The sequence below is a fragment of the Thalia democratica genome, chromosome 2 (assembly GCF_965202585.1).
Source record: "Thalia democratica chromosome 2, ktThaDemo2.hap1.1, whole genome shotgun sequence".
NCBI lineage: Eukaryota > Metazoa > Chordata > Thaliacea > Salpida > Salpidae > Thalia > Thalia democratica.
Genome location: NC_139166.1, coordinates 105441428 through 105513516, shown reverse-complemented (window position 1 = coordinate 105513516; position 72089 = coordinate 105441428). Strand labels below are relative to the sequence as shown.

The window sequence follows — 72089 nt, the reverse complement described above, 5'->3', positions numbered from 1 at the left end:
TATGTAAACTAAAATTAGTTTCATATGTTAGAAAAATTGAAAACACATTGTATACTTTACGATCGATACGTTTCTAACTTAAAAAAAATTATACGTTTATAGCCTACATTTAATTTTTTTTATTTTTTCAAAACAATGAACTTAAAAATAATGATAGTAATTTAACACAACAGAATATAGTTTGACTTTTTCGACAAAAAATAACTTTGTGTACAGAAGTTTCTAAATTATATTTTTATTTTTTAGCATAATTTTCTCATCATAAGTTGTTTAAATATAATACTCTGAGGAAAATGTTTCGTTTATGATAAATGACGTCACTAAGATAAAACAAAAAAAATTTAACATTTAAAAAACTTTATTCAAAAAAAGTTTAAATGATGAAAACTAATATAAGAATATAGTATAAATAATTTACTATAACATATATTTATAAACAGTATTTACTTTTAATGGCTAAAATAGTTAAAGTTTTAATAAGATTAGTGCATTTAATTTTATTAATTTTAAACTGTTTTTAACTGTTAGAAATAAACAAGTATGTCTATTGGATATATTTTAGCTTGCACACAATACTGTAGCAAACAGCTAAAAAAAATATGTTTTTACATTTTCTAGTTTAATAAGATATTAAAATAATTTCTAAATATATATCCTAGCAGGAATAATACTCATTTGCTTCTAAATTTTACAGTATATTTTAAATTAACTCATGTAAAAAAATTAAACAAAGTTACAAAAAAAACTTTCTAATTTAGGGTTGTTTTTGTACTTTCCACAACTTTAAAGTTTTTACAAGGAACTGTTTTATACTTTCTGTTCAAAGTACACACGTTTAAATTATTAAACATTACATATTTAACTTAATAAACGCAGCTTAAAATAATTAATACATCTTAACTACCTGCTAATTAATTGTTTTTATACAAATTAAACATTACAAATAAGTAACAAAAAATAATTCAAATTTAAAAAGTATAATAATTTTTAGCTTAAAGTTTTGTTAGATTTAAATTTAACTTAAAGAAAATCAAAAGATAAAATTTAAGTAGAAAATGTAAACTTTATACAATTTGAGTTCAGTTGTTCTAGTATTCATCATTAATGTTAATACAAAAAGATTTAATTAAAAACAAAGTTCTAAAAAAAGGTGTTTTAATTTTAATACAAGTCAACAACTAGTAAAAAATCACTATTTTATCTATTTAAGTAAATTATGTATAACCTTTCACATAAAATGTACAGTTTGAAAATTATAGCTTTTTGCTCAAAATAAAACCTTTAAAGTCAAAGAAATCTAAAATAACCTTAGCTTAAGATTGACATCTAAACATTTCTTTCAATTTAACTACACTTTTATAGCTTAGTGAACGAAAGTTATAAAACTTTCTTATTACATTCCGCTAACAATCATTGCCATGCTTTTGTTTATTAAATGAAAATTGAACCTAAAACTTGCGGCTATCTTATTTATACATCGGTTTTAAAACTTTATGAAAAAAAATTGTTATAGTTATTTAAACTCTGTTCGCCTATTAAACACTTTGAAAGAGAGTTTTAAGTATTCTATAATATAAAACAACAATGATAAATAAGATAAATTTTTATTAGTAGTTTAAATTCAATATAAATTGTAAAAACAACTTATCAGGTTGTAAATAACTAACAAAAAAGTAAATACAACGTGTGTTTGTAAGGAAATAAAACTAATCAACACAAAGTTTGAAAACAAATACAAATTTTGATTCTTTTGTAACATTTTTATCTATTATTTGCATTAAATTTGTATAAAATAATTTGATACAAATATTTATTTTATAACACATGACGTACTTCATAAATAAAATAATTTAAAAATTTAAAAACAAGTTAGAAAAATTCATAAGTTTGTTTTGTTGCTGTCATGCTAACTGTAAATAAACCATGTAACTTAACTAAAATTAAAAAAACAAAAAAAAATTAAAATCATAAAATAATCATAATAATTAGCTTTTTCAATTATATATAGAAGCTATTATTTTCGTATCTGCTATTGGTTATTAGAATCAAAGTTGTTCTACAGTTATAAATTACAACTAAAGTTTTTTACAACAAGAACTATAAATACAACAAAGTTAATATTATTTAACTAAGTTTTTACAATTTTACTTTATTTGTAGTTTATTATATTAAAACACTACATAAACTCTACACTACATTATTTCATATAAATAATTATACTCAATTAACATAAAAATAAAATATTTAAAAACAAAACAACATAATGTTTTTAAAGCTGTTCTAAGGATTTCATTAAACAAAAACTATTAGGTGTAAAGTTTTGAATAACAGGGTAAAAAATTAAGCTTAGCCAAGTAAATTTAGAGTTTTTAAGATTTATTAATATAAATTTTATAATGTTTTTTATTTTTGTTTATATATCAATTTATATATAAACTTTGGTAAAATTTCAAGTTTTCAGCCAAATTTAAAAAAAATTATAAATATTTTTTAAATTTAATGTGTACATTTTTAAGTTTATACATAAAAAGATTTTTGTTTCAGTCTTTTTACAAAGACTTTCAAAATTTAATGAACTGAGGAAAACTAACAAGTAAATTAAATTACTAAATGTAATTATGTTAATCTGCGAGTAGTAAATTTGATTGTTCGTGGTTATAAACAAATGACGTCATTAAATGATCAGTTTCAATTATAAATTTTTGTCGCATTTTTTTTTGTTTAGGTTCAGTTTTAGTTTAAAATTTGTAACCTTTATTTAATAACTAAAAATTTAGTCAAGTAATTAAGCTAATTCTTATATCACATTAATTAAGTTTTTTATTTTAAATATTTTAATATCAAAAAAGTTTTAAAACAGTTACAATTCTAAAAAATATGTTTATTTAAATCAATTTTGCAACAACAATAAAATATTAATCTTATAATATCAGATGTAACATTTTACTTAAAACAATATATTTTATAGTTCAATTTTAAACAATTAGATATAATTCTTTAAATTTTTTTAACTGTTAATTTTTTTTAATTAATGTAATTTTCTCTTTAAAAAATGGGCAAGCTTTAAGTTTTATTTTATGTTTCTATTTTACATAAAAAAATAAATCTTAGGTAAATAACAATTACATTTTTTACGAGGTTTTGATACAAATAAATATTAAATTAACAGTATATTGAAAAACTACATAAACTATATATTACTTTATTTCATATAAATAATTTTACTTAGCATATAACTTTTTAGTACTACATATCTTGTACAGAAATCTAAGACAAAATTCATTCAAAAACATCTTTATTAAAGCAACAAACAAGTAAAATCGATTTCGGCTAACGCTTTTCAATTACTTTAGTTAGCAACTAATTTTAAGATTAAATTTTGAGTATATAAGTAGTTAGAGGTTACATCAGAAAAATCAATTAACACTAATTAGCATAATTGAGCAAAATTAATTAGACATTCACTATTCATAAATGCATATATAAAAACAGTTTATCAGTAATTTAACTAAGATAAACAACATTAAAAATAAAAATAAAATAAAAATAAGCGGCAAAATTCAAACAAAATCTATAACAACTTATAAAGATTAGATTTATAAACGTATTGTTGCTTAAACAATTTAGGTTTACATGTTTTTATAAATAAAGATTCTAAAACACTAAGGTGATAATCGTTACGAGCTTTACTTAAAATTGAAAAGTTACTGTCACTATAGTTCTTTGCGCAATCTGAATTGTTTAATAAGTGTTCAGCTATCGCTGATGATCTATTAGATGGTTTTTTTTAAACCAGTGTCCATCCATCTTCTGAGGGAATTAAAAATGTGTTGGTCCCTTCTAATATGGAATCTTTGAGACGTTCTGCCAATGTACTCACTGTCACAGTGGCACTTGTACATATAAATAATTTTGCTTTTTTCCTGATCTGCCGATAAATAATATTATTTAAATTTAAAACTTTTATGTATTGTTTTATAAAGTTTTGTTATTAATCTAACTGAGATAAAACTTTATACCTTTTTATAAGGACTTTTTTTTTAACCGGAATTTATTTTTTATAAAACTATTTTATGAAAAAAAAAATTATGCAAAAGTTTCATCATGCAAATCTGACCAGCTAACTTAAATAAGCAGAAACTAAGTTTAAGCTCGTACAAAAGTGTCATTCAGTGCAAAATAGAACCTTCGTGCAAAAGCGTCTTTGTGCACATTTGACCCTTCGTGCAAAAACTTCTTCACTCACATTTAACTCTACGGGCAAAAGTGACCCTTTGTGCAACCGTATTTTCGTGAAAATTTGACCCTTCGTTAAAAACGTATTCACTCACATTTGACTCTTCGTACAAAAGTGACCCTTTGTGCGAGAGTATCTTCGTGCAGATTTGACCCTTCGTGCAAAAGTGTCGTCGTACACATTTGACCGCATTTTTGATCGTGCAAAAGCGTCTTCGCTCAAATTTGACCCTTCGTGCAAAAGCGTCTTCGCTCACATTTGACTCTTGTGCAAAAGCGTCTTCACTCATATGTGACTCTTCGTACAAAAGTGACCCTTTGTGCGAGAGTATCTTCGTGCAGATTTGACCCTTCGTGCAAAAGTGTCGTCGTACACATTTGACCGCATAATTGATCGTGCAAAAGCGTCTTCGTGTACATTTGACCATTTGTGCAAAAGCGTCTTCGCTCACATTTGACCCTTGTGCAAAAGTGTCTTCGCTCACATTTGACCATTCGTGCAAAAGCGTCTTCGCTGACATTTGACATTTTCGTTAAAGAGTCTCCGTTCACATTTGACCCTTCTTGATAAAGCGTCTTTGCTCACATTTGACATTTTCGTTAAAGAGTGTCTTCGCTCACATTTGACCCTTCGTGAAAGAGTCATCGAGTTTATCTTGGACTCATTCCCAAATGCAACAGGATAAAAAGTTTTGAAAGTTGTACCTGTTTTAAACTTTTTCATATAATAATATTAAAAAAAAACATTTAATATATTGTATTTAAAAATGTAATTTGATTTAAGTAAGTATCTAAGTTTTTGTTAACTTGATAACCAAACAAAGTTATGCAACAACTGTTCATATTTTATAATTTCGAGTAAATGTTTTAAAAGTTGCTTATTAAATGATAAAAGTATGTATAGAACTAGTAAATACATGTTTTACATTCGAAATGAATTCATTTTAAGAAACTTAAACAATTTGTAACTTATGGATGTAGGTACTTTTAAATAATAAACTTAACTTATTTTAAATGGTCATATTTAATATTACTTAGGTCTACTCTATATAATACTAGGCATGAACATAAATGAACATGTTTTATTAAACATCATATAACAAACACTCACAAATATATAAAGAACATCAATTTTAGGAAGCAATTTGAATGTGGTCAAAACCTTTACACAAGATTTCATCTAGCAAAAATACACTTTAAGAATGTATAAAATAAAATAAGATTTAATTACTTAGAGTGTAAATAAGATATACTTATAAAATTAACACTAATATAAAAACACTTTATAAAACACAAGAACACAATATAAATGTATATTCTTGATTATCAGTTTACTGCAGCAGGTTGTGGCTAGTATCTCCCTGCCTGTCTGTTGCATCAGTTTATATAAAACATTATATATCTCAATGTTGCATCAGGGTTTCTTGTCTGCACTTTATTTTCTTCTTATGTCAACTGTATTAAACTTGCAACAGTATGAACCTTGACCTCGCGAGCTTGCTCTTAACGCTTGAATGAACTTTAAGCTCCAAACTCCAACCAAATCTAAACAGTAAACAAGTGCAACTTGATAACCTGTTACAGATTTAACAAAGTTTAATTAAAAAAAACACAGTTTTTATTTATACTTTAGATTAAACAAATACATTTATAAAAAGAAATTAAAAACAATGATGTTTGACTTTTCAGTTGTAATTTTTACTAAATATTCTTTTCATATTAAAATATTTTAACGAAATTTTTATTAATGAATGTTATACGGTTGAGCATTTCTAAACAAACGCTCAGTGTATATTTAGAAAAAAAACGAAATAGTACGACTAGTTAGGTGAGTGTGTTTACACATTGTGTTACTCAAATAGTATCGTTTAGAAGTTAAAAAGCGTTTTGAAGAATTACCATCATTATTGAACAAAAAAATATTTTAGTTTTTCTGTTAAAATAGGTCAAAATGTTTTACTAAAGTATAGTTTTTATTCATTAAAATAAAATACAACAGATCGCATAATTGCTAAGTAAAATAAACTTTTTTTGTAAATTTTGAATGAAAAGGTATCTATAATTTTCTTTTTTTTTTCAATTTAATATAAACCTAGGCAGTATAACTTATAAGTTGTAAGTGTTTAGATATAATTAGATTATGAAATTGAATTATTTGGAAAAAATATCATTTTATAAAAGGTTTTTTTATTAGTTTTGTTTTTATAAGTATGTCTTATTTACATTCTCGTAAATGAAATCTTGTGTAAAGGTTTTGAACACATTTGAAGTGCTTTCTAAATTTGATGTTCTTTATATATTTGTTAGTGTTTGCAATTGTTCTTTAATAAAACGTATTCATTTATTGTCATGCCTAGTATTATATAGAGTAGCCCTAAGTAGTATTGAATATAACCATTTAGTATAAGTTTTTTATTTAAAAGTACCTACATCCGTAGATAACAAATCGTTTTAGTTTCTTAAAACGAATTCATTTTGAATGTAAAACATGTACTAAATACTTTTTTAAATACTTTTATCATTTAATAATATTTGTCAACCTATAGGTATTATCAATAATCATATTTTATTTGTTTTACATTACAATTTACGATACAATGCATAATATAAAATTAAACTTAATTGTATCTTATAAACCATTAAACAGCTTACAATTTTGTTTAAACTTATAATCAAGGTAAAGTAGTTATGTTTATTGTTAAAAAAAATTGAAAAATTATTAAGTCGAAACCTGTAAAACAGTTTATTAAAAAACAACTTAGTAATTAATTTTATAAAACTTATAATTTAAAAACTTTTCCTTTGTAAAAAGTACTACTTATTTAAGCAACATACATATATTTTTTAATTTAAATAGGAAAAAAATATTAAACACTTAAGTTTTTCTTTAATTAAAACATTATGAATTAATAACTGAAGCTTGCAAATACAAATTTTCTCTGAACTTGTTTTAAAATTGTGATCGAATATTCAAGTTGTAAGTGACGTCAGAAATGTTTGATCGCAAAAACTTTTATTTGAAAGCAAAATAAAAACAAATTGCATTTTTAAATATAATAACAAAAAATTAGATAACATTAGTTGTAAAACTTTAAAGACCTAAATAATTGAAATAGATAGGCAAATAAAATACTTTATATCGAAATTACAGCTTTATAAAAAAACTATAGATAAAGTTAATGTACTAAAGATATTAACATAACTAAAAATAACTTTAAACTGGTGATAAAACAGAACACTTTTTTAGTCACAGTAAAAATTAGTATGTAACAATAAATTTGAAAAATATTTACTTGATTTACATAATAAACTATTGATAAATTTATTAAATACTCATACGTTTAAAATACGTTTCCTATGTCGCATTAATACTTCAGTTGCAATTAAAACAATTTATTATAAAGTATTTTTCTCGTAGTATTTTATTAACGTCATAAATTTAAAATCACCGATTCTTTAAATTAAAATAAATTTATTTATAAACCATAATAGTCAGTGATGTTTTTAAAACAAAATATCAGTATAATCTTTTTTTTTTTTTTTCTAAATTCTTTCGTAAAAACGCTAAACAAATTAATTAGTTTAAAGGAAAAGTTAAAATCCAATTTTACAAGAAATTTATTATTATGTTTTTAACAAGAATCGTTTTTAATAGAAAAATTTTTTTTCTAAACACTTTAAATTTAATGATGTTTACAGCAGACTGATGTAAATATAATGAATAATAAAAGAACGTTTGTAGAAATTATTATAAGAGTAGTTTCAAACTTTTTTAACACTTAGTTACTAGATTACAAATTAAAATTTTATCATTGTTGTTTAAATCAAATACAGAGTCATTTAATAACTATATAACTAAACATGGTTGTTATTTTGCAGCATAAAATTATTAATACTTTTCAAAGTTTGCTTAAAAAAACTTAAATTGCATTGTAAAATTTCTTTAAATTTTCTAATTACATGTCTTGTTTCAAATGGAAACTTTTTATTTCATTATTTATTTATTAGGTAAATTGCTTTAGTTTAACACACAAAAAATGTAATAAGCTTTCTAAAATTTTGCGCAACAATACTATAGTTAAAATTTTAAAAGTTGTTGCCGCATTTTTTTTATCTAGTAATATCTTAGTGACGTAGTAAATTTTAAACGCAAACGCTTTAACTTGTTTTAGTATATTATTATATCACATTTTGAATTAACGTTGTCATCTCTACGAAACGTACTCGTTTAATTTTTAAAGCCTTTGTAATAAGGTTAAAAAGAAATATAACTGTATAAAAGTAAATGTAAAATAATCAAATTTTAAAGAAATTTAGTATGTATACCTTTGAAAATGCTAACCGATATTTATTGAATCAAAAACAAAAAACATGTTCACTAACTTAAGCAGTTTTTCTTAATGTATAATTAAAATTGTTTTTTCCGTATATAACATATAATATAAAACTAAACTTAATTGTATCTTATAAAGCATTAAACAGATTACAACTTTGTTTTAATTTACAACTTAAGATAAAATTGCTACTTTTTTCAGTAACATTTTTTAATAACTGTTTAGTCCAAAAATTAAAACTGTTTATAAACTTAATAACTAAGTAGTTGATTTTATTTTCTGTAATGAAAAAAAACTTGTATTTTTGTTAAAAAGTACGACTTATTTCAGCAATACACATATTTTTTGTTGTTTAAATAGGAAAAAAAGTAATGTTTTAAACACACTTAAGTTTTCCTGTTACTTAAAACAATGTAAACTAATAATTTAAGTCTGTAAATATAATTTCAAAAACGTTGTTTTTAAAATTTGCGATCGAAAATCTAAGTTTTAATTGACTTCAGATATTTTTCATCGCAAACACGTTTATTTGAAATCTGAATAAATATAAATCAAAAATTAAATATTAAGTAGTAGAATTAAAATTAATTGTGAAACTTTAAACACAAAGAAATATAATTTTTGTTAATAATTTAGCATATAAAACAAACTATAGATTAAGTAAATGTACTACTGATGTTGAAATAACTAAAACGAATTTTACACTAGAAAAAAAAAAACACTTTTTTAGTTACAACGAAAACTAAAAAGTAACAATAGATTTAAGAAACATTTTTTTATTAACATAAATGGTTTTTAGAAAATATATAAAACAATCATGCGTCTAAAATCCGTTTCCCACATCGCTTAAATACTACAGTTTAAATTAAAACAATTAATTTGAAAGTATTTTTTATAATTATATCTTTGTGACATCATAACTTTTTAATCGCAAATTCTTTAAATTTACATAAGCTTATATATAAACTATACTACCTAGTCAAATAAAAAAAAATATCAGTATAATCTTTTTCTTTAATTTAAAACGCTTTTGTAAAAATGCTATATAAAATATTTTTTCTTATAAGAAGCCTAAAGTTTATAACTTATTAAGAAATAAAGGATTAAGTTTTTAAAACTTTTATTAATTTTATTAACAAAAGTTGTTTTCAATAGAAATATTTAGTTTAAATTTTTCTTTAAACATTTCTAACTTTTAATGACGCAGTAGCAGAATGATATGATTATATTATATGATTACACATTAAATAAAGTTTTTCAGTATAGTATAAAAGAAGTTTAAAACTTTTTAATAAGAAAAAAGTGTTTTTTAACTATAATAACTATTTTAAAAACTAAACTTAAATTATACCCTATGGATAGAAACGAATACAAAGTCCTTTAATACCAACATAACTAAACATAGTACTTAGCTGAAACAGAAATATGAATGACAAATTTTAACATTTCTTAAAAAAACAACTTAAGTTGGTAGGTAAAATTTCTTTAAAACTTATAAATAAATACTATTTCAAATGCACGCTTTCAATTTTAATTACTTATATACAAGCTAAATTTCTTTAGTTTATCACACAGAAATTGTTAAAAGCTTTCTAACCGTTTTAAAAAACAATTGTTAAACATTTTACTTAAAGTTACTGTATCAATTTTAAATAGTTATCATACTTAAAAAATAAAAACTTTGAAAAACTTAACACTACTTTTATATATCAATTATAAAAGCGTACGGATAAAAAAATTCAATTCTTTGCAAAAAAACGACTATTTTAATGACATCATTAGCTTTAAATGAAGAAAACTTTATTAGAAGAGTAATCAAAAACATGACAGATATATTAAGTAGTTGTTCTTAACACCTTTTCAAAAGGCTACAAAACTAACTTCTTTAGTTTACTTTCAAAACTGAAAACAAATATATTAACATATACAAGACAAATAAAAAACTAGATACATATCGAGCAGTTCTTATCAGGAGAGTACAAAGCTAACAAGAGATAAGGTTTTACATTTTCTTTAATAAGCGAGTATTAAAGTAATCAAAAAATAAATAAAAGATGAGAGCATTTAGTAATAACAATTTTGTTTGGTAACAATAAAATTTATATAATAAACAATTGAACATCTTTTAGTATTGTCTATTGTATTAAAACAATTTTATTTTTAATTTATACTTCAGAATATTCTTATCCACAATGGAGTAATAATTGGTCAACTAGTAAACTTGTTAATCTAAAACCAGTTAAAAATACAATCTATAACAAAACTGAAAACAAAATATAAAAACATTATAATTTAACACAACTTAAAATTGAAAATACTCTGCAGAATTAAAAAAAACGAAAAACAAAGAAACTTGCTACTTAAGTAGCCAAAAAAAGTACGAATTTGAAAAGATTAAAATATAGTTATCACTAAGCCTATCTTCCAAACCAAAGCATTTAAAAAAAAACAAAAAAAATAATAAATAACAAAAATATTAACAAAATAAAACATGAGTTTGTTTCACGATAAGCTAGGTAAAATTATTCAAAATCATATGGAACGTCATATTGTGTTTTTTATTTGATTCTTTAAAAACAATTTTGCTATTTGTTTTTTACTATTCTGTTGAAAAGCGTAATGTGTAAAAACTTTAATAAACAATATGAACATTAGTTGTTTTCTCTTGTAACACTTTTTAATCTAATACTTTGTTATTTGTAACGAGCTTTGGATGAAAATATTTTTTTTAAACCTTGCATTCACTTATATCTACAACATTAAAACCTTTTGTCATAAAATAAATATTTAGTTAAATGTTCAGCTTTCAGTCAAAGTTTTTAATGCTTTTGGTTATTTAATTAATATAACTTTTTAAAATAACTTAAAATACTTATTTGTTAAACCTTTCCTAAAACTTCTAAATATCTTTACATCATAAATGTTAATAGACAAATAAAATTTGCGCAACCACACTATTGTAAAAATTTTAACAGTTTTTGCCGTAATTATTTTTTCTAGTGGTACCTTAGTGACGTCATAAATTTTAAACACAAACGCTTTAATTTGTTAGCAGTATAGTTTTAAATTACACTTCATTTAAGTACGTGCATATATATAAGCTTGACTTTAAGATTTTTAAAAGCCTTTGTAAAAAAGGCTTAAAAGCTAGTTAACCTTGTGCTTAATGTAAAATAAGTTTTTGAAATGTAATTTGAACTTTTCAGTCTAAACTTGAAAACGATCTTATTAACTTAACACCTTGGCAACTAATTTTCTAATTAATTTTTTAAAGAAAAACTAGTCTTTTTCATAAAAAAGTACAATTTATTTTAGAAATAAATTACAAAATTTACTTTCGTATAAAAAAATAATTAAAGCAACAAGTAAAAAAACTCTTTTTAATCTTTCGTTATTTAAAACGGTTGATTCTTTAACATTAGTATTGCTTTAAAATTGTTAAAATTTCTTTTATGTAAACTCGCGCTCAAAAATAGAAGTTGTAGTGACGTCATAAATTTTAAATCGGTTATTCGTTAGTTTTAAAGCAGATTAAAAGTTTTCATCAAAGCTTCAAATAAACAAATGCTCATTAAACTTTTAATCAGTTTTTTTATCAAAATGCTTTATAAATTAGTACTTTTATAAAGTCTATACCTGCTGTATTAAGCATCTTTCTTTCACTACATAAATTACCTTTGGGTTTTAACGTGCTATTAAAGAACAATTTGTTGAAAAGTAACTATATTTGAGAGTATTAAAAAAATATTATAATAATAGCAGAAATATAATATTTGATACGTGAAATGTATGATATTTTCAAATTTAACTTTTTTTTGTAGCTCATTTTATGTTCATCGCAGTTTTAAAACACATTTTTATATTTGTTTATACTTTTTATATCAACATTTATTTATGTAAATATCATAATCATAGTTTATTATATTTTATGATATAGATATATAGAGAAAAGATATATATAAATTTCGAATTACAGTTTTTCGAGTTTTATTTGTCTACTATTATAGATAAGAAAAATAACAACTTATAAATGAACCTACAAACGTCAATGTAACATTTAGTTTGTTTAATTTATAGTCTTTAAAGATAAATGACTTGATTTTATTTCAACTTAAACAAGTATTAATGTTATTGTTATGTATTCAAGAATATAATTATTATATTTATAAGCATTACTTAAATACTAAACAAAAAAAAAATTAAATTAAATTTAAGCTCGTTGTAACGTCACTTATTAATAATCACAAACACTCGTATAAACTATTAGGATATAAACAAATGTGATTTAAAAATTTAAGCAACTTATTGATAAACAATAACAGTAAATCATCAAATTTTAAAACTCTTTGCAAAAAGAATGAATATATCTCTACCATTTAGAATTTTTTTTAAATTGAATTCAGCGGAATTTTATCTTCTCAGTTGACTGCAACGTAAACCGCAGCTAAAGAGTAACAAGTTAGTACAAGTTTAAGATAATAGTTTTAAATTGAAATTAAAAAATATTTGTAAAAGCTGAACAGTAAGTTATATAAAATACTACTTATTGTTCGGTGTATTACTTATTATACTACAACTAGTTTTTTATACAGAAAAATGTTTCACTAAATAATATTAAGTGAATAAGTTTTTTAGTTTTGAGAACAATTTTATAACTTAATAAAAACTATCTAAATGGTAATTAGAAAAAAAAAAAAAACTATTATTATTAAATTAATTAAAAAACATATACGTTATTTTTCTAAACTGTCGAAATTTTTAAGACAGTTATTTAGATTTACCCTTAATTTAACAAGGATTTATTCTTCATGTAAAATATATTCATTAATATTATTGATTATTATTTGTTGAATATTTATTTTTGTATCAATTCCCCTCATGTACTATACTAGGTTGTTTATTTTACCTTGCACAAGGAAGTTACAAAGGTGCGGTATGCAATCCAGATTTTTTAATTTAATGTTTTAATTTTTTGTCAAAATGTCTTAATTAACTTCGTTTTAGCTTTCGGACCTCTACTTTAAAAATAATGCTAAACTGGTAATAGGATTATCATTTTTTTCTGCTTATATGGTACCAGATGGTGTGAAAGCCTTAATTGGAATTACATCCTATTGTAAAATGGTTTAAAGAAAACTTTGTAGAAAAACAAATAGTTAGATTTAAAAATTTAAAATCTAATAAAAAAAATATATATCTCTAATAAGATTTTGTTTATATAAGTTGTTTTATTAATTGATAGTTTTAATATTATTTTTATAACCGGCTGTACAAAAATCTATGTTTAGTATTAAAACATGTTGAAGTTTAAGGATACTTCAAGTTTTAAAATTCATAATCTATCAAGTAATCATTTCCGATCAATAAAGTAATTAAATGTATTGGTAACAGGTTTATTAAGTGTATAGGATACAGATCTAAAACAAATTACAAAACATGTCTAATTTCCACGAAGAGATTTTTTCACAAGGTTACTAAAATGCACAAGAAAAAATTGCACGAAGCCAAATTTGCAGGAGGGTACAAAATTCTATAGAGAAAAAAATTGCACGAAGACAATTTTGCACTAAGGGTCAATTTCGCATGAGTTACATTTTTGAACGAGAGTAAAAAGACACGGAAAGTATAAAAGCAAAAATTAAAACTTAAACAAAAAAAAAGTTACTGTCCGTAAGTAATGGTAAGGGATAACAGCAATAATTAAAGTAAAAATAAGAAAATAACTAATAACATTTATTATAAAAAACTTTTAAATATTAGGAATAATATGAAAAAGTTATTGACCGAGGTTAAGGGTCAGGGGTAACAGTAAAAAAAAAAAAAAACAAACAAACAAAAAAAAATATTAACAACTTATTTACCAAATGTAAGGGTTAGGGGTAATAGTGATAGTAAGAAAAATAATAAATTCAAATTAATACAGAAAATGAAATAAATAAAAAATAAACTGTGCAAAAATGTCTCCGAGCAAAGTTGTCTGCTAGTGCAAAGGTGAACCTCCTTGCAACTTTATCTTCTTGCAAATTTGTGCCCTTCGTGCAGTTTTGTCCACTCTCGCAATTTTGTACGCTCGTGTAAATTAGAAAGGTACCTATTAAGTGTAAGAACTACAGATTTATGAAATGTATAGATTACAAATTTATTGAGTTCTTAGTTAACAGGTTTGTTAAATATAAAGGTAACATATTTATCAAATGTATAGGTTACAGATTTATTTAATGTATAGGCAATAAGTTTTATTAATGTATAGGTAAACAGTTTGTTAAATGTATAGATAACAGATATACTAAACGTATAGGCAACAAATTCATTTAATGTATTAGTAACAGATTTATTTATTGTAAAGGTATAATGTTTATTAATGAATAGGTAACAGATCTATTAAGTGTTTAGGTAACATATTTATTAAACGTATAGGCCGAAACTTTTTTTACTGTATTTGTAACTGACTTTGTTCAATGTAAAATTAAAATATTTATTAAATGTATATGTTACAAGTTTATTTAATGTATAGGTTACACATTTTTTAAATGTATAGGTTACAGAGGTCAACCTTAATTTTTTATTTAAGTTTTGGACCAGCATGATGTACTGTAAGGGAGTGACTAATATTTATGCTGAAGCGGCTTATCGTGCCCTCTAACTTGTGTTAAAGAGGGAACCATACTAATTACGGGGCTTAATTGATTTACTCCAAACAACTCAACACAGCAGAGACCTCAGAATTGAAAACACAATTTCAGACTACAAACCTACAGATAAATTCAGAGAAGCCGGCAATTGACTTTAAATATAGTGCAAAACTTTGATGACACTTATAGTATTGTAAAATTCATAAGAGAAATATATTTATTTTAACAATAACGTATGGTGCGGCTGGTTTTTTCTTGTTTTTAAATAATTTTCTACACATTCATAATAGAATTCATAATATTCTGATATGTTCTAAATAAATAATAACTTAGCTCCTATTTATAGTACAACATTATCTTAATTCATATGTTATTTAATTTTTGTCTAGTATTCAGTCTTATGAACCAAAAAACTCCTTTTACAATTTTATTAAATATCTAAACATTTTATTTAAGTTTTTGTAGTTTCCAAAATTCATTGTCTTTGGTCCTATGACCAAACATTTTTAGCGTTGTTGTATTGCTCAATAAACTATTCTCAATAGTAAACAATAAGTTAAAAGCTTCTGATAAAAACAATTACCAACAATAACTACAAATGAGTTTAACAGTATAAATTTAATGTAATTCGTAGCAACCTTACCAAAAATGCAGAAATAAAAGAAACCCTAAGTTTAGCGTGATCTTAAATATACTTTAAAAATAGTTTGTTTTAAGGTTTTATGCTTCAACAAATTTTAATGAACTTTCAATAAAAAAAGTTGACGTAACTCAAATGTTGCTAAATTTATGAAAACTAAAAAACAAGATTGCAAAAATTTTCATTAAAGTAACTAAAAATAAAGTTCATTTATAATGTTATTTATATACATCCCAAGTTATAAGGTGTTTACCTATATAAATTATATTTAGAATGTTTAAAAAACTGTTTAGAAAAAAAGGTAAAATTAATTAGTTTTTGTAACGACTAAACAAATGATAATTAAGATAATTAATAAAGAAATAACTTATAAATCTTTAACCTTTTATAAGAAAAAATACTTAAAACATAACTTCATTCTTTAAAATTGTTAATATTTAAGGTTAATACCAACTTGTTTACTGACAAGTACTAATTTAATTTATGTTTAAGCAGTTTGTGTGTTAATTAAGACAATGTTTAATGACTATGACTTAGATCAAATATAAATTAAAAATCCACAATATTTGAAAAATTTAGAAAGTAAGTTATATAAGTTTATTAAAACGACCCACTCATATTCGTTTAAACCAAAGTAAGTTTTTTTAGTTGGTTTTTTTTTTTGAGTTTACTTATCATCCTACCAAACATATATTTTAAAAGGTGTTTATACAAATTAACTATTATTATTAAAATCTTAGTATTTCAGAATAGAATTTTAGTTTTATAAATTAAAACTGTAAATTTGTCTTCTTTGTTAAAATTTATACAAAACTTTAATAGACATATTTAATATAAATCATTTGATAAAGTATTAGTAAAACTTGCATAAAAAGACAATGCGATCTAATTTAAATGAAAATTAAAGAAAATAATAAGTGGTAAAATACCTGAAATATTTTTAATTAGTTTAGTTTTGGTACTGGTTTTAACTAAATAATTTTACATTATGTCAAATAAATTTTTAAAACGTTTACTAATTAATATCGTTTCATTTATCATCAGAATAAATTTACTAAAAACTTATAATTATAGTGTAACTTTCGTTATAAATACTAATTTTGAAATATAGCTAAAAATTGTTCTGTCCTAAAGCATAAAAGTTTGATTAAAATGGTTTAATTAGAGTTAAATTATACTTAGCTGACTTGAAGTTGTTTGTAAAAAAAATTTGTTAAAACAAAAACATTTAAGGTTGTAGTACTAAAATTTCAAGTTATACAAAAGAAAAAGAAAATTTTATAAATGTGCTTTTGAAAAGAAACTTGTTTGATTTAATAACTTTTTTTCTTCTCTTTTTCTTAAATTAGTTATAAACATTTTTAGCTTAGAATCGAAGACAACTCTTATTTAACAACATTATTATTGATACAAAGAATAAATTTTTAAACTATCAGAGTTGTCTTTTTAAATTAACTGATAAATAAATTTGGCTGAGGTACAAAATTTAACAGTTGAAACTTAGGCTGCTGTTTTAAACATTTATAGTTTTAAAGACAAAACCTAAGTAATATATTTAAGATTTACAGTTGATTTTTATCAAATTTTCTAATATAAAAGTAGTCGAATGTTGTCTTACAACAAAATAAAAATATTTGGATTACGTGTTTTATAAGAAAACAAGCTGAAAAGTCTTAAATAAAAACATTAGCTAAAAAAATATAGTTACGTCATTTGTTGATAACTTAATGCGAGTAATACAAATGCTTAATTACATTTTTTTAAGTTTTAATAAATATGTAAATTTTTAAATTAATAGTTTTAAACTTTCAGTAAAGATGGCTTAAAAATATCAATAAAATCATTGATCATATAAAGTTAACAATTTTGCTTTCTAATCAGAGTATTAAAAAACTTTTTGCCGTTGCCTATTAATATACTAATACAATTTATACTAATTAAAATTTTTTTGTAGCTTTACTTGTTGTATTTGAACTTTATACTATTTATATCTTTCAGAAAACTATTTTACTAGTTTTAAAGTCTAGTTTTAAATAATTGATTTTTATTTCTATTAAAAAAATATGTGCAACATAAAAATATTAAGTCTACTGGGGTTAAAGAAAAAATATTTATTAAAACTTATTTATCAAAATTAAGAACATAATGATGATAATATTTATTTGTACTTTGTTAAATTTCGGAATTAGTTTTATAAAGTCAAAGAAAAAACTTAAAATATTATTTAAGATATCAAATTACTTAGTCTAAACCAGGGTTTCCCAAACTAATTTACAAAATCGCCCCCTTTTGAGAAATTTGAAAAAAAATCGCCCCCCAGTATTTAATAAAATAAAGTTATTTTATTCTAGACTACGCACTTTTTAGCCGAAAAAGTTGTGTTCGAATGTAATTTAGTCTGGTACTTTTTATGCATGCACTTTTGGGCTGTGGTAAAAGTAGTTTCATTGCTTGAGAAAATAATTTACAGTTGTTTTTTTAAGCCCAGTAAAGTGTATTTAGATACTTAATTAAATAAAAAGCCTATGTATTCTGTAATCAATTCTCTTTAAATATGTATTGTTTTGAAACTAATGAATCCATAGGTTAGTGGTAGACAACTTTTGTAGTCAGCAAGTCATATTTACTAAAAAATCCTTTCTAGTTTTGAATTACTAAAAAATGTACTTGCGGGCTGCGTAATTTAAAAATTAACATACAAGAAAATTAAAAAACTCGAGAAAAATAGTAATAAAATGATTAGTACTATTGTGATCTAGAAAGTACCACTGTAAACTAAAAACCAAAATGAAAGAGTTTTTCAAAATATTAATAATCAAAAAACTAAATTTTAATTGTAGTACACAAATAGTTTTCAAGTTATTTAGTGGGCCGAAATTTGACTGTATCTGGACCGTAAGTTACCCATCTAAAATCTTAACTGAAACCTGACATTATAATAATCTCTCATATAACGAATTTCGGAAATTTAGAAGTCATTAACTTTTTTAAGCCGCACAGTATACTTAAACTATTTTATAAACAAGCATATTTAAAAATTTCTATACCAGAGATTAAAAAAACTACAAAAGAATAAATAGTTTATCTGAAACTTTATGGAATAAATATTAAAACATCATTGCTGATCTAGTTTGAGGAAGATTGACCGGCTGGTCGATTGTCTCGCATGAAAACTGGTTTCATTAATAGCTTCTGTTAATACAGTAAAATTATTATTTTTAACACTTAGAAATATTATAAGCAAGTTAGTTGTAAAGTTTAAATTCAATTTTAATCTTTTTTAACAATATGTTTTATAGTAGAATACCATTAAATAGTGTTTTATTTGAAATGACCTTTAAAAAATTAAACCTTAACTCTAACAATTTTATTTTCTAACTAAAGAAAACTAACTAAAAAACGAACTAAAGGTTTTACGGTTAATTCTGTGAATAAAAAATAATCAATTAAAAAACTTTTTATTAGGTTAAAAATTTGTTTTGTAACTGTAGCGGTCTTTTTGATGGCTTATTTAATTCAGTTCAGAAATGAATTTTTAATCTAGCTATCAGCCTCTAATAATTTAACAGAGGAAAATAGTGAAAAATTTAAAGCTAGGATTAAATTGTTAAAATAAACAACACATTTTAACTTTCAAAATATTATGAACTAAGATAAAACAAAAAATAGTTGTAATAATTGTTTCAATCTCCTTAAAATATACATTTTTTTAGAATAACAACTCAGCTTAGAAAGTAAAATTAACTTTAAAATCTTTTAAGTTAAATAGTGAAGTCATTTCAAATAGAGACCTCATATCTATACTCTTTTAAAGCCAAATTAATCTTTTTTGAAATAAAAACTTTAATGGTTATCAATTTTTTTTTTATTTATGCAGATTCAACAAGTAATAACAAAAATCTGTCAAATAAATTACTTTCAAATAAATGTTTAAATCACTATTTTATTGAATTTTTTTGTGTGATGTAAAACGACAAATATAAACTACAAAGTTAACCAGGTCAAAGCAAAACTAGTACTAACTTCAAAATCATAAACCACTTAATTAATACAGTAGACTTCCGCTTGAGTTCACACTTTGAACAAAACCAAAAAGTCGGAACTCAAGAAAACATGATAATTTTTTATACAAGTGGAAGATTTTAATATATATAATGCAATAATGTTATGAATAAACATAAAAGAAACTAAACCATAAAATAATCATTCATTTAAAACAATAAATCTGTATAAGCAATAAAATACTATAAATATTGTTGTTTTTATAATAATTAGTTAGTAATACACTTTATTTAAGTCAAATTTAAGAAAGTACTTTTTTTTGGTAAAAAGTGCGAACTAAAGAGGAAGTCTACCATCATTTATATTCATTAGGCATTAAGCAAACCTGTTGTAGAATAAATAAAGTAATAGATTTTTATTTAAAAAAGCATACTTAAATACAATAAAAATCAGGTTAAATAAGAAATATCCCAAAAAATCACTAATTACAAATATCTAGATAAGATCTTTTGCTAAAGATGTTGATAACTGAACTGTAAGGTTTCTCAACAACGTACAAGGAAAAGCTATATACAACAATCTAACTTCCTCCCAAATGATGGTAAAATTTTGCCTTAGTTTTTGTTGAGTCAAAAAGCTTTTTTATCGTTCTTTCGAAAAATTTACTTTAAGTTCAAGGTCAGTTTGTAAGTCTGAGAAGGTTTCCTATAAGTAAACGTTTACTTCAAAAAGACTTCAGTTTTTGACTTACTGCTTCGAAGGATCCATAATCAATTTCGTGACATTTAATCAAAAAATGAAATTAAACCGTTTATCAATGTCACCTTTAAACTGTTTCAGATGAGATGAAAGCACTTCTACATCACTTTAACTTATTTAAAGTTTTCAGTTTTCCAAACTTGCAAACTGATTATTTTTGAATTTTTTTCCATACAGTTCAAGTTGGTTTCTAAAACTGGTTATCTTACTTATGACTTTCACAAGGTTCAAGTTTTTACCTTGTAAATTTTTGTTCAGATGGTAGAACTTACCATATAAGTCTAACATATAAGCATTTTCATTTCTTTTATTGTACTTTTAACAAGATTGTCTGCCAATACCTTATCCTTTTAAGAAAATAATCAATAACTTAATTAAAAACAGCCAAAAACTTTTCTAGACAGTTTCCTTTTTATAACCATTTCATAATAGTATACATAATAGTATACATAACCGGTTGTAATCATTTGTATGTTTTTACGTGCTGTTATAAATATTAGAAATAACTCATGGCTTTTGACCTGAAAATGATTTAATTGTTAGCGAAACTTCAAGTCATTAATTAAATGAAAGTTTCAAAACAGATTTTATTAAAATTCTAAACAATTTTTTTATCATTTTGATAACATAAACTTAACTATATTTGTAAATTGTAAGTCAACGATAAACTTATTTTGTTATTTAATATTTTGTCAGCACTTAAAATAGTTAAAGTAGTGGTTGGTTTTAAGTTTTTACTTATTGTTTGTCAGATTTTCTCTGCTTTATACTTTTATTTAAAATTAAAATCCAAATCAAAACTAAACAATACAAACTAAAAAAAAGGAGTTTTCAAGATTAAAGCTAGTTAAATTATACATTAAAGTAAATTTATTAAGTATAATTTGTAAAAGCTCAATTAAGAAACTGTTGAATCCAAAGTAAAATATAAAGTGAAGAGATCAAATTGATTGTTCTTAAAAAAACAATATTATTTAATACTAAAAATAAATAAATAACAAAAATTGTAATCCGTTCACTAATTTTAGTTGTATAGCTAAATATAACAGAACAAATCATTGTTATTAACAACATAGTTTCCTAACGTAGTGATAATGTATATAATGAACACTAAGTTAAAAAATATGTATCAAATAAAAACCTTAAGTTACAAAAAGTATAATTCTCACAGAAAAGTAGTTAAACATTAATTTAATAATGACAATTATTATATCAGGTTAAACATAAAATGTTAATTTTTTCACTGAAGGTAAAAAAATAATAAAGTAAAACTAATCAACAACTTTCAAAGTTTTATTTTTTTAACATCCTTAATTTATATTTATTTTTACAAGTTAAAATTTTTAGTTATTGATAATATTTTTGTAACCTATTTACAATATATTACAAAAATTGTAATTCTTTCTATAAGTAAGCCCATATATAACAACACATTTAATAAATGTACAAATTCACAGAATATACAGAATTTTATAAACATGGCAAGTAACATTTCTTAACTGTTTCAGGTAGTTATCTTGGAAGTGTCTTATTTTTGGAAACTAGACTACTTTAAATAAAATACTTTAAGTTGATAACTTATTTTTTTTGACTATTGACGTCGCTAAAAATTAAGTGACAACGAACTGCATACTTAAATAAAAATAATTCAAATTAAGTATAACTTTATCAGTATGTTTTTGTACTTGACAAGCTAGCTGCACGTTTGAAATTTTTTAATAATTCAATTTTAAGTTATAAAAGGCATTTAAGTACGGAGTAACCGCATTTAGTTCTTTATTATAGTTGTAGAGTTTTTACCTATAACATGTCATTTATATTGAACTGTAAAATTTTCACACTATAAAAAAATGGTTATGAAATGTTTTCCTTTTGTTTAACAAGGATATTTATTTTTATTAAGTAATATACAAATATTAAGTATGTAAGTTATTGTTGATAAGCGTTAGTTTAAATGTAAATTAAAAATTAAAAATTATTTATTTTTAGCAAAAAGTAAAAATTCTTCAAAACTACTTATAGTTTTAAGTACTACTACAATAAACTTTGTAAATTAATGAGTTGTATAAAACTATAAAATCAATTTTAAACCAATTCAGACAAGTAAGTTGAAATTCCAGGTCTGTAAAAAAAAGATAAATAAATTAACTTTATAAACAGGATTAACTATATTGATATGTTTTTTAGAGTAGTCGCCTCAAATTGTTTGGATTTTGAGTGATTGTACGTAGTAAGTTTTAAATATTAATGTAGTAAAATAGAAATATTTTAGTATATACAAACTAAATGCTAGCAAATATAAACAGACTTCAGTAAGCTTCAATAATAAATAATTAGTTTTAAAAAAATTTAAAATATCCCTAGTTTTACGCTTTACAGTGTAAATATTATTTGTTATGGAAAAAATATTTCAATTCGATGGATCGATATGGTTTGGATTAATTAATTGATTATATTATTTAACCTTGTTAAGAAAGGTTTCAAACTACACTTTTTTAACCAAAGCTTAATTTACATCGGTGTTTCTTTAATAATTAGAGTATCATTAAGTAAACGTTTATGTGTATGACAATTGACGTCATAAGATATAACGGATAAATTTATCATAAACTAGTTGATAAGCTATTTTTGTTTATCTTTATCATTTGATAAAAGTATAATAATATTTTGTTTATAGAAATGTATAAATGTTTTTTAAGTTACATCTTAAAAGTCTTCTACAGTATTTTGAATTTATAACTATTTAAAGGCTATTATTTATAACTAAACTAAAAATGTTATAACTAGTTTTTTATGTACAAAGTAGTATTAAGTAACCTTTAAAAAATATGCTTATCTTAACAAGCTTTATTACTAACATCAACAAAAAAGGTGGTATTTTTAAGTACAATCAAGGTTTAAGAAATATCTAGTAAATATTTCAATGAGTTATAGTTGATCTTAAACATGAATATTAGAATTCCAGAATAGAAACATGTTTGATTAGTTTGAAGATTTTAACTCGAGTTATCTTAAATCATGCGGACAACTAGTTAAGTTAAATTTAAAGATAAAATATTTTTATTCTTTAATAAACTTAAAATGTAGTCTACCACTACTATTATCACTAATATTGAGATATTAAACATTTAATTTATTATAGAATTCCAAAAATTTCTGATGAATAAAATTTATAATGTTGATAAATTTTTAATTTTTAGGTCTAATAAATCATATATTATTTAAGAATACTATTTATAGTTTTCAAATTTAAAACATATATACCTATATACATATTAAAAAAAAAAATTTTGATTAACAGTATAAAAAATCTCTACAGCATTCTGATGAAAGATGTTTAATTTATAACATAACATTGTAAAAAATTGTACATTACGATTAAAATAAAACTCGTATGACTTTTTAAATATTAGTTGAATTAGTTTAGCAATATTACTAAGTTATACTTTTTTATTTTGAGTTATATTCTTAGTTATGTTTTATTTCCATACTGTTGCAAGTCATTGATATTAAACTTAAAATTTATTACAAAAATATAACTAAGCATGTAAGGACGGATGTCTAAACTTTTTAACTACTAAAATATTTTTGATATTTTTAAATTAAACCTTTCTATGTTAATTTGATTGCTGTTGAAGTATTTAATTCATATAAATAATTTTGAAGGAAACGTTTAGGGTTATAATAAGTGACGTAACCAACTAAAAAAGTTTTATTTTGCTTTTAAATGTATTCGTTATGGTCTTTCATAACTTATACAGCTAAGCTAGTTACTAAATTATACTTTTTTCTTTTATATTTAAGCTTACTAATGGCTTACATAACTTATGTAGGAACTTATCGCTAATTAAACATTTTAATATACACAAAAAGTATTTTATTTAACATCTTAAACTATCGTTTATTAGTCGTCATATAAGCAAATAAACACTTTTTTTTCCAAATAGTGTTTTTAAAATTCATAATTTAATTTATGCAAAAAAAATCTTTGACTTAGGGAGGTCAAAACACACCCCTGCTACGAGATATATCTTTGATCGTTAAATTAAAATAATCAATTAACTCTAAATTAAGAAGTTTTTAAACTAATATTGCATAATCTTGGCTAATTGTTGTTCTATTAGTTTATTTTTATACACTTTTTTACAGAAAATATCTGAAACCATGATAAATGACGTCACTAAAACAAATATGAAATCTGTTCAGCTTTTAAAAATCTATTGCTGTCGTCTTTACATTTTAAAAATTCTAATTATTTTTGTATTGCTTTTCATACTCTAATATAATTAATAAAGCTCTAAAACTGCATAAAAATTTAGTACTCTTGTTTTATAACTAGTAAATATTTTTTAATAAGTCACTTAAACCATTTTTTTAAATGCTAATGTTTTATATTTTGTTATATTTTATATTATAGATGATGGTATTTGGTGTTTTAAGATACAAAAATTTATTAATTGAACAACTATTATTCTGATGTCGATAAAAATATTCTAAAATGCTGTTTAAAATTTTGTTGCTATACTCTGATAAGCGAATGTTTAACAATTATGTTAACAAACTTTAAACTTGTACTTTTTTTAACTCAACTTAAAGTTTATAAAAAGTACACACCAGTTTGTTACTTCTTTCTACAAAATTTAGATTGTTTAATTCGAAAGTTTAATATAGTAACTTTGTTCGAAGCTTAATTATTAGGTTCAGCAGAAACAACTTGTATTAATTTTTTAAGTTTTGTTTATTCATAAAGTCTTAACAAACCGTTTGCGGCTAAATTAATAATATAATAAATTAATTAACGAAGTAAAATTATTTTTCCATAATCAGATTTTTAAGAAATTTTGTGCCACTTTTAATCTATTATGTCTGATGATAGCATATTTCGACTGTAAATCTTTTTTATTTGAAAATTTAGAAATACTAATTTTGATTTTAGTAAACTACTGATAAAAACTTTATATATTTAACTAATTCTTGAGCTTTTTTTTCATAAGCACTGTTTGTTTAACTATGACATAATTTACACAAAGTAACTAAAACAATTAATTAACTGTATAATTAGAATTTTATTTATTAAACAACTACTTACAAAATTTTTAAACCCATGACCTTTTTTTTTGAACTGAAAAAATTTAATCTTTTTATACTTTAGTTTAGGTTTTTATTTACAATTTTTTTGAGTTTTGATTAACAGGGATACCAACAAGTAAAACTACAAGAATTATAAGCTAAGTGTAAATTACAAAGAATAATACATTTTAAAAAATTGCTTCATTTTAGAAAAAAATAATTATTTACTTTATTTGATAACTGTCATTTTTAAGCCCTACATTAAGAGGCCTTCTGACTATAAATTATAATGATCTATGTTAAATCTAACTGTTAATAAGTTTAAATATATATTTGTAAAACCAACATTTAGAATTACAACAATTGACATCACTAATAATTTTTTTGGCTAGTTTTTATACGTTTTATTAAAAATCTTTAAATACAGTTGTTTTTCAATGTTTTAAAATAACAAAAAACCTTAAGAATGTTAAATTAAATCTAAGTATTTTTAAGTTATATCAGTTAATACAATCTTAGTTTAATAACTGATAAAATAATTTTATTATAATTTAATCTAATTCGTATTTAAACACGATAATTTAAGAATGTTTAGGATAATCCTGTAATAAAGCAAAATATTATATGTCAGTTATTGATTTTTTGTGTATTTGCAATATCAAAAATGGGTAGCAGTCAAATCTGCACGAGCGTACAAAATCGCACGAGAAGAAAAAAATTGCACCAAGGCACAAAGTTGCACAAAGACACTTATGCACGAGGGCATAAAATTGCATAGAGAAATTTTTAAACGAGTTAATTTTTTTTTTATTGTTTTTAAATATTGTTTTTTTTATAATTTAAATTTTCATGTTTTAATATCACTATTACCCCTGACCCTTACTCTCAGTTGGTAAGTTGTTTCCATTTATTATTATTTTTTATTATTATTACTTATAACCCTTATGCTCGGTCAGCTGCTTTTTTTTATAATTTTTTTATTGTTGTTTATTTTTATTTTTATTTTTATCAGTTACTTTTTTTTTCTTTTTACTATCACTGTTATCCCTAACCGATACCCTCGGTCAGTAGTTTATATATATATATTAAATTATAAGATGTAACGTTAAAAGGCGTTAAATCCTGGAGATCCTGATAAGCTAAGCTTATCGGAAAATATACCACAGATGTTTTTGTGTTAAAACTTTATTCCGACTAACCGACGATTCTTCTTTAAATAACTCTGTCTACTTATGCATTTATTTATTTAACAACATTCATTTACAATTACAAACACTTGCAAAATTTAATAATTCATGTTTTTAAGCTGCATAAATTATTGATCAATTTTTTTTAATTTATTATGACATAACATTTCTCCACAACTCAATTTAATTTTTATTTTTAAAAACTTTCCTATTCTTAAAGCTTTTTGAGGTAAGTGTTTGCTTTACTAAATAGGTATTTTGGAAAACAGTTTTATAATTTTATGTTTTTATTCCACATAAACACTATACATAATTATACATGTGTTTTAACATTTTATAGACTCCGTAGATTTGTTCTTAAATTTTTTTGAGAGCAGTGAAACGCCGTTAGTCGGAATAACGTTTTAACACCAAAACATATGTGGTATATTAAATTATACTTTAGTTTTTTTCTGTATTTTTTTTTTGTTTCATTGTATTTCTGTATTTTTTTACTCCCGTACAAAATTTAATTCTTGCAAATTCAGCTCCGTGCAAGTTTGTTCTCGTGCAATTTTATCTTTGTGCAATTTAAACTTGTTCCCATCAAAAATATAATGAAAGTTTTTGAAAATAATACTTATTAAAATACATATATCTTATATTTAGTTTTTATTTTAATATGTGTATAAGTTTTTAAAGTTTCTTTTTCTTTGATAAAATAACTTTATACTCAAAACCGTGTATTGCAAATATTGTAAAATATATTTTTTTGTAACTTTTGCTTTAAATATTTTTTAAGCTATACTTCCTTATAAAACAAAAAAAACTTTGATTGTTAATTACAATTTAAGTTTGTTTAAAAATTTTTCATTCTACACTTCATTTTACCCGTGTGTTTTATATTATCTAAATATTTATATTTATATAGAATGCTAATTTTTTTTACTAAATTTCAGAAGTATTAATTAATTAGTTAAATATCATGAGGTGCATCAAGTAGTCGATGTGTTAAAAGTTTTATAATTAATAGTATTTTAGTAAATAGGTTGATGATTAAATAATATCAACGTTATTAAGAAGTAGGTGACGTTGGTAGTGTTGTAAACAATTTTTGTTACTTTATTGTTTAAAATTGATATGCATTGATTTTTGTAATTTTAAAATAACGTAAGTAGATGACATATTTCAAAACATAAATATATTTTAGCATTACTGTATTTTCCTGGTCTCCTTAAAGTTATTAAGATATTCCGTAACATTGAAATGAAATACAATTTGTTTAATATTATTGCTTAAACTTCTAAAAAGAAGTTTTAAATTAGTCTTTTTAGACCTGTAATATAAAACTTTACATTGCATTGTAATTATTAAATAATCTAAGTCAAGCACTTACTTTTTTGACGTATGACGTCATCAAACTATTAAAATTATTTTTTTAAATCATTAAATGGTAAATTATTGCTTAACCTTCTGGAAAGAAGTTTTAAATTATTATTTATAGTGCTTAGTTATATAATATTACATTGAATCGTTCATATTGAATTATATAAATAAGGCGTTTACTTTCTTGACGTATGACGTCATCAAAATATTAAAATTATTTTTTAAAAAATTTCGAAGATTTAAGATGCTGATAGCGAATTCATAGTTGTAAATATTTTAACTTTCTTTTATACTATGTGCATTTCAAATAAAATAATCGTATTTAAATATTAGCAATGTTTTAAAACTAAAAATTTGTTTTGTATGACTTTGGTTACCTTTTTTATAAGCTTTCACTTTAGATTTTTTAAACCTCAAAAGTTTTTATTATCGTAAAGTTTAAGTTGCATGCTTTAAAAAATACACAATATTTGTTTCGCGAGTATCTTGACTTTTAATTATTAATCGTTGCAACAATGTTTTTCACCTTGTTAAGTGAGAAGCTATCTCAATATTAAAAAAATATATAATATAATTGTAAACAAAAAAAATGATTAATAAGTGTTTCTATTCGGTTAAATTTTTACTATTGTTTCCTTTAACTGTATACTAGTTTGACTTAATGATTAATTCATTTTTATTATTAATTATCTCATTACGTTATTAAGGACTTAAGTATGACATAAAATTGTAAAATGTCTCATAGAAATAAATACAACTTAAACATTTTGTTTTTACACTTAGATACGTCAAAAAAAATTATTTAGTTTTTTTTATGTTGATGAAAAATTTTGTTTTGATTTTATTCTTGGTTTACAAATTAAATGTAAATAAATTTAAACATTTATAACCAAATTTATTAAATCTTTAGTATAAAACATTAAAATGAAAAAGTTTTCAAAATTTTATTAGTATTAATTGAAATTTTATTTGTTATATAGTTTTTTTATATTTATATATATAGTATATATATTATATTTTTTTAGATACAATATTATACTTAGTTATTTTATATCAAACTTAAATACAAGTTTTGAAATTACTTTGGTTTACAACATAATTGAGTAAGTGACGGAGACTTTCTAATGCTCTTGATTAGAAATTTTATCGCTTGTTTATTTTAAATATAATAATAAATAATGATAGTTTTGTTGTTTCTTTTTAATTGATTGCTTTATAATTGATTGAATGTATAACATGATTGTGTAGCCTAAGGTTAAACTGTTATTAGCATTATTAAACTGATTACTACTTAAATTAATTATTTTATTTTACTAGCTTAAATTAAATACTTTTTAGTAAAATCATTTATATTAAAACGAACTTTTAACTTTTCAATTATACTTAAACTTTACCTATTTCTATTGTTTGTATAATTTAATAGTTTCAATTAGATATAATACAACTTTTTTTCAGTACTTTTTTTTTACTTTCTAATCAAAGTACACAACTAAAATAACTAAACGATACCTAACTTGCATAAAATAATAGTTTAAAATACTTAATACACTTACAAAAATAGAACAGTAAATTACTAACTAATTGTATTACACGTTAAATCAAGTGACATTTAAAGAATTCAAAACTGATGAAAAAATAGTTAAATTATTTTTAAAGTTGTTCTTCAATAAAGTAATATACAATGAAAATGAAATAAGTAGAAAAATTAAAATTTTAACTAAACTATTACTGGCAAAAAACAATGTTTAAACAGATGACTTTTATTGATAAGATTCTAAATAAAAAAATCCATTTAACTCCGTCGAAAGAGTTTTAAAACTTTGTTTTTGTTACTGCGCTATTTTAATTTTCGTACATCTAAATATAATGAAAATCTTTAACCAATAGTTTGCTGTAAAATGCTTTAATTTACAAATCAGTTTTTAAACATTTATGTTTAAATTTAAAATAGAGTATAATATTGTCAGAATGTTTAGTGGTCTGCATTCATCTAACTATTTTTTTGTGTATGATTATATTAATGGTTTTAAAAATGTTTAATATTTCATAGTTTTCTATAGTATTTATAGAACTTTTATCCATGATGAGATCGAACGTATTTTTTAAATTTTTACTATTTATATTTACATTTGAAAAAATAAATTATAATGTTTTTTAAAATGTGATCGATTACTTTTTACTGAATCTAGTTCTACTGTAACTAACTGTATTTGAACATACCTTATTTAAAAATTAAAATTTTGTCATTTTGTTTGCAAGTTGTAACTAAAGTATTTCAAAGTAATTTTTCACAAGTCTTTCAGTAAAAAAGATAAGTAATAAAGTAAAGTTTCAGTTCAAAAATATAGCTAAATATATATGTATTTTCTGTGTTTTTGAAATATAATATCTAGTTTCGTACCGTAATAGATAATAAGTCATAAATTTATGTCTTAATAATAGTTATTATTTTCAGATATTTATTTTAATTCATATTTCAAATTTTTCTTACATACTGTTTTAAAATTTTAAAACACTTTATACTTATATTAAATACATAAATAAGTAGTCGGTCGATAAATAATTTAACTTTTAATAATTACTTTAAAAACGTTGTTTAGGTTTCACGTTAAAGTTTAATTTTTATATGTTTATGAAATATATTACTTTACGAAGGTCCATAAACTCCTTTCAAATTTGTATCACCCGTGTAGCGAGGTTTTTAAGTTGTGACTTTAACAATTTATAGAAAGTTTTGACTAAGTTGTTTATTTACAATGTAAAATTTGAATTGTTAGTGTTTATATTAATGATCTAAAAAAGGTACGAATTAAAACAACTTTAGTATTAAAATATATTCTTTTTCGTTTTAACTTAAAACGAATACTTATGGTGAACATATAGGTTGAATTAAAGCTTTCTATTTTTTCAGACTTTATAAAAAATATTTATAATGTATTATTATATTCTTAGAGTTTTTAGAGACTCCGTAGAGCTGTTCTTAAATTTATTTGAGAGCAGTGAAAAGTCGTTAGTTGAAATAAAGTTTTTATACAAGAACATCTGTGGTAAAAAATATTTAGTAAGTTTTGAATATTTTAACCAATAAGAATTTATTAATTTTAACGTTAGAAGTCATACTATTTAATTATTTTATAATAAACTTTTTAAATTTCACTATAAAATAACCCGTTGACATTGCTAGTAAGTCCTTTTTTTTTAACTAGTATGTAGTCTTTAAAATCTTTTTCTTTTTATGTTATTTTTGTCTTAATTTTGATACAATAAACTTTATATAACAAAGTCGTGTTTATAACCTGTTTAGAATACTATTTATACATTTTTAATAAATAAGGAAAAAATTTTTTTATTCTTTTTTTTATTAATTATTTAATATAAAAAGGTTATTATCAAAGTAATTTACAATAGTTTAAGTTTTAGTTTTTACTATAAAAAATTAACTAACCTCGTATAATAAGGTTTTCAAAATTAACAAAATAAATAGTTCGAATGTATTATTATTTAGTTTTTAAAATACAAAGTTCTGATGTGAACGTTTTTGATAATGATAAATGATGTCAAAAGACAGTTTTTAAATAAAAGTAAAAACAGTACTATAAATTGATATTTAAAAAAATTCTTTGTTATGTTTAATTTTTTAAACCCTGTATTTTTATTATGTTTTAACGTTAAAAAAAAAAAACATATTTTCTAAAAATTTTTTTAGGTTTTATTAAAAACTATTTTTTCTATTTTTATTTATTTATTTTGTTTTGACTATTTTAAATTCAAACAGTTAAGAGTTAACTATTATTTTATATTTTAAGTATATGAAAAACATATTAAGTTTCTGGTTATTTTTAAATAAGTTTAGTTTGAAAGTTTTTGAAACATTAATCTTACAGTTAATAAGACAATGGCTATCATGATAATATTTTGATGAAACAAGTTTTTGCGGAAATAAACAAAATTTAATTTACATTATAAAACAGTTACTTAAAAAACTGTCATAAAACGGTCAAAAAAAAAAAAAACAGTAATGTAGCTTCACAAAAAGCCTAACTACAAAATGGAGAATGTTTAGGTTTTAATGTTATGAAATTTAAGTTTTATTTAAAATCGGATCGTACATACTTTGAAAGACAATCTCAGCTGTTAGTATAAATAGTTTATAAGTACATGTAATACAACTTTGACTTTCTAGTTTCTACAGTTAATCCTTAATTATTGAAACTTTATAAATAATTTTGTTTTGAATAACATGATACTAGTTTTTGTAAACTAGTTGCACATTTAGTATTATGTTGCATAAAAAATAGCCTTACCATACATCAGTATTTAAAATTATCTTTTAAATGAAACGTCTTATTGTTAATTAAAAAAAATTTACATAAGACTCAAATTTCACCGAGACTCAAATGCCAAGCCGATCGTTATTTTCTTATCCAAATTAATGATTAGACATGGGGGAAATGATCCGATATCAGAATTCAAAAAAAATTATGATAGTTTAGCAATTTAACTGCTTCTGTGAAGATAGTTATGTCGGAATGAGTTTAAGGCAATTTTGCAAAAGGATAACAGAGCATATTCCAATAAGTATTGATAAATTTTGCAGAATAAGCAATAAGAAAATAAGTATTAGAGTAATTAATGCTACAAAAAGATTTTTTATTGTTAAACAATTAGTAAATAACATTGATTGCGCACGTAAATAAAACTTAAAAGGGTTAGTATCTAAGGTTGAAAAATTATAAAAAATTGTTTTCACATTTCTGATTAAATAAACTTAAAGGTTTATGGATTTTGTTAAGAAAACCTAAGTTGTGTGAACATAAAGACTTTGGTTATACTGTTTGGTTGTTTTAAAATTGTTTTATAAGTTTTTATTTATGAATTATTTATTTTTTAGTAGCCATGTAATTAGAAGTATTTATGTATTGTATTTTACCCTTTGCTATTTTTTTTAAATTTTACGTAAATTACATAGATACATTCGAAACTTTATTTTTATTGCTTAGCATGCAAGTGATGAAATGAGCATAAAACGCACATTGTTCTTCAGTTTAAGTCTTATGTATATTTTTAAAAACAATTTATTAAAGTATCAAATATAAAGTTTAACTTAAGTTAGGTTATTTTATTTCGTATTTGTTAGTTTTTAATAATTTCTTATTTTTAGAAAAGTCAAAATAGAGTATTATCTATCAAAATATTACAAACAAACTTGGTCTTTAGGGGGCTAGGTTTTTTTACTGATACTTGAATACTCTACATACAATTTTTTAATTTAAATAATTTTAAGAACTAGTTATTTTGAAAATGTTGTTAAGTATTGATATTAAGTAGAAAAATAAAAAAATATATATAAAAAGTAAGTTTATCTTTTCTAAACAACTTAACAATTAACCTAGCTTCAACGATGGAAGCTTAAAAAGTAAACGTTGCTATTTGTTCTAGTTAGACTTTTAAACTTCATTTATTAATAAAACTTTGAACAAATAGTTTGCAGCTCATCTCATTACTATTTTACTAAAGAAAAGTATTAAAAATATTTTTAAGTATTCTTTAGAGTTAACAAAACAATATTACACATGATTCAAAGTTGAAAAGTTCTTCTTTTAATTAGTAAATAGGCGAAACTCAAAAGTACATTAAGTATATATTCAAACTAGTGTAATATTTTTTAGTAATATGTTTACATTGTATTTGTTTTAATAATTTTTTTTTTTAAACAATATAAGTATAAGAAAACAAAAATAAAGATGAACAAAGAAAACTTTTACATTTTTATTTAGTTGCGTTTACTAATAATGAAATTTAAAAAATAGTTCATCCAATATATAAATACTATATCTTAATAATCGGTACAACAGTTTATTTATTTAAAAAAAAAATAAGTTTCATTAGAAAATACAATGGTGAGTAGTTTGAGCTAATTATCGTTGTAAATGTTATTTAATGTCATATAAAGAGGTTTTAAATTTGTGCTCCATGAATCTTAACTCACTTGTTATATTTGTAATCTATATTAAAAAAAAATTAAATAAACATTTCGGATTGTGACAAATGATGTCCCTAAGATATAAACAAAAATATTTTACTGTTTTTTGTTAATTCGTTCTTTTTTTTTGGTAAAACTATCTATTCATTCTCGTTTTTTTTGCTTAAATAAAAAAATGTTAATATAAACCTGATCAGTAAATAAACGAATTAATTTTTTAGGATCTTCAACAGTTTCTTTCACTTTATAAGCTTTAAAATTAGTCGTTATACACAAAATTTTTATAGTCTTTTTATAGCGTTTTTTAGTAAGATAAAATTGTATTTGTAAAACATTTTAACGCAATAAAACGAAGTTTTTTTTAAATTTTTACAGTTAACTACTAATATTGTACAAAAACAACATAAAAATCATTGTTTATGTTAAATATTGTTTACTTCAATAAAAATAGTGCTAAGTTGTTCAAATTTTAAAGAAAGTTTAAAATACATAAGTATTTAAAAAAATATTATATACTATATTATATATTATAAAATACATAATATTATTAAAAGGATAGTTTAATTTTGCTACTTGCATTTTACATGGCTCCTATATTACAAAAAATTAAGTTTTTTTTAATTAAAATGTGTTTGTTTTAAGTTCAAGTGTTATAATCAAGTAACCTTTAGCTGTTACAGGCATCTATTAGCTAATCAAATCGTATATCTTTTATATAATACTTTTAGCATAAATTCTAATATAATTTTTATTTCATTAAACATCAAACTAATTTTAATAGTATTGTGTTTACTTTAATCTAAAATATTAAAAAATATACCCAATGTTTATAATCTTTTAAAAAAGACTAAACAAATCTTTAAAAATTTAATTGAAATGCACAGTAACAAAAATGTTCTTTTAACATAAGTTTTGTAGTTCAATTAACTATATTATTGCGATCAACAGTTATTCAAATAAGTTAGGATTTAACTATCAAAGTTTAGGAAAAATTACACGACGTCTTAAAATTCAAAATTTTATTCATTTTTTTATCTAATGACGTAAATATTCATTTATTCTTAGAAAAGTTTTTTTAATTTCAAAATGTTTGTTGATTATAGAATCGATTTTACTTCTTGTTAATTGTTGTAATTCTTCATATATTTTATTAATTAATGTATAATACAGCTACTTGATAGTTTTAGCTCGTAGTTAGTCTCGTTAGATTAAGCTTGCTTTCCTGTAATGAATGAAAAGTAAATTTTTTGTCTGAAAATTAGTTGATTAAAGAAAACAAAAAACTTGACAAATTATATAAACTTTTGATCCTAGCTATACTTAATTTAATTATATATATTTAGTGCTATATTTCAAAATGTATTTTCAGTACTTATTTTGTTTTTAGTTACGTTATTTTAACTGTTTATAATAAAATAAATTTTAAAGAAATTTGTAAACTGGAGTACTAATTTAAGTCGTAATTGAAATTTTTTGTATATCGTAAAGATTTAAGTGAAGGTTTTTAAGAAGATTATCCGGGCCAGTTTTGATTAACCTCGGACTTGTTATACAAGTGAACATCTCTGTTTAATTATTATTGCCTTTTTTTTTGCTCTAGAACTAAGAAGGAGTTTATTAATGATGTGGAATCAAGACGGTCAACCGACGAAACATACTTTTACGGTTTGTTATATGACATAACTGTTTTAATATTTAGATTATACCTAAAACTCATGCTTTATCACTTAATATAACATAATTATTTAGTTATTCCAAGTGTTTGTTTGAACTTCATTATCATATAGGCCTATGCAATTAATATAACAATTTGTATAATTATTAAAATGATACTTAAAACTAAGCTACTATAAAACATTAATACATTAGTCAGTAGTAATACGACACTTACTACAAACTTAAAATGTATTTATTAGATCGTAATATAAAGATTTTTGTTTTTGAATATTACTATTGTAAAGGTTTACTTTTAAAAATTTGCTTATGTTAAAGATACTATAGTCACATGAATTTTTATAAGATACAACTTAGATATAGTTATAACTACTTACTTAAAATCCTACCAAGAATAGTTCAAAGTATTGTAAAGTAAACGATTTAGTAAATTGTATATGATTAATGAAAAACGCCTGTTTAAGTAGATTAAAGGAAAAAATTATTAAATAAGTAAAGATAATTGAAATTACAGTAACATCTTGCTTATTTACGCAGATTTTGTCCACATTAAAATTGCGTAAATATATGAGAGATCGTAAAGATACGAGAGGTACCAAATATACTTACTGTAATCGGTTTTTTGATATCGCTTTTAGTTAAAAGCAGACTGGGAACTTTCTCACTTTAAAAAAAATTCTTTAATTAATTTATAAATATTAAAACAAAAAATAGAACTATACATATGTTAAAAAAAAGGTTTTTATTTAGATAAAATTTTAATACTTTTAGAAAAATTTTACTAATTTTGATAATTAGTAGATTTTATCTTTATTTATAAATGATTTATTTGATACTTAGGATTTATATTCTATTCTACTTAGCAAGTTAGTTTTATAATTAAGCATTTGTTTTAAGTGTAAACTCTATGTTTATTAATTATTACTGCTATTTTTTGCTAGGAAGTTTCATAGATTTCTTTTTAAGATGTTTGTTCATATATAAGGCAAGAACGCTGTATTATTTGTTTGTGTTTTAAACTTTTATAGTTTCATTATACTTTCATTATTTAACAGAGTCATAATTCTTTCAGAATTTTAATTTAAACTCTTATTGTTAACAAAATTTCTGATATACTGAGGTATAACTAAATGTTTATCAATAAGTCAAGGAACATAAGTTTACAAAGTCTAAAGATATAGTGAAGTGAGTTAGCATAAAAAAGTATATTTTACATTTAATTTTAATACTATATCTTTAACTATATCTTTAACAGTAGTAAAAGTAAAACAAAATAATAAAATTATAAAATCAATCAAAAATATTTATAGTCATATGCATAAAATATTTACGTCTAATGCTACCTTTAATTGCAATCCATTGTGTTGGAAACATGTACTTTTAAAGCAACTAGTTTTACTAGTTTGTTAGTTACACATTTACGTCTTTTAACCTACTATTTTTTTTTGCATATAAAGTATTCATTTTTATCTATTACCAATGTTTAAGCTTCTCTCCAGGAGCTTTCAAACTAATTGGTTTCCAAATAAATATTATAAACTAGTTTATATAAAATAAATTGAAACAAATATCCGCTTTTATGATACATGACGCGCTTCATGAATAAAATAATTTTAAACTTAAAAACAATTTTTAAGAAAAATTTATTAGTTTTTTTATTGCTGTCATGCTAAATGTAAATTATCCAATTATTTTAACTTACACTAACAAAAAAAAAATAAAACTATTTTACATAAAAAGTATGTTATTTAATTAAATAAGAAAGTACTGAGCAAACTGATTTTATTATAATACAAATTTTGCTTCTTTTGTAATAACTTGTAGAAATGAAAGTATGTCATTTTTATTTATAGTTATAGTTTAACCTTTTATACAGAAGTTTTCAAACTACTTAATTTTCAAATAAGCTAATCACTTTTATCTGCGTAAGTTTATATAAAATAAATTGATATGAATATTTCTTTTATGACACACAAAGTACTTTATAAATAAAAATGATAAAATTTAAAAAACGTTAGAAAAGTTTATTAGTTTGTGTTGTTGCTGTCATGCTAACTGTAAATAAACCAATTAATTTAACTAACACTAAAAAAACATAGAATAATAAAATATAAACTCAAAAAATAATATAATAATAGACAAAATGTTATAATGAACATAAATTTAAACTGAATTCTGGGCTATAACTCGATAAACGAAACGTTTTTTCGTACACCAGGTCCCTGGACCAAATATTAGAGCGCTTTTTATTCGTTTAATAAACATACTAATAATAAGCCTTTTAAATTTTATATAGAAGTTATTAGTTTTACGTGTTATGGGTTATTAGAATCAAAGTTGTTTTAAAATTTTTAATATAACTTATTGTAGTTTATTTCTGTCGTCTTTACTGTAAATAGATCAATTAATCTAGTTAAGAATCAAAAAACAAATAAGATCTAAAATCATAAGAATATTATAATGACTATTGTTTTCAATTTTATATAGAAGTTTTTAGTTTTTTACTACTTATTTTATTATCTGTTATTGGTTATTAGGATCAGAGCTGTTCTAAATATAAAATACAACTTATTGTAGTTTTTTACAACAACAACTATAAATACAACAAAATTAAACATTATCCAAATAAGATTTTACAGTTTAACTTTAATCGGAAAAATTTTTATACTTTCTTTAACAATTAATTTGATTACAAAATACTTTTTTACTTTAAAAGTGTAAATCATATTATTCTAACTTTTAATTAATTAACAAATATAATATTTAAACTATAAACTAGTAAAAATATTTCTTGCAAGATAGTAACTGTTTCAAAAAGTTTATTTAAAACATAACATAGATAACATAATGCTTCTCTTATTGTTATTGCATAGATTTTTTTTTCAATAAATCTATCCGTTGTAAAGTTCGTGGTTTCTTTACTTTAAAAGAAATTTTCTTAAAATTAAATCAATAATGCAAGTAATTTGAAAAAGAAGGCTCAAATATAATGGTTTAATTTTTAAAATTATATTTATTACTCAATTTTTACCTAGAGCTTGCTGCTAACTGATTTAAAAAGAATGAAAATATCTTTCATGTAAATGAAAAATTTTAATTATTTTAGTGTGAAACTAATATCACATTAGTTATTTTTCGTCTTGTTTTGCAGTTTTTAAAATAGATAAAATACTTACTAATCAAACATTGAAACATAAAGTCTAACTAATTAAGTTATATAAATAATTAAATATATTTATTTTAAGTATAATACAGAAACATTAACACTTACAATTAAATTCCCACCCGCGCACAATCATTTTGTATTCTTTCTAATTATTTAGTTTTGGTTATAATGTAGTTGACATAATTTATTTTATTTTTCTTTACTAAAAAATTACACCTAAACCTTGCCGTTGGTCGGTGAGCGGTTATTAGACTTGATCAGGTTTCAACTGATCACTGAATTCAGCGGTTCTCACTATCTATACAATCATACATAAATAATGGAACTCATTACTTGAAACATTTCTATAACCTACATTTTCATTATAGTTATTATACAAAGTTTTACAAATGCTAACTGCCCAGTTGTTCCAATTGATAAACTAAGTAGTTCTTTACAAAAAGTAGTAGTTTTTATGATGTGTTTGTAAAGCTTATTTATTAAATTTATAACTCCTTGATAATAACTTTTGAAAAAAGAAAAAAAAAATAAGATAAAAAATGTTGTGATTGTTAATAACTGTGTTGTTAAACTTTGAAACTCAACTTATTTTGTAACTAAACTTAAATAAATCAAACTATTTTTTTTCATAAAGACAACAGGAAAAAATTATGATATACAAATTTTTGATTGAAAACTAAACAACATTAAAATGTTAGATTAAATAAAAATTGTTTTTTAAACTCCTGTATGGAAGTTTTTAAATTAAAAATGGTTGAATTAAGTCTCAATTGTAAAAGCGTTCAAATGAAATTTGTTCAGTAAAACGTAATGCTATCATGTTATTTTATAAACTAGTTGCACATTATAAAAAATTAATAAAAAATAATTTTCAGGAAAAAGAACAGATTAAAAAAAATTATTAGAAAAACTGTTGATTTCTTTTTATAAAACTATTTTTTAACATAAAATAAATTAAACATTGTAGAGTAAGTAATTTTTGTTAAAGTTTATAAGTAACTATTTGGTGTAAGTTTTATCAGAGAACTGAAATCTTGTAAAATTATTTTACTTTAAGAACTTACTTATATCTATAAACAGTTAATTATCTTTTTTTAGTATAGCGATGGTATTAAAAACTTATTAATTCTCTTCTATAATACTATAGTACCATATTTATTGTCTTTTTTATATGTCCTACAATTTCTGGTGGTACCCAGCATCATATAGAAAAAAAAAAATTAAATTTGTATTGAAAAACTTTCAATTTAAGCATTTTGCACTTTTTTAATCTATTTATTTTTTATTCACTTTTTCTTCTCTGTCACTGAATACTTTAAAAATTAGAAGTTGATGGTTTGTTTTGACTTAAATTTAATAAGTTATATATATTTTTTTTTTCGACGATATGTCATTATAATCTAAGGTAAACTGATAAAAAGTTGTCAGATTTTATTATTGTAAAACAACTTTATTTGTTAATTAATAATTTCCATGTATTAGTCTACTAAAAAAGATAACTTTTTAATATTGGTCAAAAATTTAAAAGTTAAAGGTATCGATCTCGCAAAAACAAGCATCTGTATATGCATTGATATTAGAATTTATTTTCAGTGAAAAATCTATTTGTATATATAAGGTTTTATAAACCACTGATTACTTTTTGGTCGTCAGTTTTTTTTCTTTAAACATAAATCAAATTTATAATTGAAAAGTAGTTAAAAAATAATTTTGTTCAAGAGAATCTAAGGTTGTTTGTATGATCACTTTAGAATAATTTCATCTGTGAGTGAGAAATTTAATAAATCGTTTTTAAGAAATTAATTATCGAAAATTTTAAAATAGTTTAAAATATTATTTTTCACTGATTACTTTATGATATTCAGATTTCTTTCTAAAAAAAAATAAACTGTTATTTGTGATGAATAACATTAAGTTACTAAAGTTTTTAATACATTCATTGTTTGAAAGATATAAAAAAAACTAATTATTTTATTACTTTTTTATAAACTATGGTACAGCAGTAGTTATACAAAAAAAAAACCGCCTATTGCTGATAATTAGAATATACTTTATTATATATACTATATAGTATATAAAAAATAAAATAAAGTTTTTATGTTACTAATTTCAAAATGCACGTTCTTACTTAAACAGTTTGAGGTAATATGCCCTATTTACCACTACAAACACAATTTATAAGTGTTTTTGCATAAATATTTTTTGCTACTTTAATTATGTTGTATGACTAAGAAACAGTAGACTCATCTCCAAAATATTTATTTAACTCAAAACACCTATTACTTTATTTCCTTAACCTCTTTAAAAGAGGTTAAATAAAACATATAATTTTTTTAGTGATATTTTTAGTGGGCTTTAAAAAAAAATATGTTTTCAAATTAAGAATGATAAGTTATTCATAAATAATTGAGTTTTCCAACCATTTATAAATACTATGTTTAATTTTTAACTCTTCGAGAGAGGCTTTAAACTTTTGTCGATTTGATATGGTGAATGATTACGCTGTATTTATTTTTAAATATTTCCTACTGAAACAAAAGATTGTGAGTAAAAGGTTATTGACAAAAACTAATAAATTTTTTTAATTTAAGTTTGTCTGCGTTATAACTTATGTATTTATTTTTTCGTGATCTATGTTTTTATATTTGAACTCTAGCTATGCTGTATCTGAACTCACAATGTAACAATAAATACAACTAGCAAAAAACTTTTGTATATGAAATTACATATTTTTCTCTGTTATAAACATTTTATAACGGCTTAACGGAGATACTTTTATTTATTAAAAACATTGAAGCTTCTGTTTGTGATAAGATTCTTTTGGTTACACATCGGTTCTAGAAACGTTTTATACTATACTTATATTTTACTAAGATAAAAATTTAGCAATGTTTTATGTTTTATTTATATTAAAAAAACAAATACGTATCAGCTTCGTTGTACTTTATATTCATTTAAACTTACTTTTGTTTATATATATGTCTAAAGAAAAATTTAAGTTAGTATCAGTTCAAACACTTTTTTAGACGTCATACATTTAGCAAACTTTTAGGTTAAATTTAATATTTTTAGCAAAACATTTTTGTATCTTTTTATTTAACATAATACTATAACTTGAAACATACAAATCTTTTCATTACTTTCATGTATTACTCATAGTTTATTAAAAATATACAGTACCCGAAAACTTGCTACGAACTACTTTAAGATAATGTTGTAAAATCTACTTGTAACTGTAATTGGTATTTTTTTACTCATAGTAATTTAATTTTTATCAGATACAAACACTTTGAAAATTTTTTGATACTGAATATAAAACATAATGTAGAACAAACCTTTAGGTTCACAAGACTGATTAATAAATATTTCTTTTTTTTATAATTTAAAATGGGCTTTTTTATAAGTACCGTTTTGTTTTCTTGTTACTTATATTACTAAGCCTTCTTAAGAAAGTTTTCAATTTATTCATTTGTTTTTACTAATATCATAAGGTTTACTTTCAACTTTATCTAAAACAAAAATTAGTAAACAGTATTTATATTTATTTACACAATGATAAATAATTATAAACGGTGAATTAATAAATTCAACTCGCAAAATATAGCTTTTATTGAAAAAACAAATAAATTTCTGTTTTACAAAATTCACTACAGCTCGAAGGAGTTAACAAAATTTAAAACTTCCAAATTTATTCTAATTCTTTTATAAAGTCATAGTTTTATGTGAATAAGTATAACATTAAAATAGTCATGAACTAATTTTACACTGTGTTAGATTAAGTTTGCTCTATACCAGCTTCTATTAATTTAACCCATGTGATAAAATAAAATTTGAAATATGTTTTAAAACATATTTAAAGCAAGGGTGTTGAACTTTTAAAATATATTATGCTGAAAAAAACATTATGTATTATGACAAAACAAATAATAATATTTTTAATACCTCTTTAATTGCAAAACTTATTTAATACTAATTCAAAAATTTTTTAAAAGCATTAATTATATTTTTATCAAAAAAATTAGTTCCTTACACAAATTTAAACATTTATTTAAGATATAATTGCAACAAGAAAATAAGAAAAATGTTTTAAAACAACGTAATTCAATCTGTTATATTTTTGTCGCATAATGAATTACAAACTAGCTTAAAATAATTTAATTATCTTTTATATTTTGTCACAAAACTAATTTCTTTAGTTAAGATGAAAAATATTTTTTTTTCTATGTATTTTATCAAGAATACCAGAAATGTATTTTCCAGCTTTAAAAGTAATAAATAAATTTAAAATACATAAATGTACAAATTTATTCAACTTACCGAAAAGAGAGCTATAAAATAAATTGGTTTAGTGTACAGAAAATAAATATAAATATTGATTTTATTAAAACTATTAATTAGATCGATAAATTAAAGATTTCTGTTCAACACTGTTTATTAATAACTAACAAAATTAAACTTTAAAATTGAATAAACTTTTAAGCTAAAGTGTTTTCACAGTATGTTGAAACCCATTTTAAAGCCTAAATTAAAAAAAATGACGCTTTTTAAACGTTAAATGCGACAACTGACGTCACAAGTAAAACACACAATATGTAGTATTTTTGTAAGCTATATATAAAAATATTATTGTATAATGATTGAATTTTGATCAAAGAGGTTGAATATTTAAATTGCTTAAATAACCATTCTTAAATTATAGTTAAAGCAGTTGTTTATATGCAACAGCATAAATGTTTTGATAACTGAATTAATAAAAAAAATTTATCTGATAGTAAAATTTATAAAATAGAAATTTTTAATAACAGTTATTCTATGTAAGTTTATTAATTTCAACAGTATGACAGAACATTTAAACTGCTTTAAATTACTTTATTTTAGTACCACATATATAAGAATACTGCCCTAAAAGTTTTTGATTGACTAAACTTAAAAATTTGAAATTTCTAAAACTTAAGTATTTTACATTTTTTAGTTAGACTTTTCAAAAATACAACACTTTTTTTCAATTTTATCTTCTTTTGTTAAGGCAAGTTTCTGTTTCTTGATTTAATTTTAATTTTGTTTCTTTCCAAATATAAATGTGTTCATAAAACATTATCTTGATAGTTATTTTATTCTTAAATTTGACGTTAATGTAACCAAAAATTTTTAAACTAACTCTTTAAAAATTACTAGAAACTTCATATTTTTTTATATTTAATCAATTAGAGATATAACAAATATTATATATAACTTTATGTACTATTTGCATTCAAAGTAGACAAACAACAATGACTATATAAAACAAGAAAAATATTTTTTTTTTAATTAAATAAAAAAAATATTTTATGTTAACTTATCTTTTTACTTATGATACAGTATAATAAAAATGTAAGCCTTTGAAAAAATAAAACATAACAACTTAATTCTTAAAAATACTATCATATAGTATTGTTGTTACTTATATTAAAAATATTCTTTTGATGTCATTTATCATAATCCCAAACCTTCACTTTAGAATATTTTAATTTTAAACTAAATTAAACAATGTTTGAACTTATAACAAAATCAATTTTATAAACCTCTCTATACGAGGTTTTTAGATATTTTCTAGTATAAACTAAAACTTGGGAATTTGTAAAATACTTTTTTATTTATAACTTTTTAGATCAAATAATAAAGAAATACAACTTAAAAACCTTTTCTATATTTTCTATTATAATATGTTTAAATAATACTCAAAACAGGTTATAAATACCACTTTATTAGTTTAAATTTATTTTTTATAGTTAAAACCATTAAACAAAAATAAAATTTAAGACTGCGTAATAAATTTAAAAAAAAATAGTCTTACTGGCAATGTCAATGGGTTATTGTATAGTAAACTAAAAAGTAGTTTATTATATAGGAGTTATAAACATAACTTTTAACGGTGAAATAAATAAATTCATAATTGTTAAATTATTAAAAAATAACTAAATAGTTTTTATAATATATTAAAATCAAAAGCTCTGGTTCAAACTAAATATTCACTCAAAGTTTTCGTTACAATTTAAAACAAAAACCATTTTTTTTCATACTAAAACTGTTTTAATTCGTACCGTTTTGAGAACATTGATATAAATACTAACAGTTTAAATTTTGCATTGGAAATAAACAACTTGGTAAGTAATGTTTATAAATTGTAAAAGCCATAATTTAAAAGTATCGCTACAGGAGTGATACTATTCTGAAAGGAAGTTATGTATTTCTGTAAATTTATATGTTCATGAACATATAAAGTTAAACTTTTAACGTGAAACCTGAATAACTTTTTCAAAGTAAATATTACAAATTAAATCACTTATAAACCGACTACATATTTATGCACCCATTAAAATAGAAAGTGTTTGATAAATTTAAAAAAGTATGTAAGAAAAATTCGTATTTTGTTAAAAAATGAATATGTAAAATTAATAAATATCATTATGGCATAAATTAATGACTAATAATCTGTTACGTTAAGAAACTTAAAAGTTTTATTACAAAAACACAAAAAGTACATATTCTTTTAGCTCGAGCTTTGAACAATACCTTGCTTTATTACTTATCATTTTTACTTAAATACTTGTTAAAAACTAACTTGAAAAATACCTTATTTGCAACTTGGGAACTAAATGACAAAAAGTAACTTTTAAACAAGGTCATTTCAATTACAGTTAATTACAATAGTATTGGATTCAGTAAAAAGCAAGCAATCATATTTAAAAAACAATGTAATTATTTTTTCTCAAATGTACTTTATAATTAGTATAAATTAAAAAAATTCATCCTTATCATGAATAAAAGTTCTTTAAGTACTAAACAAAAATAATAAAACATTTAAAATTCTAAAAAACCATTATTTAATCGTAAAATAAAAATAGACTAACGCAGACTACCAATTATACTGACAATATTCTACTTAATTTAAATTAAAACATAAACTAAAAAAAATAGTTAAGTAAATAAGAGCATTTAACAGAAAACCGTTGTTGAAAGATTTTCATTATATTCAGATGAACAAAATTTAAATTGGCACAGTAACAAAAACAAAGTTTTATATTTCTTTCGGCAGAGTTAAACGGATTGTTTTAAATTAGAATCTTATCAATAAAAAAGGTAATCTGTTGAGACATTTTAGAATTTACTTTTTAACTGGATTCTTTTTTAACATTTACTTAGTATATCATAATACAGTTATTAGCTTTTTTGTACTACAACTATAATTGTTCATTAAATGCAGCTAAATTAAATAAGGCGGAGCTTTAAAGATTTCTGCTTAGATATTACACCTGTAAAACAAGTGTCTTTTATCTGAAAGTTATAGATTCACTATATCTTTAACAAATAAAAGTATATAACTTTTTTTGGTATATAAAAAAGAAATTAGTTCCATAGCTTTTGTCGACAAAGCTAGATAAAATAATTAACCTTCCTAATATTTATACAAAACGTTTTTAGGCAAAAGAAAAATTTTAAAACTGTATGACAAAATTAATTTCAACATTTTTATTATTAAGCCTATAAGTAAATATTTATATGCAAAAAAAATTCTAATGCTTAAAATTTTAATTTTTGTCTTAGTGATGCCATTTATCATCATATTTTATATAGAAATGTTTTATAATATCAAACTAATTTTGAATAGTTAGCGAAATATAAAATATAGAAATTTAATAACTTCTTAACATACAGTTATTAAAAAATGTTTATTATAAAAATATGAACCGTCGTGTACAATTAATTTCAAATTAAAAACTTTGATCAAATATGATCTGTGAGACATGTACTCTAATGCAGTGCTTCTGAACCTTTTTCTAGTGGCGGAACCCTTTTCCAAATTTCAATTTTTCCGCGGAACCCCTAATTTAGTTTTACATAAAACGTTTAATATGATATTTCCTGCAAAAAACAAAAGAATTTAAGTGAAAAACGATTTTTTTTAAAACTATATCATTGTTAGAAATCATACCAATTGTAATAGTATTAAGTCGAGTCAAACTCAAAGTGCGCCAGAGGCAATAGGTATTTTATGATTCTATAATAAATAAACGAAAACAAGCATGATTAACTGCAACGTCATAAAAATCTTTCCTTGCATAATAAAAACAAAATGAGAGCTACAAACAATAACGAAATGAACATGAACCTAATCGAATTCACGGATTACTGTAGTAAACGGGTAAGATGCCTAACGAAAAATAAGTAAAAAAACATTTAGTGCGAAGCTTGAACTTGTCTCTTAGCAACAAACATGTCAATGCGCGGCTGGATTTTGGATAGACTGAGACGGAGACAGGCAAATAAGGTTGGAGTGAGCATACAATTCCTTTGCTTCCTTAATGTTTTTTCACATGCGAAAAGCCGGACTAGCAAAGATAAGTGGTGATGAATGGTAAAAGAAGTTTTACTGCACGCTTTGCTAAGACCGGGGTACTCTGAAATTGCACATATCCAAAAATCTTAAAGCTCATTCCCTTTGAAACTCAATTTTAAATTGCTATCTTCAGATAGTTGCAGCAATTCCTTTTCTGTACCTGTAGGAAGATTCACTTCTTCTGAAGCAATATCACACATAAAAGGATTCAAAATCCTTAAATTTCCGATGCGAACATCTCCAGGAAAATAATGTTGAACCTTTATAGACAAAAGATCAATGTGGTTGTATATTTCGTCAGAGAAGTTGAATTCTATGCATTTTTCATGGGCCTCATCAAACCGGTGAAACATCGCAAAATTACGATTGCTAACCTTTTTCTTCCAAAATTTAATTCTATTTTTAAACGCCTTAATCTTGTCTGTCATGACAAAAATGGATTTTTGCTTCCCTTGCATGCTTACGTTCAAAGCGTTTAATTCTTCGATAATATCAGTGAGATAAATTAGCCTGGCCAAAAAAACATCATCTTCAAAGAACTTCACTAATTCTGAGCCTTCATCTTTAAAAAAGGTGAACACCTGCTTCTTTAATTCAATGTGACGAGCCAGTGTCCACCCCTTCGACAGCCAGCGAACTTCGTTGTGAAAAAGAAGTCGCAGATGGTCAGCATCTAAACTTTCACATAGGTCTTTGAAACATCTGGCCTTTGTGTCACTTTTCTTTATAAAATTAACAGTTTTAATCGACGCTGAGAGAACTTCTTGTAAACAAGAAGGAAGATGTTTTGTTGCCAAATTTTCTCTATGTAAAAAACAATGTATCCATTTAGCTTCAACTGCTTTATCCTTCATTTTCCTCACTACACCATTTTTGGACCCAGTCATAGACGCTGCACCGTCAGTACAAATGTCGACACATTCATTCCACTCTAAACCCTTGCTGATGAAATAATTTTTGACACATTTAATTACTTCAACAGAAGTTGTTTTTGTGGGTAATTCTCCACAAAATAATATATCTTTGTTGAATCTTTCCTGCCCACAATATCTAAAAAAAAAAACAAGTAACAAGGCTTTGCCGCTTAAGTCAGTGGATTTGTCTAGTTGCACAGCATAAAATAGACTGGCTTTTAATTTCTCCAGTAGTTGATGCTCTGTACCACTAGCCATTTCCATGACCCTGGATTGGATGGTGTCATTAGACAGAGGAATTGTTCTAAGTTTTTTAACAACTACTTTTAATACAAAATCCTCACACAGACCAATAGTGAAAGGAAGGGCAAACTCCTTAGCAATAGTGAAAGCCTTCTTGCATATCCCAATTCTCAATGCTCCCTTATAACTTGCCTTTAAAATTGAGGTGGAAGGGTTGACGGATGATTTCAAAGCATTTTTTTGCAAGAATAAGGCATGTGCCTTCTTTTTAAAATAGTCAAATTTTTTAGACTTACTGTCCTTATGGAATGCATCTTGGTGCCTTCTCAATTTTGCTGGTGCTAATGATGAATTTGCCAACACTTTGTTACAACCAACCTCAACACATTGACCTTTCTGTTCTCGTCCACTTTCAATCACCATAAAACCATACTGCAGATACTCATCATTAAACTTTATAATTTTACCTTAACATGAACTACTACCAACATCTTCACTATCGTCATACTTTCTTTTTTAAAATCTATCCATGCTAAAATAGTATATAAAATAAGTTTGAAAAAAGTAAAACACTCCATTTGGTTATTTCAAAATAAGAATACTTCTAATACTGATTATAATACTTAAAATATCGAATTTTAAAAAGTTGGTTTTGACCAAGGAAGAAAAAGTAAACCTTAATAAACAACGTAAAAGTTCATAAACACATTTTTAAATTTCCGAGAAAATTGACTTTGAAAAATGTACGGTCCATACGTTTGTATTGGAAACTTTTTACAAAAAATACAATATCTCAAAACTTAAACGAAATTTTTAAATTCTATAAAAACTGGCCTGTAGTTTATACTTAAAGCTTTCATATAAGAGTCAATTTTATTTTTTGTAAAAAATAATCATGGACATTTTTTTATCATGTAAGTCTAAAAAAACAATTTCAATTTCTGTTAAAATTTTATAGGCCTGGCCAAATTTTTTTTAAATTATAGTAACATTTTTTAAGTAAAAAATAAGCTTTTATACATATTAGATTTTAAATCAAGCTAATAGACATCTTTTTAAACATTTTTACAGCATCCGAAACAATATAATATACCAGAAATAAGTATCTGATAAAGATTTTTTGTTTAGTTATATTGTGTAAACATTTAGAATTTGTTTTGATTGCTTCTTCATTGTTTGCTTTAGTGATAATACCAGTATTTTCATGAATTCACTAAAAATAAAAATTCAAAAAAATTTGCAAAAATTTGCGCAACCAGGACACCTATTAATAATAAATACCCATTAAATGTCCTACCGCTAGATACACACTAAGCAGATCAATGAATGCTATAATTATATATGTTTGCCATTTTATGTGTTCTATTTTTTTTGAAGTTTTATGATTTATGTTTTTTTTTTTCTTCAAATTTTTTTTTTTAAATCGAAAGGCTTCGCGGAACCCCTGAGAAGCTTCGCGGAACCCTAGGGTTCCGCGGAACCCCATTTCAGAAGCACTGCTCTAATGTACACTAGTTGTCCAACCTTTAATTAAGGGTTTTAAATTACTGTTCAAGTTTTAAACTATTTTTTATTTTTACAGTCTTAAACAATATAGTCCTATATCTTTAAAAAACTTAAGGACAAAACTGTTTGTGTAAATGAAAAAAAAATTATACATTAAATACTTACAACACTAGTTTAAGACTACAAACTAGAGTTATTATATTTTAAAATAGTGATTATTTTTACAAAATGACATGACGTTACAGCTACAATCTATTTAAGCATAATATTTTAAGTTTATATAAACTTTTAGAAAGTAAAAAAAAAACTATTTTTTTGCAATTCTGAAAACATTGCTTAATGTGATAATAAAAAATAAAATAATTTATGTTAAGAGATAATTATTAAGAAGTTTCAATTATTACTATAAAAGGCCCTAAATTTTATTACCATACTATCAAATTCTGTTAAATTTAAAAAAAAACAATAATTTATAATTTGTCAAATTATCACTTTTATTTATTCATATTCTTCGATTCAAAAGATAAAAAAGTTTAGTTAACGTTGAAAAAACAAAAGTTACCTTTTTATTTTCAGCTATAAATAATTAGTTTTTACAATTAAGGTTAAGTTATAACTTTTACAGACATTTATATATGAAAATAATGTTAATGTTTAATTTGCATAACTAAATATTATAACTTTTATTAAACCAAAGAAAATGTATTAAACACTGAGTTTGAAAAAAAAAAAAAACACTTTGAGGAATACTTCGAACATTTATTTAGTTTACATTTTATTATCTAAGTTATATAATGTTATTACGATGTTTAAGTTTTCTTAAGAAAAGATTACAAGAGATAAAATATTATTAAGTTTAGTCACTTGAAGTCCAATTCTTATATAATTTATTTATTTTTTTCTAATTTTTAAAAACAAAGGGTAATATACTATAAAGAAAATAGTTCTATGCAATTTTAAAAAACAAAATGTTTAAAAACCAATTTTAAACACGTTTTATATATGTCTATATACTTTTTTTATAAAAATATCTCTAAATTAAAAAATTTAATGTGTTTTTTAAGTACACCACTAGAATTATAGAGTCGTGTATAAGTTACTGTGGAACTTAAACTGCATCCTAGCTAAAAATGCATTCTAAATAGCTGCTAAAATATAATTAAAAAGCTATTCTAACCATATATATATTTATATATTTTCTAGATTAAAAAAAAAATTAACTAAATATTTTGCAAATATACTTTTCCGATTTGTTTATTACAACATTTTGAAATTCGATATTATAACAGTTACAGATTATCAAAAAAAAAAAAAAAAAATTAAATATTTTTACACTGAAAAAAAAAATCTTTTACTAGTTTAAAAACAAAAATGTATAAAACTTTATTATTAGACTATGTTTAATAATTGTTTGTTTTCGCTTCAATCAACTAAACACATTATATTAACTATTTTATTTGTTCACATTTTTATAATTTTATGTAGTGACGACTTTCCATAAAACCTCAAACGTTTTATTAAAAATTTTAAATTTAAACTAATACTTACTAAAACACATAATGTAAGCTATATTGGTAAAGTTTAGAGATTTCAGTATACAAACTTTATCTAAAAATAGAGTTTGAATTGTTTTGTTATAGCTAATCGACTACTTTAAATTTATTAAGATTAAATATAGCTAGATAGAATAGCACCGGAGTTTCTAAAAGTATACAATTTATTTTGAACCAATTATTTTTATATGTATAATAATCAATTAAATGATAAAAAAAATATCTCATTAAACCTTGTCATGTTTTAAAATTGTACTACAAAATTTAATTGACCATTTAAAAAGTTTCAAACAAATAATTAAACAAAATTAACATTTTAGAAACGTTAGATGAATGTCCACTACTGAACAACCTTACAAGATTTAAAAATTTCTTAAGCATACCTATTTTTATGCTAAAAATTTTATAATATATTGTGGTGACTTCTTTAATGTAAAATTTAATGTTAATAAAATTATTTAATTAAAAGCATTTATGCAGAAAACGGTTGTTTTGGTGTTTCTATTTATATTATATTAAAACGGTTGTTAAAAGTAAAAGAAATTAAACATACTTTATTAACCTAGCAAAATTAAAAAGCTTCTATCACGAAGCTAAATGAAATATTTTAATTAAAAATACAAAACTGCACCTAAAATTGAAAGTTCAGAGGTATTTTAAGTTTTTTTTACTAAAAATTAACAATTTATAAAATACTTACTTATTAATAAATAAAACAATTAGACTTTTCGTATTCATTTATATGAAAATTACTGCATTCTTTATTTTTCATTTGTTTATTTACATTTTTTGTGCACAATTAACAAACTACTTATTAAAAATATTATGCATGTGGTTGTTTTTTTAAATTTTTTATTTTAACTTAGAAAATTTTTTGTTAAAATTTATACTTAGAAACCAAAGGTAAATAACTTTTAACCAAGTTTTTTTTTTTGTTTAGGTATAGAAGTTTTAAGACTAATTTATAATGAAGTGTGTTATAGCAGCAGATAGTAGTTTTAAATTTTTATATTATCAAAAGTATATGATTTATACCAACTAGATAATAAAAAACAGAACTGTAAATTTCTCTCGACAAAAAAGTTAAAAACTTAATATAAAAGTAATAAAACAAAACATTTAAATGCTTGAATTGTTTTATAAATCTTCGAAAAATAAATGTACTCTTTAGTGTTCATATTTTATTAAACTAGTGTAAATACTGTTGTAATGTACAAATAACAATTTGGTACATAATTTGATTTTAATAAAAACTTTAAAGCTATAAATTACACATAAAGTCGAAAAGTAAATTAGTATCTAAATGTAAAAATTTTTAAAATTATTTAATAGAAACAATAGTGCTAAAAATTAGTGTAATTTGAAAACTACACTATAATAATTAAAACTACAGGAGTAAATAAAAATAATTGAAATTACTTTTAGCCTATGCCTACAGTCATAATTACATTGTGCTTATCATAACTTCAAATAACAAAAAAAATTATATCAAAGTTTTTATATTTCTCATGTATAGAAAAATTTAACAATTCAATTTGCTGGCGTAACAAAAAACCTAAACGTTCTTTGTACTGTTTTATGATAAACAAGACAGTTTATTGATTAATATATTAAATTTAAATATTGCATTACTAAAAAATGGTTATTAGAAACAAAAATTATAAAAGTGACAGTTTTTTTAATTATATATTTGTTTTCTTTATTGAAGGTGTTGGCTTGGTTGTTTTTATCAACAACCTAAAATATAGCATTATACTTCAAACGTTAACGTACCGAAGTTAGTTTTATATTTACTACCAATACAACTTGTTCTAATTTTACTGTTATTTAATACTTAATATACCTAACATAGTAGGTGAGTTACTTATTAATTATTTTATTTCTATTTGGTACTTTTATAAATGTTTTAGCTATATGTCCACTGTTTAAGCAAAGCTTAGTTAAAAATACAAAACTGAATTTTAATTTAAAGAGCTCTATTACTAACTTAACTTTAGTTTAAAAACATGACGGATTTTAAAACGTTAGCGTGCTAAATAAGTAAGGAAAATTAAGATTTTAAAAAGCTTTATAACTCAGAAGTACACTAGTATTTGTCGTATAAGTAATATATATTAGTTTTATACAAAAGGTACTACTGTAATTATAACTAGTTTAACAATTATAACATAGTCCAATAATTCATAATAAACTTATCCATTCAGAGAAAGTAATATAAGTTTAGACTTCTAAATAGATGACAATTAAAAAAAATCTGTGTTGAATATAAATGTTGTGAAAAAAAACGTATAATTCATATCATTTTAGAAGCAAACGGTAGTTTCCAAATATTATTTAATAAACAAAAGTGGAACATTATTAGTTGTTAAAACCAGCTAAGCAAATTTTAAATCTTCTATCGACCACGCTAAATTAAACTATCAGTTTCAAAATCAAAGAGTATAAAAGAATACCCTGTATGATATTTTATAAGTGTTTGAACTCAAATTAAATAATTATTTTAATATCCACTTATTATATACTAAATCAATTTCTTAGTTTTCCAGTATATAAATATAAAACGGTAAATAATCAATGATTGTAAAAAAGGCCAATAATCAGATTAGGTATGATTACAACTCACTTAAAACAATGTTTAAATTTAGCCGCAAACTGTTAATTCGAAATTTTGATAATCTACAACAACAAATGTTTTATTTGACTCTACAAACAAAAATAGTTTATAAGCTTTCACTAACAAAGTTGATTACAATATTTAATTTAAACTGTAGTAGTAATACAAGAATTTGAACTATGTTAAAATTATAAGTTTTTTTATTGCAGTTAAATATTTGTTAAAAAACTTAATAAAAAAACGCTTATTGATTTCTTTAAGTAAATTTAACAATTTTAGCATATCAAAGTCGTAAAAAACATCAAACTCCATAACACAAGATAATTAAAATATGACAGTCAACAAAATATCAGTAAAAACATTAATTTTAAATACAAATTTTAAGCTGGCTTAAAATTACAAACATTCTTTTTAGGTCGATTTTATTTAAATATCTATATATATCTAAATTCTTTTATTCGGAAAATATATACATAATTTTCTTAAAATTTAAGATCACTATTTTATATATTAATATTTTTACATTTCAATTCTAGATAGAAGCAGCTATAACTTTAAAGTGAATTTCTGCAACGTTTTTTTTTTTATTTATTTTAAATACTTTAAACTAAGTCTTTTTAAATAAAACTAGAACTACTACTAATTAAGTTATGCTAAATAAAAAAATTTTGATTACTGAAAAACGTTCTGCCTCGTTAAACCTTAAAAGCTTCAAACAACGAAGCTAAATAAGTTGTTTGAATTAAACAAAACTTATACAAAAGTTATAAGCTTACTCAAAAAAAATATATAACCTTTAGTCATGTAAATACCTATATGCTTAGTCATTAACTTACTTTTAATACAACCAAATTTAAACTTCCTCATGTATAATATTAATATTTCAATGATGTGAAACAAAAAAAAAGTTTTTAAAGTTTTATTATTGTGAACATAAATTTTGCTTATTGTAATTTAAAAAATAACTATATAAAATCATTATAGTTTTTCAATCAATAGTTATTAATGAAAACAAATAATTTGAATTTTAAAATAGGTTCACATATTAAATAAAATTTGTTAACATTATTATTGTTGTATTTTGAAAGCACAAAACAGTAATAAAACTTATATCATTATTTTAAACAAGTCGAGATTAACAACGAAGGAACAAACTTTATAGAAAAAAACTACTATAAACAAAACTTAATTTAAAGTTCTTAATAATATGTAACAAGATATTTTTAACACATTGCATGCAATCAGGATATAAATCAATAAACACTTAAACGTCAAGTTTCATGTTTTACCCTATTATTCAATTTAAACTAATAATTAACCTTTAAAAAGGTTTTAAATATAAGTATTAAAAACGTACTCAAACTTTTTTGTATTTATCGTTATATAAAATATATTTTGAAACTGACGTTTGTTATTATACTGAACGGCGTCATTAATAAAAAAAAAAATAAACTTTTTTTATTCTTGCTAGTGCTAAATTAAAATTAAAAAATGTTATTACAAATATCTAACTATTATATAACTTTAAGTTCTCAAAACTTTTTTATATAAATATTTAGTATCTTCGATTATTGTTTTATTAGATTAATATGAAAACAGTTCTTTTGGTAGTACTTATAATAAACAAAGTTTGTCTATTTACAAAAAACAGTCTAAGTTAACAAACTTAAAAAAAATAATGTTATATTTGCTTTTTGAGGATAATGTTTATTTAATTTAGAGAGATTTTTTTTTATCGAATAAAAATTTAAAATTTTCAAAAATTAATATCTACTTTTAACTACGCTTTAGAAAAACTTCACTCGTTTCACTTAATAAAAAATAATAAAATGATTTATTTATATCCAATAGACTTTCCTAAACATTGTTTTTAGACTTATTTTTATGTCTATTTAAGAGTTATAATTACATTCAATAAAACAAATATTAATGTTACAAATTATAATTGTGAAATAAATTATTAGTCAAGATGTTAATCTTTTCTTTTAAACAATAAGTAAGTATTTAAAATTAAAAAAAAAAATAATGTAGATTAATTTTTTATGTCGTTTTTACAAACTAGATTTTTGCATTGTTGTTATTGATGAAATTTATTTCGGAAATAATATATTTATTTCAATTTACACTAGTAAAAATTAACAACTGAGACTTTTATAACTTACCATTAGTATAATGAGGTAAATAAAAAAAGTAAAAAATGTAATTAACTAATCTATAAATAAAACTTTATTAATAATTAGGAAAACAATATTGTTTTTGACACAAGTAAAAACATGAAAGTCAATAGTTGAATCATTCCAAGAAAATCTGGTTAACCTCTTATAAGAAGTTTCTAAATTAAACTCTTTATTCTAAGCTTCATATTATAATTCTCAACTGTTTATCAACAATAGTAAAACGGAAACGACCGACACTAATGACATCACTAAAATATAAAAATAAAGTCTATTACTAACTTTTACGGCTGTTTTGTTTTTCTAATAAAGTTTTTATAATGGTTAAAAAAATAAATACGTATTTTTATAAAAAAAAATAAGTAGATGTCAGTTGAAAACTGGTAAATACAATAACAAATATATAAATTATACTTTTTAGCTTTCCAAGTAAATGTTTGCTTTTTAAATAATTTTTAATGTACTTTTTACATCTAATTTTTTTTAGTTTTATAAAAAGCTTTATAAAAAAAAGGTTTGTTCTATATAGATAAGTGAATTTAGTAACATATAATAAATAAAATAAGTGGTCATGTAAGCTAGTAGTAATATAAATATTTGTTTCTTATTATCATTAAATCATGAATAATGTTTTTAGAAAACGTTCTGTAGTTTCCTTAAACATCTTATTAACGGTTTTTCTATAAATTATAAAATAAGAAAGCACTTAGGTAACTTGTAGTTCAGAAAAAATTGTTTGCAATTTCAAAAAGGTTTTAGCGATGTTTTTAATCACGTTAACCAAGAAGACAAACGATTAATAATTAAACGAAAATTAATTTTATAATTTCTGTGAAACCCCATTTGGTTCTTACTCTGTTTTCAGAACTAATTATTAAATAAAAAAAAAATTCATATGCACTTTAACTAACTGGTAAATACTTATAAGTAATCTGTTTCGTTATATATAATTACAATTTGGTTGTAACAGACATTCTTAGAAATATTACGAGTACAATTAGTCTTTAATTTTGTGTTAGGAAAATTTGTGAGGTTTTTTATTTATTTAGACAATTCACTAATCAGATTAAACATTTATAGTTTATGACTTTGAAAAATCAGTTTAAAATGAATTTGTTAATAACGAAATTGTTAAATTTTTAATAAAAATTTAAATTGTTGTTTAATCTTCTTTTAAGAGTTCAAACTAAACTTATTTAGCTACTTAAAAATACAATAATGTTTAAATATGTAGATAAATTAACTTTTTGGAATCAAATATTTTATTTTCAAAAAACTTCAACAAAGTAAAATATATTTATCGATAAAATTTTAAGTTAAATAGAAATGTTCTGTCAACTTCCTGTAAGGAAGCTTATAAAATTAATTCTGATAACTATGCATAGAATACATTGTTAAATTGCTAAAACAAAAGTTAAATATTTTTTTACGCTGCATAACGTCACAGAGAACTAAAACTATTAAATAACATATTTATATAAAATCATTAAAAATCTTAAATATTTTATTAGTTTAATATTATCACATTAATTAAAGATAGTTTAATAGTTAAGATAAAAATCGTTGTATAGATTACTAAAACATTATTGTTTGCCAAAGTTTCAAGCTAAGAATAAAAACAACAGTTAAAGAAATAAGTGAATAGAAGTTACCTTTTTCTAATCATTTTTGATTTTTCGTTTAAATGCAATTTTTTGAAATTTAAATACAAGATGTTGTATTTTTCTTACATTCTTATTATACTAATGTAACAACTAGGATTTTTTAACGATAAACAGAAGTTTTAAATTGCTAGCTAAACTAGTTTTATATATTTACTTTTAAAATATATAATAACTGAAAAATATTTTTTTAAGTTTGTTCACAGTTAAAGAGTTTTAATCACTTAAATATATTATTTAACCTTATGTAGAGAAGTTTCTTAAAGAGCTAGATTCAAATAACAGTATTGGTTTGTTTAAATATATTATTTTAAATTAACTGTTTTAATTTACTGCACATAACGTCACTCACTTTAGAATTGACAAAGATTAACAATTTAAAAATTATTGTCTGACTGTTATTAATTTTTTTTTTGTTAATTCTTGTATTATTTTCAGTGCTGAAATAAAAGTAAGAAAACCCTAAATTTTATACGTAAACAACGATAATATATAAGTTATAGAAAACATAATAAGTTTGGTTTGTTTTATTTAATAAACATATTTTTACAAAAATTTTTTATAAAATATATTTTTAACTTCTTAGTGCTGACTAATTACTTTTGTCTATAAACTAAGTACATTTTTTTAAATAATTGAATAATGATGCAAATTCTCCGAGTGTTTTATATTTAGTAAATGTCAAAACATACTGAAAATTAGCTGATGTAAGGAATTAAATTTTATTAAAATTATTTTTTAAACTGTAACTTCAAGTAATAATTAACAATTTTTAAATTTTACAAGTCTAGTTTATTCAATGAGAATTATTATTACACCTTATTAGTACTTTTAATTATGTTTTTTTCTCTTTAAATTTATCTTGGAAGAAAATAAAAAAAAAAGTCATAATATCGTTTTGATTTAATTAGAACAACAGCATTACCTCTAGCTTTACAACAATTTGAAAATTTTAAGGTATTTTTTTATAGAACTTTTTGAATCCATATTATGTTTCATGACATACAACGTTGCGAACAACTGAATTCTACCTAATTATATATAATTTATAAAAAAATTGTAAAAATGTTTAAAGTTTTTAATTGGTATTATTAATTTTTGTTGTTGTTAGTATTGTGATGTCAACAACATTTGTTGGCAATTATACTTAGTACATTAAAGATTTATATTTTTTAGCTATAGAAAAAGTTATTTACATAAAAACATCGAAATAAATGTTTTGTATTAATGAAATACTTTTATATGTCAAAACAAAATAATATTATAAAACTTGGTAAAATATATTTGTTTAATAAATATCAGCTGTAAAATTAGTAAAATTAGTAGTTTAATATTTTAGATTAAATAGTAAAGAAAAATGATAATCATCATTTTGACTGTATTAAACTAGTCATTCAATATTTGATTTGTTGTACAACACATGAAAGATCTTTATCATTAACTACAAACATAGATACATGATTTATAAATACTAAAAATAAAGTTTAATTTTATTTTCTATTTTATAACACTTTGTAATGTTTATCTACGTGTATAAAGGTATTAAAATAATATAAAACAGTAGAAAGATGTATTCTTTTAGCTGAAACAGTTTTAATTAAAAAATTAAAACAAACGTTAAGTTTTATGACCATAGAACTTGATAGTAGTCTTATTATATGTTATTAAGTACAAATTTAAAAGAAATGACGTATTTAGACAACATTTAATTCAAAGTTTTTCAATAAAAAAAATACAAAATTTTTTACTCATTTTATTTTTCGACTAGCTAGCGTTTTGATAACAATAAAAATTACCTAAAGCTTACATTTAAAAAGTCCTCTAACAGAATCAATATAATACGATTTATACTTAATAATTTTTCAACTATACTATGTAATTTTTCAATTACTTTTATTTTTCAACCTTGTCTAGAAAGGCTTTTAAACTAAATTATGTTGCATATTGATAAATACTACTATCTAAATTAGTTTATAATAAATAATCTGAAACAAGTATTTACTTCTTTGACATATGACGTATTAAAAATTATTAAATTTTAAACTCTTTAAAGAAAAATTATAACATGTTAGAAAAGTTTTTTAGTTTCTTTTATTGTTGTTATGTTAATTGTAAACAAGCCAGTTAATTAATTGTAGTTAGCCAACAATGCGAACTTCAGATATAAAATTTTGATAAAATTATACATGATAGTGTTTTTAATTATAATAAAGTACTTATCAGTGATTTACTTGTTATAAGCTGTTTGTACAAAATGTGGTCTAAAGTTTTATTACATATAAAGTAAATATATTTTAATATAGTAGCATCAATCGACAGTATAAAAACCGAAATAAAATTATATGTAATCAAAAATGTTATTTTATTTAACTTCGTTAACTTTATGTTTTTTAAAACATTAATAAAGTAACTAAGTTTATTGTTTTTCTTTTAAACAAATTATAGTAACTTTGAAATTAATACATAAGTAAATCATATGTAATTATAAACTTACTTTTAAATAATTTTAGTGAAAATGTTTTTAAAAACGATAGTTTCAAAAAGGAAATATTTAAGTTTAATAATTTATTAATACAAAATAACTGTAGTATTATAGCCGAAATTCCTTTTTTTTCAAGTCTAAAGTCATTCAGTTATAGATCCAATACAGTAAGGTGTAGTATAAATTTCTAAAAAGTTAAACCTCATTTATAAAGAACTCGTTTCTAGTACTCTGTTATGCGTTGAATTTTAACCGAAGTTTTACTGCCTATGAGTGTAAAATTAAAGAGTATAGAAAAAAGCTTCCAAAAGTATTTAACATGAAAATTTAACATTTTTAAATAGTGAAAGCTTTTATAAGCTGATCTAACATACCAAAAAAGAAAATTTAAATTTATTGCACAATATTAATGTTAATATTTTTTTTATTTTTATTACCAATAAGAATACCTAGTAAAATAAGTATAAACTTTTGAGTTTTAACGTCTTATTTAAAAATAAACGAATTAACGTCAAACTAACTTTATGTGTTTAAAACAATCTATTTTTATAAGCTATTTATTTGCAGATTTATAAGTTTATTGATTAAAAAAAATACTCTAATCATAAGTACAGATCAAAATATAAACAATGTTTATCATAAAAATGACAGTAAGAAAGTGACAAAATGTTAAATCGAAAAAAGTTAAACTAAAACCTAGTTTTAGTTTATTTAAATAATGTAATAAAACCATTTTTTTTAACAAAAGAAAAATAATTAGAAACCCAATTTTAACCTTTTCCGGTATCTAAATATTTACTTAGGAATAAACTGTTTTAGAGATATTTGTAAGTTTTCCTATTGTTAAGTGCCTTATGTTATAGTTTTAGTTGTTTTGTTATTAATATCATAATGTAAACATTTGGTATTATGACATAAAAAGAAGAAAAATAAGCTGTTTGTTTAAATATTCTAAAAATTGTATTATTTAAATTTAATTCTTCAATTATATGTCTAATAAGACGTATTAAGCTATTTTTTCTTTAATATTGAAAATGTTAATTCTCGCAACTATGGTCAACGGATTGGTTTAGAGAAATATATTTCTGTTTTTACATAATTAATAGTTATTAAGTTTTTGTAAGATAAAAGAACTCGAACTATTTGTTCTAATTTATTTGCTAATATCTATATTTAAACAACTATTCAACATTTAATTTTATGTTTTATAACATAAGTACTATCTAGTTAAATTACCAAAGATTAAAAAAACTGAGACTTAGTTAAAGCGTACAACTTAAAAAAAATGCTTGACAAAGTATTTACAAGTAGTATGATCGTTTACAAGCCATGTATTATATAAAAAAATGTTTAATCTCAGTAAAATAGTTGATTGTTTTATTACGAGTGTACCAGATGTCTTGCCTAGTGGACAATGAATTAAACACTGCACGGCAAAATATTATGCTGACGTCTCTGATCGATGCTAGTAACTGGTTGCTTATTTGAAACCATTATAAACCTTTTGCAGGTTGAAAACTGCAAAACTGAAGACTTGTATGTCTCACGGTATACGAAAGTCCAGGCTTATGATCTGCAGAAATTTTCTGATATGCTTGTTATAGTATAAAGTATTATTTAAAAATAATTAAAAACATTAAACATTATTCACAACATAAATTTACCTTATTTAAAAACTATTACACTTATGAACATAAAAGGTGTTTTTTTATAGAAAAGTAAATTTTTTTTAGATCATCTTTTTTAATATAAAAAAATACATGTTTTAAGAACAGAAAACAAAAACTTACATTATTTAAACAACTTGTCAATACTAAGAACTGAATTTAAAAAATGTTTAAAATGAATTTAATTTAACCAAAAATAGGTTTGAAATTTTATTATAACCGGTAATAAAACAAATTTCTTACACAAAAATTAACTAACTTTAAACAATTATTTAAAAAATCTTCACAGTGGTCGATTTTTTTTTCTCCACTGAAAACTGAAAATTGTGAAAATGTATGAACTTTTTTTTGCTAGAAAACTTTTATCTCATAATTAATATTTATTTATAAAGTGTTTAATAAAGTAAACATTTGGTGTTTTGACGCCATTAAAATGATATGAAAATATAACTAGATATATCTATTTATTTAGATACTTTTTTGAATATATGTATGTTATTTTTAGTTCTTTTAAGTAAAAAACAACAGTTACAAATTTTTAAACTCTAATTCTTATAAAATTAGTGTAAAACTTGGTAAAACTATCCTACATGGTTATCTAATTTCTAATTTTTTCTAAAGCTATAACTAGTAGTCAATCTCTTTTATAGAGATTTATAAACTAAAATAATATTAAAATGCCTTAATATTCTGTTTTAAGTTTATTATAACTAATATCATAAATCAAACATTAAGTGTAATGATAAATAACGTCACTAAACGATGGAAAATATTTTTTGTAATTACTGTTTGATTGATTACTTTTGTTCTTTAACTTAATAATTTTTTAAAACCTTTTGACTAATTAGTATTTATTTTGTCTTTGTTTTTATACGTAATTGATAGCTGCCAAGTTTTCTAATGTAAGAGAACTCAATTTATATACCTTGATATTTATCTTCTTACAAAATTAAAGATATTTACTTTTATTTATTAAAATAAAACAAATATCTAAAGAAAATACCAAGTATAATAATGAAAAACTAGTACTCAATTTAAAAGTACAAAACAATTTTCTAGAACTATTTAACATAAAATAAAACACTTAAGATAGATTATTATCACATAACAAAGAAAAAAAAATAATTTTTTATGCTTATGCTTTAAACAAAGCAAAGTTATCTACAGTCTCGTACAAAAAAAACTTGTTATTTAGTATTATTCGCATTATAAAATCACCTAAAACAAAAACGCTAATAGTATTAAAGTTGGAGGTATTATTATTCATATAGATACAACAGCTAAATGTCAGCTGAATTTTTTCTAAACATAATAAAATATTTTCATAAAGTTATTATTTAGTGTATTTATAAGTTTATTGACTTTCATGATTTTAGATGTTTAGCTAATGTGTATTCAAAAAACAAAACTTAACTATATATTTTATTTTCATCATTATTATTCGATAAAAAGAAAAGTGACAAAAAGATAAAAACTAAATTAGTTTAATCAAATCCTAACTAAAAATTTTAAGATAATCTACAATTGGTAAAACATTGTTTTCACGACAGAAAAATTAATGTTAAAACAAATATAAAAAAAAAAGTTGTATACGAAAAAAAGTTTTTTCTTTTCCCTTCCTTATATGTTTATTAACCTTTTGTATAGAGGTTAGGAAACTATTATTATTTATAACACTTTTATATCATAGTATTAGTTTGGTTATAAAAAACTCTATAAACTCAACTTTTGATGTTATGGTGAATGACGTCACTAAAATAAAATATAAAATATTACATTATCTGTCTGTTTAGCTAGTACTTATATAATTTTGTACTATTTAAAGTTTTTTCAAGAAAAGTAAAAGACAACTATCAACAACTTTTTAAGCTATTTTTCTTATCTTCTTTACGTTTTTAATAGTGTAATTAAGATATAATTGAAAAGTTTATTAGATCCTAATTTGGTTTACTACATTTGTTATTCTCTTTTGTCTTTATATTACCAAACATCTTAAAACAATTTATTAAGTAAATTTATATTTTTAAAAACTGCATTGTTAAAATAAACTAAGCTATTCTAAAAAAATAATTGTACAAGTTTTTGGTAATCAGCAAGGAAATTAATATATAAAAAAAATATGAATTTTTAAATTACAATGAATTTTTTTCTAGTCACATTAAGCATAGATGCCAGTATGCTCATAAAAAGTTATGTTTACTTATAAAATACATAGTTTATAATTCAAGAATGATGCTTGTGTAATTAATACCAATCTAATAGACGGTTATCTCGAACAAAATAATGACATTATAATTATTAATTTAAAGTTAGTATGAAGCTTAAACTTTTTTATAATAAATTACTTAAAATACATTTATTACAAGTGTTAAAAACATTGCCTGTATAGTTAGTTATTTTTAACTTCATAAACTTAATAAAAAAATAAACTTTATATTTCTTAAGTTCATATTCTATCTGAAATGTTTTTTTAGTTAATTTGTAATAAATAGTTGTGAAAATAGTTGAAAAAAATAGTTCAAAGGATGTAAGCTTAATTTTAACAAAATATTAAAATAATTGTACACAACATATTATAGTTAAACTTTTTCAATTAATAGCTCTAAATAACTTCACATTATAAATTTATAGAAGTTTATAAATTTTACTTATCTGAAAAATCTTTATGTCTAATATTAATTAGTTTATGTACACCATTTTGAAAAAAAACGAAGAAATGTTAAAAATAACGTCACTTTTGAGGAACAAAGAATGTAAGCATAAAAAATAGATTAATATTTAAAGTTTGAATTGACAAAAGTAATAATAATCTACTACTTCATAAATTTAAAAGTAAGTATATTTTATTTGAAAATTTAAATTTTCATAGTTTGTTAAATGTTGTGTCTTTTTTGTTTAGGTGTAATTTTGTTTCATTCGATGGTTTACTAAAATTTTCAGTTTTTCTTGAAATTAACAATCATAAGCTCTGGCTAGCATACCTTAATTTAGCAATAAAAATAAAATATCTTACTTAGTTTTATAACTATTTTTCAGCAATACTATTGTTAGCTCATATTTATGATATTTAATTTTATAAACCATGGTTATCGATTATTAAATTATGAACTACCTGTAATTTTTTTAGTTTCAATGAATTTTACTAATATTCTTAAACTCCAAAGTATTGTTGAATGGAAATTCTTTAAATTTCGTTAATATTATGAAAACTAAAAATTCTACGTAGTGTTGTAAAAAAGTATATTATCACTTAGTTAATTTATAATGTATTTATTCAAAGGGTTACACTAGTTTTTTTTGATGAGAAAAAGTTTAATAAAATACTTGTTTGGAATGTAAAAAGTATAAAATATTCTTTACTATGACCTTTATATAAAACTTACACTAAAGGTTGAATTTTAGCCTCGCAAACAGAAGCTTTGAAATTTGTTTATATTGATCTGTGAATAAACTGTCTCTAAATTTTTGTTTTTAACCAAAATTGTTGAAACTACCGTTTACTGGTAAAAAGCCATTGGTTACACATCTGTTAAAAAAATATTTGATAATTGTAATTTTATTACAAATAAGAATTTAAATAAATAATTATTAACATATTTTAAATTATCTCATCGGTGTTTACATGTAAAAAAATGTATATTTTGTTGTTTTTAAATGACCGCCAGGGGGCGTTAGACATTTGTTTATAAAAGCAACAAACAATAAAACTTGAAGAGTGTTTTGTTATTGTGCTCAGTTAAGCCACAAGACCGTGCGAGAGGCACATGAATTGATGATAGAAACTTTTTTATTATTTTCATTTTCTAAGAACTTGATGTTTATTTGCCTCATCGTATTATATTGTTCTTAGTTTAGTTATCGTTGTGCATGAAGGACGACATATATTAAGACTCTGTATTATTAGCAGTGTTATTAGTAAGAGCTATTTTGAATCTAAGATTGTGACATTCAGACACTTTAAGAACATTATTAAGACGTTTTAATGTGTAGAGTTTGGTGTTTACTTGTTGTGTTTATATTCACAGTTTTATTTTACTAATAAATTGGCTGCTTTGTTATTCTACTTTCTAGTTATCATATCCATATCACATTTTCAATAAACTCACTTCATTAAAGAAATTATTTATTTTAACTTTATATTTATTCTTTCAAAATTTTTTTTACAAACTAAGTTTAGGTCAAAGACCTCGTCAGTGCTTAAATAAATCTCAAAAAAAAAAAATAAGTAAAATAAAAAAATCTCCTCCAGCAGTTGAGATCTCTCTATTTGTTTTCAAAAAACCAAAACATATAATATTAACTTTATTACACACTTATTAATTACTAAGCTAAACCTAATGATTAAGATAAATTCAGTAATAACATTAAGAGCTAAACGCGCTAAGCGTAAAGCACAAAAAAGGGGACTTCCCCCGATAGAAGGTAGTTTCTACCACAGGCTCTCTAGGACTACATACATACTAAAAAAGTTAATGACGAATTTTTAAAAATTGTGAACTCTGTAGTGAACAAAGTTAGTGTTTGTAGATTTATTTAAGTTCGTTAGTTTTAAAAATAACTAGGTTTTTAAAAATTAGTTAATTAAAATTTACATTTTTATAACTTATTAACTATTATTGGTTTTCTAAGCTGCTGATACAAGTATTAGATAAGTTGTTAAATAACCTTTATTAACCCGAATTGTTAAAAATTGTTTTAAGTTGACATCATTTCAAATCTTAGACTAGAAAAGGGTAAAAAGTTAATTGCTTCTACGAAGGGTGTAAAGTCTAATAAGCTTAACAGTTTTTATTAATAAGTTTTTTACTGTAAAATTTTTGTAAATAAGTGTAGAGCAAACTACTTTTTTAAATTCAAAGTTAAAGAATTTTTACAAAGTTAACACATAAAAGATTTACTACAAAAATTTTGTATTCTTGTTTTTTAATTGTCAAAAATTTTGCAAAATTTTAAACTTTACAGGTATATTTTTCTTCGTATCACTATAAAATATTAGAAAGTCGTATTTTAAGTCAAAACAAGCAAACTTTTCGTAATTATTTAAATGATCAAGCATTATTTATGTTTTCAAATTCTTCGATTATGACAAACCTTCTAAAAATTAGAAAAAAAGTTGTATATTTTGATAACAAATAAACATGTGTTAATTTTATTAAAGAAATCTGTTTATATTTTAATTACACTAAACAAAACTTTTATTATTTATAAATGCTTTTCATTACACAACTAAACGATACTAAAATTATTTGATGTAAGAAAACGAACGTTAATAGTAAAATATATATATTTAAAATTTTTAGTCCTTATTTCAAATTTTAGTTTTTTAGGTATAATTTTTTTGAATAATATTTATTTAAATACCTTAATAATGACATTATTTATTGTTTTCTTTCGTTATAGTTTTTAAAATAGACTAACAATATAAAACTAATTTGTCTTAATTTTTTCTAATTCGATTGGAATAAACATTTTACTTCAAGTAAAACTGTTTTTAATTTTCTATTTAACAGCATTTTTTAGGAAACGATATCTATATTTTTATAGAACTATTTCAAGACATCATTAAAATACTTAACAATGAAAAAACTGAGAATTTTTTTTTAATATAACTTATTTATAAAAAGGTTTAAACTTTTAATTAATTTTCATCCTTATGCTGTCAACAACTTGCTGGTAATTTTACCTAACAAATGCAAAATTTTTAGATGTTAAAAAACTTTCAACATTGAAACTAACAAATACTTGTTTTGCAATTAATTACGTAATTAAGTTATAGTTATAAGTTTTTCAAACTCTTTACTATTAAGCTAAACACAAAAATTAAACCAAAGCTTTTACCACCAACTTTTACTGTACTTAAACTTTAAAAGAGGCTTTTTAGGAACTATAATACACCAGAAAATAAAAGCTAAATACTTAAGTATTTATTTTTGAATAGCATATATATAGTTAATGAGTAAGCAGCTGTAGCGTAATCCATAGAGTTAATGGAAGTTACTTTATTCATTTGAGTTATCAGTTAACTCAATGTTGAAAATTTATTCAATTTTTTTTTTAAATCTTTGTTTTCAGCTTATTAATGTTTTTTAAAACTATGCAAGCTTATCTCTGCTTAACAAAAAGATAATAAACAAAATATAGTTACATATGATAAGTCGATTATTTAAAATTTACTAAAATTAAAACTATAAAGTAACCTTGTCTACATAGGTTTTTAAACTATTTATTAATTGAAGAGTTAAATGTTTTGCAATAGTTTGTTCATAAAACAGTTTTATGAAGCAATCGTTTTGGATTTTGATAAATGACGTCACTAAAAAGAGTCGAGAATTGAAAGTTACTGTTAATTATAAAACTGTAGTTTACACTCTATGTAGTTTATTTTTGAAACAATTCACTTTTTTTAAACTATTAAAACTTGATGTAAGTAATTAATTTAAGATGCTTTTTAACACTTATTTTATGTAAACGTTAAATACTACAACTTCTTATAATGAGTATAACAAGTGAAAAAATTTCCGGTAATAACTGTTATCAAACTAAAAACAAACGGAATGAAAAAATGTTTGACATTTGCAAGTGTTATACTAACGTCTAATATACTTTAAAACGAATAGTGTAACTGTGATGCATGTTTTAAAGTAAATACAGAGTTTATAAAACTATAAAAATCCAGGTAATTTTTAAAAAACAATGAAAATTCACTATATGTAGCAAAATAAAAAGATACCAAAATAAAATATATTAGTAACTTTATTTAAGTTTCAACTAGAAACTTGTATTCAAAAAAAAAGATAAATTTATTATGCATAGCTGAACAATCTATTAAAATCTTTAACAAAAGTATTAAACAGTTGTATTTTAAATTCTAAATGTACATTGTCCTAGAACAAATGTTAAACGTTTCCAAGAGTTATATTCAAAAAACAAGATAAATTTATTATGCAAAGCTGAACAATCTATTAAATTCTTTAACAAAAGTATTAAACTGTTGTATTTTAAATTCTAAATGTACATTGTCCTAGAACAAATGTTAAACGTTTCCAAGAGTTATATTCAAAAAACAAGATAAATTTATTATGCAAAGCTGAACAATCTATTAAAATCTTTAACAAAAGTATTAAACAGTTGTATTTTAAATTCTAAATGTACATTGTCCTAGAACAAATGTTAAACGTTTCCAAGAGTTATATTCAAAAACAAGATAAATTTATTATGCAAAGCTGAACAATCTATTAAAATCTTTAACAAAAGTATTAAACAGTTGTATTTTAAATTCTAAATGTACATTGTCCTAGAACAAATGTTAAACGTTTCCAAGAGTTATATTCAAAAAACAAGATAAATTTATTATGCATAGCTGAACAATCTATTAAAATCTTTAACAAAAGTATTAAACAGTTGTATTTTAAATTCTAATTGTACATTGTCCTAGAACAAATGTTAAACGTTTCCAAGAGTTATATTATTCTATATTCTTTAAGAGGCAATCAAATTACATTGTTATATTGTGGTTAACTATATCATAACTAGTATTTTTAAATAAACTAATCTAAAATTAACATTTAATCTCTGAAAAATTACGTAACTAATATCTAAAGAGCAAAATTAATTGTTTTTATATATTATGTATTTTTTACTTAGCAGGAACTCATTATAAAATCAACTACAATAAACTTAACTATTATATACTGATTTATAACAAAATTAAACAAAACAATATTTCAAATTTATTAAATCTATAATACTCTTCAATGTTTTACAGTTTAATTAGAATTTTTTGTTTTTTATTTTAGGCTGTTTATATTTTGTATTATCGTTTAACCATGGAAAAAAAAAGTTAATATTGTGTACATTTTTATATAATAAATGTTTACATATGTAACTAATATTCATTTTCATTATTATTAATTGTTTTAAAATCAATTTAATAATTAAATTATCAATTGAATTTATTACGCTGTAGCTTGGTTTATCTTTAATGTTATATTTAGAAGTTTTATATAAAAAGGAAAAGCAAACAGCAAACACTTATAAGCACTAATTTGTTTTAAAAAAAAAATTCATCGAAAGAAATTAAATAGTAATACTTTGTAATATCTTAAGAATTTTACAAGTATCTTTCTTATGTCATAAAATCCGTAATTTTATGTGGCTTTTAAATAACGATGTGATCAATGTATAATGACTTTAGTAAAACATTTTATACATTACAATATTTTATTAATAATGTAAGTAGCTAAAAAGGCAAAAGTAATATTAAAACTTGAATTTTTATCACAAACTTTTGCAATATTATTGCTCAAAACTAGATTAATGAAACAAGTAATTGAAATCTATAAAAATTTCGATTCCTCAATTGAAGCTTGATTTTTTTTTACACTGTATAATTGTAGTCTATCATAAAAATATAAGTTTACTAAGAAAAAAATAATTACCTTTTGAAAATGTGGTTTAATTTTCTTTATCTAGATTTTTATAAACAGTCTAATTCATAATAAGTATAATTATCGAAAAATAACTCTAGATTATTAAATTAAACAACTTGAGTTTTATTAAAGCTTGTTTGTAATTTAGATAAAACTCCTTGTATAGCTGATTATTGTTCTTATAAAAAAATATTTATATAAAATTTTCTAAATTAAATATTTTTAATTTATACACATTATGTTATTAACATATAAGTTGTACATCTCAAAAAAAAGACGAAATTCTGATTACTGTACTTAACTTTATTTAGTTAAATGGACTACAATTTAAGAATTAAAATTGTTAAGTGTTTGATTTCAATCTGTACGGCTATCATACTTCAAGTAATTAGTATGTATACTGAGTTGAAATATAAGTAACAGAAATAGAATGCTTGTTTTAATAATAAATATAGTTTAATTTTCGCAGTAAACTATAAACTTTAATTTATTTCGTGTAATTAAACTAACAAATATCTTGGTCATTATTTAACTACTTATAAAATTTACTTTAGTATTAAAATAAAATGAACTCCTAATTTAAACTATATCTATAAGTTTAGGTATTTAATTTCTGTTTTTAAACTATTACAACTATATATTAACCCCGTGTTTAGAAGTTTCCAAATTTAAACAAATAAACGGAACCCTATGTAATAGTTTTAATTTGTTTGCAAGATTCTTTTGAAATAGATATTTGAAGTTTAAGAAAACTACGTCATTAAAATAAATTGTGTTAATAATAGCTTCTTTATTGTAAATACCAGATTTTTGTAATAATAATATACTTTTATTAGATATATATCAAAACAATATTGAAGTGGTCAAAAACCTTTATATTGTTTTAAATAATACCAAGCTTTAAATTTAATAAGACTATTTATAACTTTAGTACAAATGAATCAATTTTTTTTTCGATTTGTTATATTTATATAATTTTATAAAATGTTTTAATTTATATAATATTACAATGTTTAAAAATTTGAATAATATTTTTGTTAAGTTTTTTCTAAATTAATATACTCGTTTCTATGATATATTAAATTAATAGATGATACGATTAATTGTTTTGTTTTAGTCACTGTTCCAGCCAAACCACTTGAGTCTTTCATCATCTATGATTAAGTTTAGTTTTATTCATCTGTTTTTTAATAAATACTGTTTTGGTAGTAGAAGTAGATGACGATCGTAGTAAATAATTGTTGCTACTTTATTGTTTAAAATTGATACGCGTTGATTTTCGCAACTTTAAAAAAACACTATCCATTTTAAACATAAAAACCATTTTAATAATACTGTGTTTCCTTGCTTTCCTTAAAGTTATAAAGATATTTCGAAACACTGAAATGCAATAAAACTCGTTTGAAATTATTGTTAAACCT

At 22.2% G+C, this 72089-nt stretch overlaps 1 protein-coding gene across 1 annotated transcript; it reads right to left on the bottom strand.

Annotated features, from left to right (window-relative positions):
• Positions 1–18968: 18968 nt before the first annotated feature.
• Positions 18969–49005, bottom strand: LOC145829157 (zinc finger MYM-type protein 6-like). The gene is made up of 2 exons (XM_082936885.1): positions 47890–49005; positions 18969–19034 (listed from the first exon to the last, which is right to left on the bottom strand). The coding sequence occupies exons 1-2, from the start codon at positions 49003–49005 to the stop codon at positions 18969–18971; spliced, it is 1182 nt and encodes a 393-aa protein (XP_082793011.1).
• Positions 49006–72089: the final 23084 nt, after the last annotated feature.

Excerpts from the sequence above, each read along its gene's own strand:
- LOC145829157 (XM_082936885.1), bottom strand. The coding sequence starts at position 49,005 with ATGGTGATTGAAAGTGGACGAGAACAGAAAGGTCAATGTGTTGAGGTT. Across the intron at positions 19,035-47,889 it reads AAGAATTAAACGCTTTGAAC|AAGCTATTAATGAAACCAGT; the intron begins GTAAGCATGCAA and ends CTGTATTAACAG.